We start from the raw sequence: 72,089 nt of genomic DNA on the forward strand, positions 1-72,089 counted from the left end.
CGCTTTTGAAACTCAATCACACTAACATAGCCTGCAACATTTCCAAACAGATTCCTTTTCAACAATGTATGCATCATATCAGCATGTTTTTTATGGAATACTCGAGCAGTCAAATCAGGACGATCATAAGCAGTCTGCCAAGGCAACAAAGCATTAGTTATCTCTAACCACTTTGGATTACATGTCATCGTTATAAACAGATCAGGTTTTCCCTTACTTCGCATTATAGACATGGCATCCTGATACAATTGATACATGTGTCTTGGCCCACCAATAAAAGAAGACGGCAAAACCACGCTTTTTCCAATAGAGACACCAACAATCCCCATGGGCCCATCATCCATCACTCCCACCATATCTGCTTAGCCCTTATAAACTTCCGAGCGTAAAACTAATTGATTTTGAAGACACCAAGCTAACCTACATTGCTCTATACTACAATAAGCATCAACAATAAATTGTTGCAACAATCGGCCACCCCGCAACATGCACACCTCAGTGTCCTCATGCACTTGTAGTCGAAATGCATCAAATTGCATCTAAGTAACACAATCCTTATTAGACAATCCATGTATATTAACACCACTATAAGGTACCTTTACATGCCAACCATCATCACCCATAGGAAAAAGAAGAACGTATAGCATTGGCATATATGCCCTATGCAAGTTTGAAATAGCAATACATCGTCCATCCCGACTATAAACATGTATGTCTCGATGATCAAGAGTATTCTCATTACCTTGTCCTGGCATGATAGCTGCAACCTCAGTTGCCACTGGAGCTGAGTATTGTCTATTAGCATGTTGAACCCCAAAAATAGTCATTCTCAAATCATGCAAGGGATTGTTTTGCAATTGCATACCCACGGATCTAAAAGCTTGTGCATATGCATTATGCATATGCATCATAGACTGAAGCTCCTCAAGCAAGTTTGGCAATAAATTAGGCATAACATCCAACCGATTAGACAACTCATGCTCAGTATCATAAACATAAAGTTGTGCAAATCTTGGCCTTTCCTGTTGTTGCACATTAGGAATCAAAGGGCCTATACGATGATAAATGGAGCCATACACTCTAAAGGTATAAGAATTTCCCACAACAGACAAAAGCTCATCAACATTGGCACCAAGCGACACAAATGCAAGAGCACTATTATATGCTCGTATATTATTTTTAAATGCTCTGCTTTGAGGATGCATACCATGCAATAAATCATGCAATAGTTGTGGTGGATATTGCAACCGTGGCAACATTACTTTTCCATTTCGGCAACAATTTTTACCAAACAAAACTGACCCCTGCACTTGAGCCTCACATCTCCACAATTTAGCTGAACATCGCTCACACATCTCAGAAAGACTCCCCATGGAATGCATAATTGGGTCTTGAAATAGCAATATTGTAGTTGCAGGATGAATATCCATTGCAGGCAAAGCATGTAAAATGAAGCAAAAACCCCCATTTCGAGCACTGAAGGTTGGAGCATTATTGACACGTGACTCATTAATCATAGCATCTCCTAGGTTTTGGTGATTTCCAACATCACAATTATAATCATTAGCAAACTGCTGCTCAACCAAACTATGAAGTCCCTCACGAATCAAGCTATCATGATTTAGAGGCCCTCCTTGCAAAACGTTCCGGCACTCAACTATAGTAGAACACATCTCTTTATACCCCCTCCGGTCATGTCTTGCCATTTGAGCCCTAAGCCTAGCAATCTGTCGTCATCTATATCGTGTAGAGTTGAGTCTATGCCTATGAATATGCAACACATAATCCCTGCTAGTTCTTTGATTATTTAATCCCATATTGTTTGGATTCTCACAAAGCCTGCACATCAAGAGAAAACATGCATTCTTTCAAGCAGAGACGATTAGGATTAGTATTTCCAAAAAGACTTAAAAGTAGAATCAATCTAGAATCACATAATCGAAAAATAGTACGACAATTTAAATCAGCACAATCCTCCTACGTGCAAGGAACAATAGCAGTCAAAATTAGAATCATCATCATCATATATTTTTATATATTCTATACAATTAGATATATCTAACCCAAAGATTTAAAAGAAAACTATATCCAACTTGCGCGCGATCCCCCAACCTATAACTCAAACCCAAACATCACTCTTCAACATGAATGCGCAATAAACTATAAAACGTTAGGATTCTTAAATCAATGAACTTTTCTCTGTACATTGCAAGTCATAATAAGTATAGATCAAACCTCAAGAAAGAGGCTATATATATATATATATATATATATATATATATATATATATATATATATATATATATATATATATATATATATACTTAAATATAAAAATGTATTTAATATTTACAAACTCTTGAAAAGAGAAAGAATACACAATCTTATTCCAATCCATAGCAAGTATCTAGACATTGAAACGCATTTTACAGAGAATATTACTCTTTGATACGTACTACATTGCAAGACATAATAATTATATCTATAAATAAACTATAGATCGATGTTTACAAACTCTTTAAAAGAGAGAAGAATGCATCACCCCGAATAAATTGAACCAAACACTGGAGAGAGAGAGAGAGAGAGAGAGGGACAGAGAGAGAGAGAAAGAGAGAGAGGGACAGAGAATATTACAATTAGACCATAGAATTAGAAAATATTACTCACATGCATTACACCATAAAAATGAATACACCACACAATATCCACATTGTTTGATATGATATCAAGCATCAAGAAAGAGACATCACACCACACTGTAGATACCCAATACAATTTACTCAATTTAGTCTCGTTACAAAAAAAGATAGCACACATAATCACAAAAAAAGCAGTGGCCCAAGCATTTCAATATCTTCATAAGCAAGACAACAATAGATCATAACCTTCATCCAAATGTTGAAGAGAGAGACAGAGAGAGATCAAACCTCAAGAAAGAGGTATCACATCATTACATTAAAACCAATTTAAGCTTCACAAAAAGGAAGCACACATCATCACAAAAAAAAAAGATTGGTCCAAGCACTTTCAAGTAAGATATAAGCGAGACGATAATAGATCATAAGCCTTAGCCAAGCAAATCCTCCTCAATTGGGACCGTTCATTTGACGACTCAATTGTTGTAGCAAGGCATTGAACCTATTAACGTTCATTTAGAACTGCAAAAACGGTAGTTGACAACCCCTTTGGCAAATCACAGGCTCGTGGTCATCTCCAAGCCCCCAAAACGATACCCACATATCATTCAACAACAAATTCATCAACCTACTTGTCTCAAAGACAATTGCTGAAAGTGCCCTCACTTCACCACCCAAACCACTCGAGACTTGTTGAAGAACACTCTGGGTGTGCTTTGTCTCGCACACAACATCATACAAACCCTTAGCTTGTTCATGCAACTCTGTAGAGTAAATAGCAAGTGCATGATCAACATGTGTGGATAAACTCGTCTACAATTCCATCAACTCATTCATCTTGGTCTCGAGGCTTTTAAACTCCAAAGAACTTGAAGTAGCCTTTGTGTTTCTTCGGATCGTTGATGTCCTTGTGGATTTACTAACATGCCCTCCCTGTTGCCTCGCCACTTCTTTCGCACATTAACTTTATTCACTCCATTGAACTCCACATTTTGGCTGCAACAAAATACACAAATGACTATCTCCCAAAAAAAAACACAATACCTTGGTAAAAATACAATTATTAGAATAACTATCATCCATACCCATGTGAATGGCTCCAAGCAGGCAAGCGTCGAAGAGATGATGTTGTGGCTGTTTTCTTTGATTCAACCAAATCAATTGCATTCAATGGAGTCGAATGCACTATGTCTGGAACATCATCCATAGCTTTGCTTTGTTCCATGATGACTACACGAAACTTTCAATAGAGTATAAGAGTCCCAATAGAGAAATCTCAATCTCAAAGCCATTGAAGACAAACACATTTACAATCGAAAACCACAAATCGAAAGTGTATCGGACTCAAAGACAAAAGAATAGTCATGCACAAACACGTGTAAATAATCATGCATGAGCACATGACACTCACCAAATATATAGCCATGCCTTACCTCCTCTCCTCCGACTCTCTCTCTCTCTCTCTCTCTCTCTCTCTCTCTCTCTCTCTCTCTCTCTCTCTCTCTCTCTCTCTCTCTCTCTCTCTCTCTCTTTGTGCAAGCCCTACTAATGGATGTTCATTCGTGTAGATCCATACATAGGTCTTGCCAAAGGCTCGAATGTGTCAAAGATGAATGAATACCAAGGTGAAAATATGAAATATATAAACTATTAAAATGAGATAAAAAAATCTTAATAATTTGAAAGAGATAGACAATGCTTTTTAAAATGGAGATTTTCATCAATCGAATAAAACACAACTCATTTAAAAAGTCTTGCAAAGATTATATATATCAAGCATGTGGCGATTTTCAATTTGAAAGAGATAGACAATGTTTTTCAAAATGGAGATTTTCAAGGACATGCTTATGCAGCGACGACTCATCCAAGTTAACATTGCCAAAAACCTATCTAGATAAACTTTGAAAGAAATAAATCGCACATCAAGGGCAATGCTTTCGAGTGAAAGGGAATGACCCCACACGGTGATTCATCTGGGTTAACATTGTCGAAAACCTATTAAGAGAAACTTTCAAAGAAGTAAGTTGCACATCAAGGGAAACGTTTTCATTCTTGTGAGCAATTAACTCACATACGCCATCCTCTATACGACCAGCACTGTCAATAAGATCTTTCATCTTCTCATCATGATCATCCAAAGATCCAATACGTGGCCAACACTTTCGGACATGTTCATATATCTCCCCTATGTAACCCTCGATTTCTTCCAACTCATCCTTTATCCTCACCCCATCACAAAGGTTTCCTTCGTATTTCTCCTCCAAAATTCTCTCAATCCTTGGTAGACGGCTATCAATGCTCTCACCAAGAGAAACTGAAGCCCTTTGATGTCAAAAGAGTGCCTTTACTTGCTTCTCAAGCCCATCCAACCGATGAATGACTCTCAAAAAACTAACAAAACTTTCATATCCTCCAACATGCTTGAGTGCACGATGAACTGCCTTCTTCCTTATAATCTCTTTCCCTTTACACACATTCGTTTGCACAATGGGAGCGCACTGCACAACATTTGCTATAGACACATTTTTTTCCTCCATGCTGCGCAAAAGACATGCGTCAACATCAAGGTGCATATCAACTATTCTTATCTTATATTAAAAATTAGAAACAGTGAAAAATCCTAGATGACATTAGATTAACTTCTAATGCATTAAATTTAAACATACGTGCATTAAACCATATGATTGACTACAATAGAATTTGCTATAGTAAGTAGCATCCAGAGTGAGGTTTCAATTTGTTTATCCCACACATAAGACTCAAGTGGGTCTTCAAGATGCATTTGGATTATTTGAAGCAAATTCTCATGGCTCCTGTATCCAGTCAAGGATCAAAGCCAACGCCACAATGACCAGTGAGTCGGTATTTTAGGTGGTGCACTTAACATTGCATGGTGCACACCACACAATATCCTTTCTTAGAAAATCATGCCCGAGGACAATGTAGCATTCCCCACCCCTACCAATAAAACTATAATTCACACACTAAACAATCTCCTAAGTTTAAAAACGTCAATAACGGATTTTTAATGCCATGAAGGGTTACTACATCCATATCAACCCCACAAATCACAATGAGTTCTGAACCTATATGTATATCTATATCCATATCTGTACCTATATCTATCTAATCTAATATTCTATATCTTCTACATCTATATTTAATATCAATAACGGATATAGAGGGGAGAGGTGTAAATGGGATGAGAGATAGAGGCATTGTGAGTAGAGGAGAGTAAAGCATGTGATGTTTTTGTGATAGCATTATCCACTGTGCGATAGGGAAGTGAAGCTCGCACGGCAGCTTCACTTCCCTCGCACCCCGCTAAGCGGGATAGCGTTCCTTGCGCGCGAAGCGCACCAGGAATGCTAGTGATGGTATAAATTGGTATAACTTTAGGGGTGGGGAGCATGACCGTTGAGGCTAGGAACGCTAGTTATTATTATTATATATAATTTAGCTCCACATATCTTAAAGTTACCTTCCAGTCCATGTCTTAAAACACATATCCTAAAACGTTTATTAGCAAGATAATAACAATAATAAAATAAGATAACAATAACAATAAACTAATATCTATATCTATCTAATCTAATATTTTATATTATTTTATCTATATCTATATCTATATATCTATTTATCCATATATCTACATCTACATACTAATAATATAAAATATAAAATAATAATAATAATAATTAAAAGAAATAATTAAAATAACAAAATAGTAATAATAATAATAATAATAATAATAACTAAATAATGAAACTAATTAAAATATAATAATAATAATAATAACAAACAACCAACTAAACTAATTAAAACAATAAAATAATAAGACTAAGTAAAGCATGTGATGTTTTTGTGATAGCATTATTATTCACTGTGCGATAGGGAAGTGAAGCTGCCGTGCGATAGCACGATAGATAGCACGCCAACTTCACTTCCCTCGCACCCCGCTGCTGTCGCGAAGCGGTATAGCCTTCCTTGCGTGCGAAGCGTGCCTGGAACGCTAATAATAACAAACAACCAACTAAACTATTAAAATAATAAAACAATAAGACTAAGTAACTATTAACTATTAATTTCCATTTTATACAACTATAACTACAACTAAATCATTACTCACTACAACTATAACTAATTATTTTATATTATTATTTTCTTTTTTATATTATTATTATTATTAGTTTTTTTTATATTTATACTAATGAATGAAATAATAACAACCATTAACAAAGCTATATAGTTATATAAGAATAATAATAATAAAATAACACAAATTATTGGTAATAACAACAATAATAATAACAAACAATAAACAATACAACAACAATAATAATATAAAATAATAATATCTAAATCTAAATAAAATAATACCACAAAATTAGATATAAAATAATAACAAAAACAATAATAATAAACTAATAATATCTAAATAAAATAACATCATCATATCATAATCATAATCATAATCATAATAATAAAATAATAATAACATAACAATAATAATAATAATAGCAAACTCATAATACATATATTTATTTATAATTTATATTTATAATATAATACAATATCATAACTATAATTAACAATAACAAAGTTAAAATAACAATCATTAACAAAACTATACAACTATATAATATAACAATAATATAATATAATATAATAACTAAAACAATATCTAACTCTAAATAAAATAATACCACAACAATAAAATAAACTATAAACTAACAATAAACAATAATAATAACAATAAACAAAAATAATCATAATAATAAAATAATCATAATCATAATTACTATTACTAATAAATAAACCTAAACTATAACTATTAACTATCTAAATCTAAATCTTATCTTAATCACATCACAATAAAATAAAATAATACCACAACAAACTATAAACTAACAATAAAATCATCATCATCATCATCATTATTATAGATATAGATATCTATCTAAACAACAATAAACTAATAAACAATACATTTAACTATTTAACATGCATTCACATTCACATTAACATTAACACATTCGCATCCACATCCACATTAACATTAACTATTTAACATTAACATTAACACATTCACATTCACATTAACATTAACTTTAAATTTAACATTCACATTAATTAATTTCACATTCACATTCACATCCACATTAACATTGACTATTTAACATTCACACTAGCATTCACATTCACCTTCACCTTCACATTCACATTAAAATTAACTATTTAACATTCACATTCACTATTTCACATTCACATCCATTCAAATATTTTAATTTAAATTCAAATAATAATAAACTAAACCAATCAAAATAAAATAAAAATTAAACCAATAATTAAAATAACAATAATAATACCACAATAAACTAACAATAAATGGAATATAATATAATATAATAACTAACAATAACAATGATAAAATAACAATCATTAACAAAAGTATATAGCTATATAAGAATAATAATAATAAAATAACACAATTTGTTGGTAATAAACAATACAACAACAGTAACAATATAATAAACAATACAACAACAATAATAATATAAAACAATAATATCTAAATCTTAATCTAAATCTAATCTAAATAACTATTAGCTATATTACCTATAACATTAAATATTAATTAACTACTAACTATTAACATAACAATAAAATATAATAATAATAATAACTAAAACAATATCTAACTCTAAATAATACAATACCAAAAACAACAATAATAAAATAATAACATCATAATCATCATATCATCATAATCATAACATCATAACATAACATAATTACAAATAAATTATAACGATTAACTAATAACTATTAGCTATAACATTAACTACTAACTATTAACCATTAATTATAACTATTAACATAACAATAAAATATAATAATAATATAATAAAAATAACTAAAACAATATCTAACTCTAAGTAAAATAATACCACGACAATAAAATAATCTATAAACTAACAACAAACTAAAAAACTAATAATATCTAAACAATAATAAATAATAACATCATAATCATATCATCATAATCATAACATAACATAATTACTAATAAATTATAACTATTTTCACATTCACATCAACATTCACAAATTATAGCTATTTTCACATTCACATTCACATTCACAATTTCATTTCACATTCACATTAATCAAATATTTAACATTTAACATTCACATTAACATTCGCGTTCACATTAATCAAATATTTAACATTTAGCATTCACATTCACTATTTCACATTCACATCAACATTCACATTCACATTCACAATTTCATTTCACATTCACATTAATCAAATATTTAACATTTAACATTCACATCAGATTAACATTCACGTTAACATTAATTAACTAATAACTAATAACAATAATATTAACATGAACTATTAATAACAATAACTTAACAATCTTAACAATAATAATAATAAAATAATTTATTTAACATCAACAATCAATAATAATAATAATAACAATAACAATAACTTAATAATTAATAATAACAAATAATAACTATAATAATAATAATAAATAACTTAATAATTTAACATAACATCAACATCAACAATCAACAACAATAATAATAATAACATACAATAACTTAACTAATTAATAATAATAATAACTATATTAACAACAATAATAATAAATAATCTATATCTACTTATCATAACAATAATTATAATAATAATAGCAATAATAACAATAATAACTAACCTAATAATTTAACATAACATCAACAATCAACAATAATAATAATAATAACATACAATAACTTAACTAATTAACAATAATAATAACTATATTAACAATAATAATAATAAATAATCTATATCTACTTATCAAAACAATCAATAATAATAATAACAATAATAAAATAATAATAATAATAACTTAACAATATTAACATAACATCAACATCAACAATAATAATAACATAACTATTAACAATCAACAATAATAACATAACTATTAACAATAATAACATAGATAACAATAATAACTTAACAATTAACAATAATATAGCTATTAACTATTTTAATAACTATTAACTATTAATAAATGTAATAACTTAAAAACTTAACTATTAAATTAACTGACAGGCGGGGGCAGCGGGCGGAACAGCAACAAGTGGAGCAGAATGGCAGCGGGCGAGACGGCAGGCCAACGGGACGGCAGGCCAGCGGGACGGTAGCAAGCGGGACGGCAGCGGGCGGGTAGCGGGAGGGCAGTGAGCGGGATGAAGGCTGAGAGAGAGAGAGAGAGAGAGAGGGCAGCGACTTGGCGGGGGGCGGATTTCGGAGGGATTTCGGAGGGGTGGGGGTAGCGGTGCGGTGGGGTAGCGACTTGGGGGGGCGCTCACAGAGGTGCTGAGAGAGAGAGAGAGAGAGAGAGAGAGAGAGAGAGAGAGAGAGAGAGAGAGAGAGAGAGAGAGAGAGAGAGAGAGAGAGAGAGAGAGAGAGAGAGAGAGCCAGCGATGGAGCACCTTGGTGAACAACTGAGCGAGCGAGGAGGCACCTTGCTGAACTATGCCTAAGTGAACGACTGAGCGAGCGAGGAGGCACCTAGGTGAACGACGCCTGAGCGATTGAACGAAGCCTCACCTGGACTCAATCACTTGGATATATGCAAATCATCCTCCTCATGAAAGAGGTAGGACGTGAGGACGTGGGGGCATTAAAGCCACCTCAACCCCCATGCATGCACATGCAATTCAAATTCAAATGGAAGCTTGGGAGAACCACGGAGGCTTGGGAGAAAAATGGAGGTTTGGAACCTCCAGCCAAAATGATAAGTAGATATAGACTAGACAGTAGACACGTGGCTCGCCTCTTCTCTAACTTATCCATTAAAGAATGGAAAAGATAATTATCTCATCCCCATCAATGATAGGACTCCTTAGTCATGCCATGGCTTACTCCTTCAACCTTAATGAAGTCATGTTCGGAGACCTTCATGTGCTCTAGCTAATAAATATACCTTATCTCCTACTATACTTCCTTTGCTCCAACCTCATGTCTCAATAATGAGAGTCCAGTAGTACACATATTCAAGAGTACACATATTCATCGATAATGTCAAATAACCATTTTGCATTGGTACATGCTAGACTTCTAACCCACATTGCTAGGTTTTGCATGTTTGTGAGTATAAGGCCTAAGATATGCATAGGTCGATTTGCCTTGCATTGGTCATTAAAGTCGAAATTCCAAGTGTGTGATAAGTTTACTTGACTAGACTTCTGGAAAAAAAGGAACTTCTAAAAATCAATTTAGTGCCCTCGAAAATGAGGGTGCTATGTTTAGTACTTGATGGAGTCCTAATTATGTGGCATGACTTCTTGGTCAACCTAGCATGTTCCCTCTCCTCCATTAATGGATTGTTTATTGTTCAATAGCATGCCATGTGAGAGTCCATTCTTTTGGTTGTGCGACCATTGTAGCTTTGTTTGTAGTTAGTATCCCATGTAGTTTAATTGACTCCTATGGTGTTAGGCTCTCACTAACTCAAATGGTGGTAAAGAAGCCTTGAATTATGGAAGCACTTTACCTATGCTTAGAATTTCATACATGTAAAATGTTCCAAACCCAACATGAATGCAAAAGTGCAACACGTGCGTGCGTGCGTGCGTGCGTGCGTGCGTGCGTGCGTGCGTGTGTGTGTGTGTGTGTGTGTGTGTGTGTGATTCTCATGCATGTGTGCACAATTCTACACACTATTTGTAAAGCTCATGTAAAAACCTCAACCTTATGTATGTGGATCAAATTGTTTAGATATATAAACCCAATGCCTTGCTACTTGACAATGCCCCATAGCAAAGTAACCAAAAAAGAAGGCAATGCCAAAGATTAAAAAATAGAGCTTCCATATGCATGTATATATGTCATCTTATAATGGAATATTGCTTAAATGTATGTTATTTCTAGATTTGTACTAATATATGTATAGACATGTGAACATAAATAAAAGATCATATTTACATAGGTACATGAACATGCATGTATGCACACACATTTCATTTGATTTACAAGGTAGAGCTTAAAATTTAATCAACAAAATATATATTTGAATGAGAAATCCATCAAACAATCACAAGTGTGTTATTAATGTAATGGAATAATATTTTTCCAATAAGAAACTCTACCTATAATTGAGAATTCAATGGTAGAGTTATAACCTTATGTAAAAGTATTCACGTTGCAATAAGTCATTAAAGGTTGATACGAGTTTGTTAGTAGGTAATTATACCTCTTCCACCTCTATGATAGTTTAAGGTAGTCTCTTAGAAGAGTTATTGTATGTTGTCATGAGTTTGTTAGTAGGTAATTATACCTCTTCCACCTCTATGATAGTTTAAGGTAGTCTCTTAGAAGAGCTATTGTATGTTGTCAGGAAGGATAATCTTGACTCTTTGAGGGCACATAGGCATGTCTCGTGCTATAGTTAGAATCCAAGTCTTAGAAGGTAGAAGCTATCCAAGACTAGATTGTTATCGAGCTTATTTCTAGTAATTTTGCTTGTCAAGACAAGTATAAAATCGTTTACATTAGATGATATGCCTTACTACAATGTTGTTTGTTATTTTTCATTGATATTATACATTGCATCCAACTTTTTCATATTAGAGCTACTCTCATGACCAAGTGAACTTGCATTTGACCAATTTATACAACCATATCAAATATCTCCCATTTCTAACATGGCCTCTCGTATCTTTGCCTGTAAATCCAATAATATATGGCCATGCTGTAGGTAATGTCAACATAAAAGTCCAATTTGACTGGTTGACTTAAGCCCTTGATCTTTTTGCTTGATTGATTGTTGCGATACCATTAAGGATGTACTAGAGAGGCATTGATTAGTAGTTTGAAAATATCATGAAAACATTCATGGGTGTGGTATGATATGTTGCATATTTTATGTAATACTTAAGGATATAAGAGCTTCCAAACTAGAATATCAATAAGCCTACTAAGATTTAAGTTTCATATTGATTAGAAACCCAATATGTGGTGAGAACAATGTCGATCAAAAGCTTGATGAAGGGTACTACTTATGGACAAAGAATGGAAGTTATCATGATTGGGTCATCACATGTCATTGGAACACAAAAGACTATAATATTGGTTTATGAATTGGTATTTATGCTAGGTTGATTAGCAAATCAAAATACCTAAGGCTAAATGTAATTCATATCAACAACCATTATTTTGCACATGGAGTATATGAAGCACCTTATCTACTATTATATCTAGAAGAGTGACAAAATAAGGTCAAGAGCAATTGGTGGGAAGGTTTCTTACATTTCCAAGTTGTTGGCCACTATTTATTAGTGTTATAGATCATAGTTTATTCATGATAGAGAGAAATAAGGTGCATAGGTTGATAGCACATCCTAGTCTTGAGACAAAAAATTGAAGGTCTTGATTTTAGAAAATTTCAACTATGCGTTGATTGTAATATAAACATCATCCTATTAAGATGTTATGTAATATTCAACAATTCAATAACTATCTTAATGAAAGTTGCCAAAGGTATTACAAGTTTTGTCACACATGAGTAGCTTTCTAGATTGATGATCCATTTTGAAAACCTTGTTTTTACTATTTTCTTCTGATATTCGTAGAAATGTGGAATGGGAAGGTACATGGAGATTTCATTTTGGCTTTGTAAAAATTACTCAAACAATTGATTGTAATATTTCCCCCTCGGTCGCCCGCGTAGGAACCACCACCCGCTCCTTATTAATATGATCAATTCAATTTTTTTAATCCCCCCCCAGGTCGTCACCGACAAGTGGCAAGGGGGGAAAGAAGGGAAAGAGGAAGAAGATGATGAGTGACGACGGTGGGAGAAGAAGCTGATGAGGATGCAAGCAAAGCAAAAGTGGGAGAGGAAGATGATGATGGCATCGTTGATGGAGGGGGAGGCCACATGGCCCAGCCCCCCCCTCCCCTTGGGCGTATCGACCCCACAATGGCCGCCTGGAGTGTCCAAGCAGCCCCGCCGTCATGCAAACGGTACCACCCCTCCACCTTCACTCCACGTCCCTCCCCCCCCCCCCCCCCCCCCCCCAATTATTACTCTCCCCCACCCCTATTATAAACCTCCTAAACCCTTATATAACCCCCCCCCCCCCCCCCCGGAAAGGCAGGGATATACCACCTCTTGCCCCCCTTGCTGCTGACCCATAGGAGAGAAAGAGAGAGGGAGGGAGGGAGGGAGGGAGGGAGAGAGAGAGAGAGAGAGAGAGCGAGAGGGAGAGAGAGAGAGAGAGAGAGAGAGAGAGAGAGAGAGGGGAGGGAGAGAGACTCTTTCCCTTCCCCTCCCGAAGAGGGTGGCCACACAAATCTTTTTCCTCCCATTGCCGCAAACCTATACATGCCTTGCAAGATTATCCACCACTTGCAAACTTAAGTCTCTCCCCAATCAGCCCCACTAATCGAGCATAAGGTGTGAAAGTCTTGTGCGACTCGCAAAGATCGAGGATGGCCCCTAAGCAAAAAATGATGTGCATGGATGGAAATCCCACACGAGCAATGAAGCCTCGGGCGAGGACATCACTGCCCATCTAACTGCACTCACTACAAGGATTTGAGCTGGTAGCGGCGTCGCTATTTGCATCGCTATTGGCATCGCTATATGTGTCGCTTCTCCACAGGGAAAAAAGCGGGCCGAAACCGAGCGCGGCTTTATTTCGCGTTTTCACGTTTTGTGTTTTGAGAGCAAGAGCGAGGGAGAGAGCGACCGTCGTGAGAGAAGGAGAGGAAGAAGACTTGCCGCTTCCGCCGCCGTTGTTCACGAAGGAGAGGAGGAGCCTTCATCGCAAAGAGGAGCCGCTCCACACTCGCCATATCTCATCGATGAGTCTCCCTCCCTCTTTCTTTTGCTTGTTTAAGGTTTAAATCACTTTCTCTTTTGCTTGTTTAGGAGAGGAAATGAGAGAGAAAGAGAGGGAGAGGGAGAGAGAGGGAGAGAACGAGAAAGAGAGGGAGGGAGAGTGCATTCTCTCTCTCCCTCTCCCTTTTGCTTGTGTAATGTTTAAATCACTTTCTTTTTTGCTTGTTTAGGAGAGGAAATGAGAGAGAAAGAGAGAAAGAGGGGGAGAGGGAGAGGGAGAGGGAGAGGGAGAGGGAGAGGGAGAGGGAGAGGGAGGGGGAGGAAATGAGAGAGGGAGAGAAAGAGAAAGAGAGGGAGAGGGAGAGGGAGGGAGAGTGCATTCTCTCTCTCCCTCTCCCTTTTGCTTGTTTAATGTTTAAATCACTTTCTTTTTTGCTTGTTTAGGAGAGGAAATGAGAGAGAAAGAGAGAAAGAGGGAGAGAAAGAGAAAGAGAAAGAGAGGGAGAGGGAGAGGGAGGGGGAGGAAATGAGAGAGGGAGAGAAAGAGAAAGTGAGGGAGAGGGAGAGGGAGGGAGAGTGCATTCTCTCTTTCCCTCTCCCTTTTGCTTTTGGAGAGTGTTAAGATATATTGTGAGAGGGAGAGGAAATGCAAGAGAAAGAGAGGGAGAGGGAGAGAAGGAGAAAGATAACATATATTGGAACGATAGCATATCCATGATTATGGTAATGGTATTCACTTTGCTTTTTTTATGGGTACCATTACATCGACTCCTTAAGAGGGCTAAAAATTAGTCATACACTTTATAAAGTCTAATTAGGAGATTTAAGATGCACGATAATAGACTTATCAATAATGGTATGCAATGTGCTTTGCCATGGGCCACGTACATTGGTGACTCTTTAAGATGGCTTAAAATTGGTCATATCCTTCATAATGTCCAAGTAGGGGATCTAATTGTGATATGCATAATTCATTGTTTTTGTATTAACTTTATAGGCATAACAAATTAGAAATCGTGCCAACTAGTTAACGGAAGGACTAAAAGAAAATGATACCCTAGCTAATGGTCATTACGGTACTTCATCAAAATGAACCCAAAAGTATTGTTATAGAAGAAGAATCCCTTAAATTGAGCATAGGATATTTTCTTCAAATGTTATGACTATGAGTAGAATTGATTAAAACAAATTTTATTACTATAGTTGATAAATTTCATAGATGGCATTAATTTTAATACATGGACCTAGGACAAAAAAACCACATTTCTAAGATGCTTTTTGTTGAGACTTATTTATTATTAGACTAAGAGATCCTCAATGATGCTCATAAATGGATTACTTATACTCAAAGCCCTCTAGTGCAGTTGTATAAGTAATCCTAGTAGAGCCCCTCTAAAATACTCAAAGTACATAACCTAGAGACCGTAGCTAGGTATATAAGGTATAATGGTTGTACAAGAAGACACCTCAATAATTGACTTATCACCATTAAATCCCAAAGAAGAATCGTGTTCCATCCCCTTCAACTCTATATTCGCCTCATGAAGAACTTCATTAATCATAGCATCCTTGTCACCAATCTTTTTGTTGCAATGATGAAGTAACATATTCATCACTTTTCCTTTTAGAATCTAAGCCATTATCCAATCTTTTAGTCAAGTCCAAACATTTAGTCTTCGACTCATGAACCTTATGAACCAATGCTTTTAGTCAAGTCCAAACATTTAGTCTCTTTGAGAAATACCTGCCCACTAGCATGCTCACGATACAAGTCCACCTTCTTGTGTATCTTGTGGACGAAGTGGAGATTATTGGACCTGTCCATACGCGATGGATGTTCTTCCTGGAGTGCTTCATGAAAACCCTGAAAGGCTTTGTGCGAAAAAAACGAGCTCGGCCAGAAGGTAGCATGGCCGAAGGTTGGTTGGTGTCAGAGGAGTTAGTGCATATCTCACAATGGCTACCAACGGTGGAACCAGACAATGAAATGCTATGGACGTTGAAGGACGATGATAGACTGACTGGAAATGTGGTGGTTGGAAATGGGGTAGAAAAAAGAATGGATGCCTCGATGGAAGAGAAGGTGAATCGCTTTTGTATGTTGCACCATGCCTCCATGGAGACGTGGCTCGCCAAGTACTAGATTGCAAGGCAAGATCGAGAGAAAGCGCGAGCTGAATTCCGACGTAGTACGCGTCATCGACCGATTCGATATCCCGAAGGCATGGAGGAGATGCCGCGGTTTATGTCAACACTATGGTTGCATGGAGCCTTGACCGCAGCATCCAGCGAAGGGACACAGGTCTCAATGGAGGAGTGGGAATTCTCGAAGGGATGTGGTCCAAAGGTGATGAGGGGTTTAGAATTTGTCGTATCTAAATTTTATATGCGACATCTAATTTGAGTGTTTCAATGTACAATACAAAATATATAGTGCAGCATGGTCGCGCGGACGACATTTTCGCGTGGAGTGTATTGACAAAATGCGTTCCACAATGGACTGTGGTGTCATGGCAAGGTTCGAGCAAGAGAGCTAATGACGAGCAATGGATCCGAAAATGGTTGTGGATGAGATGGAGTATTTTGGGAACTTGCAAATTATTATTACGGTGGATTACCGTAGCTTCTCCATGATACTATTCGATGTGCAGTGGTTCAAAGTGGTACTTGGAGGAGCTGGAGCAACAGTTCGACGAGGTCCATCGAGATTTCTCGAAATAGATTCTGAAAAAAAATGGACGAATTTGCGCAACACCTTTGTGTTGCCGGCCCATTGTGAATAGGTGCATGGAGTCATTTGCTTGCTAATTGTAATACGACATGGTTTATGTCACAATGGTTTGAACTCGCTTTGTACGTGTTTGTGAACAGGTAATCTTCTATCCAAACCCCCGACAACCTCGATGGTGGTATGTTATACCTTCAACTCCCCGAAGTGTGAGAGTATATGATCAAAGCGATGTTTCGAGCATAGATGAAGATAATATGCAAATAGAGGGGTCGATATTACAAGGGGTGGAGGCCATCGAAAGCTTGGAGCCCGCATCGGCTAACAATGATGGAAATACAGGAGTCCAAGAATTTTTTGAGAACGAGGCGGACTCATTCTTTTGTGGTGACATGTCTATCGACCTTCTAGTGTATGCAGAGTTGTGTCAGGAGATTAACATGGGACCATAGGATACTTCATACTTGGAGCATCCACTTACTCAATTTGTTGTTTAGATCTCTTATAAAGGTACATAAGATATGCATTTTAAGAGGGATTTTTAAAAAATGATTTATATTACTGGTGCTTTGTATAATTTAAATTGATTATTCTAACACAATTTTTTATCTATGCATGTGACATTTTCAAGATGAGTCGAGGGATGAGCGATGAGGAGTTGCAGGACATCTTCGCGCGCATGTCTCCAAACCAGCTCGCAAGATTCAGAGAGATGGCATACCAGGAGCTGTCTCGTTCTTCGTCAGGGCGCTCTGCTAGATCTGCTTCAGCGCGATCGGATGCTTCGGCTTCGAGCAGACGATCTCGACGCTCACGACTTGGGCCAGAGGGAGGGACTGCATCGGGATCAGGGGGATGCTACTGTGGAGACACGGATGTGGTGTCTCCATCACGTCGTTCAGCTGGAGTTGCGTCACCTCCAGGATTTGTCACACCTGTGGGGACGTCTACTCCAGTTACTCCGGCTTTTGCATAGCCATGAGTAGGTGGCACCCCTTTGGGTGCCACTCCAAGAGAGGTTACCCCCGTCGGTACACCAGATGTAGAGGGGTCTCCTGGATATGCCCAGGAGCGTGGATGGAGATGGGAGAGGACCCATCTTAGGCAAACTCCTAAGGGTTATGGATATCTGGTAGATAGTACGTCAGGAGCCATCATCATGAATGATGAGGGGAGGAGGGTGATGGCTCATATGAGAGAGTTGTGCCAACAAGTTTTTCGGCATAACGTCCTAGATCATTAAAAGAACATACCGAAGGAAATCAAGAACTACATAGTAGCATCCTTGCACGAGGAGTTTCCGGTGCCAGCCATAGTAGATAGATTCTCTACGAGCTGGATGATGGATTGCATGCGTGCATACATGTCACATAGACGATCCGACGCATGCAAGGCAATCAAGAGTGGGGCTACAAAGCTCAAGTGGTTAGATGCAGACGACTGGCGCCGACTGAGGGAGGAGGCTACAGATTCTCCAGGATGTTGGAGTCAGCAGCGCGAGGCGGCGAGGGCACGACTCGAGGCCGGAGTGGTCCATCATCTTGGGAGTGGTGGGCCACAGGACATATTTGGAGGACTTTGTAAGTTTCTCTTTTGTTTTGCTTGTTTGTTTTTTTGAAATATTCTTTGTACTGACAATCATGTTTCTAACAGTTAGCATTTTTTTTTCTTTGCAGCACTCCATTACAAATCGCGATCCGCAAGGCCTTGAGACTCGATATGCAGAGAGGCACAGTCTCAATGCATTGATCGACCGATTGTATAGACGCGGTGGCCCTGTAAGTCACTCATCTTTCTTGTCCGTAGTTACCGTGAGATATTTGAATGCATTATTGTATGGTGGATTGATGTGTTGTTTCTTTTTCTGCAGAATCCGTTCAATGCTCCTTTGCAGCGGGATGAGCTTTCGGGGGACGAGGATTTGTAGCTCGCCCTTGGATCCTTGGAGCTCACACACCTTTATTTTTTAGTCGCCTGATCTATGTAGACATTTTCTATGTATTAGTGATATCCTGTCATGATTGTACCAATCGCTTTTTATGAGATCATGTATTTATTTCATATATCAGTTTTATGATTTCAGTATACATTCTTTTTGTTTGCAAGCGCTTTGTATACAATTTTTTTATCCCTGTTACCTTCGCTATTAGCGTCGCAAATTTGCTGCTCGCGTCGCTATTGCCGTTGCTATGCACGTCGCAAATTTACTGGTTGCGTCGCTATTAGCGACGTTTCTATGGCATCGTCAATAACGACGCTTTTTGCGACGACGGGGGCAAATTTTGTTGTTTGTATTTTCGTCGCTTTAAACGTCGGTATAAGATCTATATCTTGTAGTGATTACCGGCCGTAAGTAACGTATTTCCAAATTGATGAATGTTTGCTTTGATTCTTGCATGATGTATGTTAGGCCCCATACTATGCTACACGAGAATAGGTCTTCAAAAATGATAAATTTCATTTCACGTATTCGAAAGGTGGAGTTTGCAAAGTGCATCTAGATGCTATGCGACAAATCCATACGTAGCATGAACGACATACAAGGTTCCAAGGTGTTGTCGACTCTCCTTTTTTGAAAAATAATAGTTAAGTATTTTACCACACTAAAAGTACTTTGAGCTTGCACGCTTGACAGATCACATGGTAAGTAATCTATTCTGCAAGTAATTCAATCTCGAAACTCTAATGTGTAGTTAACACAAAAAACGATCATAAGGATTAGAATTAAAATGCCTTAAGACCCGTCCAATAGGGACTATGTTTATCAATTCTATTTGGGGTTGGGTTAGATGCAACAACAACTCTAGGGCAAGCGAAGAGCTCGAGGATTAGGGAAACCCTAAGTCAAAGGAAATACCGATGCTTTTGTACTTGTTGGGAAGAAGGCTAGATTATCGATCAATGTAAGTAACTAATAGAACTTATGTCTTGTACATTGTTTGAAACCTTAACATAAGCCTTAGTCGAAAGAAGGGTGCGTTAAGTAAATTTTACATAGAGCCGCTCCTAGTCCCAAGGGGGAGAGCAAATACGTGATGGAAAGATTGTCGCGTCTATTCTTGCAATGTTTGAAAAAGGATACCATTGTTTTTGTGATTAATCGAATAACGTCCTAAATGCTTTTGCATTAAACCAATTATGGGATGTGATTTGGATGATTATTCCAAGTGCTTGTGTCTAATGGTAAATGCATGGCAGGGGTCAGTGATGTCAATTTGCTATGGGAAAATAAAGGAATGTTTTTCCTAGAAGATGACATTAGGCTGATTGCCTTGATTGTGCTTGATTCTTAATTGGATTAATTAAGGATATTTTGTGTGGGTGGACCATCTCCAAGGTCACGTCGTGTTTCAAACTGAGAGGGCACTGCTCAATTCACGGGTGGAAGGTCGAGTGGTGAAAAGGCCAACCACGAAAGTTGTGTCTCACTCTTGGGTCACTTGGGGTTAGTGGAGCTCTGGACACCCCTTGCCTAGTCCGAAACGGAGTTGTAGATTGTCATGAACCCAACGTCTAACGCATTGGAATATCATATTCTAGATACTGGATGGAAATTATGGTGCCATGTGAATTGGACTTACTTCTATTGGACAGAAGGGAATATATAATTTCTCTTATATGGGCAGGAGACAAACATTAACACGAAGATAAGTTAAGAAATTTGTTTGATGAACTTATTTGTCAAAGGATTGCTTGCTATGTATTTGTGTTTATGCCATAAATTACGCGAACGAACCGTGTTCCCTAAATGGCCTAATTAAGGAAGCTGAATTTGAATGCCACACATAAATGTAATATGATCTAATTTGAAAACTAAAGTTATCAAGGGAAGTGGGTGGATGGAACTCCCGATGGGTCCGGTGGTCCCAGAGAACTGGGAGGCTTCTCACATGGTTTTACCATCATTCGACCTTAGGCATTGCTAGGTTAGAACCTGATTCATGCCGTTTTAGGGGACCGGAATGGAACTATGCCCTACGGGCAAAGAGTTTGAGCAGTGCATCCCTCTCATTCCCCATTCTCTTTGAACCAAGTGCAGCATGGGTATCTCTGCGTAAAGTAGGGTGTCCAGGACCCGACACTAGAATGTTGACAAGAGATCTTGACCATTAGGAACCTAGATTTTAGGTCGATCCTAGTGGGTTCAGCCGCGAACGTTTTGTTGCGAGGCGAACTCGGGAAACCCTAGGTGACAAACCCTGTAACATTTCCATGGGAGTGCTGGCTGGCATCGCTTAAATTCGTCTCTCGATGGACCACTAAAAATGTGCTTGGACAGCAGATAGGTAGGCACATTACATTGATATGAGGAGATCTCCTTGTTGAGCTTGTCTTCATGATTCCAACATTTAGATCCATTTTGAATTTTAAAGTCTGAATCAAAAGTTATGGCCATTTGAAGTTCTATCTCAAGTATGCAACAAGACCGCATAGTTGAGCACATGTTTTATATTTTGGACCCTTTTTTTTAAAGAACATGTCTTAATTTTCCTTTCCCCCACAAACCCATAAACTTTTATAGGCCTTAAAACTTCTTGGCAAGAACTATACAAAGAAATCTTGGGGTTGATTATAAGACATACATGTGTATTGATGATTGATTGTGTTGTACCTAAAAGGGTCATGCCACAACTCTTTTGTAACATTTTAATTAAGGAAGACAGGTATATATATATAAAAAGTGTAGTAAAGTCCCATTGACCCCATTCATTCTATGGATAGGTGGACCTGATTAGTCAAGTTGCCTTCCAGATTATTGTTTGGAATGAAGACTAACTAACTATAACCACTTGCATAATAAGAACCCAAATTAGCATGATCATAGGGAATGGAGTGTGACTATGCTATAAGGAGGGTTTGGCACAATGCTCTCCCTTGTTTTACACTCTCTTTGAACCAATGTGGTGTTGGTTACTCTTGTTCTTGAGATGATGTCAACTTCCAAAGTGGTCTCTTTAGGAGGAGGTCTTAGATGGCTATTTCAGGATGAATTTAAAAGTTAGGGACCTCTAGGCTCAATCGTTTGGGAGGAGACCTTGACATTTCACAATAAACTAGTTTTGGAGACGCTCGATCTACTAAGTCCGTATGTCATATAGGGTCTAAACAATGGTGCTCATGGAGGGTGCTAGAGCTACTACTAAAGACTATCTCCTCTAGCCTAGCTAAGGGCAAGTTCCTTACAAGCAACTAGAGAGAGAGAGAGAGAGAGAGAGAGAGAGAGAGAGAGAGAGAGAGAGAGAGAGAGAGAGAGAGAGAGAGAGAGAGAGAGAGAGAGAGAGAGAGAGAGAGAGAGAGAGAGAGAGAGAGAGAGAGAGAGAGAGAGAGAGAGAGAGAGAGAGAGAGAGAGAGAGAGAAGGGGGGAGATTGACAATAGGGACTTTTGGCATTCCTAAGGTGTTGGCTACCATGGGTAAGTTTATGGTATAGTTTTATTCATGAGAGAGAAAATGCAAAGTTTAGCAAGCGGCTTACACTAATATAGTATGCTAATCTTACCATTTCACTTCCAAATTAGACAAAAATTTGACATTCTTAACTTTAAAAAGAAAAAACATAGGTCTGGGCCTAATTTTACATTTGACATGTTGGGTCTTACTCTCAGTGATATATTATAATAAACAATGCTAACAATGACATGCTTTGGGCATATAATTATATATTGGTGATTAACTTGACTTATCACAAGACCAATAAAGTTTATGGTTAATGTAGGATCAATATGCCACAAATGGAAAGGCAAGATGGAGGACAAATGACATGATCCTTCATTGCAAGTCCAAATTTTCCCTCTCCATACTTGATGAAACAAGTCCATCCATTGTACTAACGTTCAAGTTTTGTATTATCATGGTATTCATTATGACACATGGCATATTAATAGGTCTTGCACACCTTCATTTGTATGTCAACTCCGATAGCAAATATATAGAATTTCATGTAGGTGCTCATGCACATAAGACGAAATAGGGAGTGTGCAAGCATGGCCAAAACAATGAACAATGAGTAGAGGGCCCAATAACCATGCAATGCCTTGGCAAACCGATAGGCTAGTACATTAAAATGATTTACTTCACACTATTCCTTCAAGTGTGAGTTAGTATGGCATTCACTAGCTGCAATTCACATTTGCCTTTTAAATTACAATTACCTACCATGTAGTGCTCTTTAGAAACGGTAAGTGTGATACCACATATGTTAATACCTCTAGCCCTTAGAATCCTATTAGAGGTCTATTTTACAAAAAGTAAAACAAACAAGGTGAGAGACTTCACCAACTTCATGAGGTGCTCACATGAGACCCTTGTTTAAACACATTTATCAAACCTCCATAACATTAATCATGCCAAAGAATATGACATAGAGTACATGAAGGCTTTCACCCAACTACCTTCAAAAATTCAAAACCTCGAGCCTTTATATAAACTCGAGATGTGATTGTGCTCTTTAAAGTGAAAGCTTCACAATGAATAGATGTTTCAACCATTTTACAATGGAATACTTAAGTAGGAAACACCAAGCATGAGTTTACATTAAAGAAAAATACTTTAGTGACGTATCCCAAAACTTGACAACTCTTTCTTTAAGTTCTTTGTTGTTAACATATCTGATGCATATCTTAGCAACTTGGCAAAAGCAATAGTTATAGAGTTATTGCTTTTTCTTGCTAGTGTAACACCAAAGGAAAGGATACATTTGGTTAATGTTTGTAGCGTATTTACTAACATTTTGTAAAAGGAGGGTGATCCAAGTGATGAAAAATATATTGAAACTCTCTATTCATCATGTATACAAAATTAGAGGCAAGCATTTTTGTTTTATGATTATCACTGGATATGTATATCAATGGCAATTCTTGAAAAGATTACTCAAGTTTAGTAATACATTTCCCAACTATGCTAATCATCCAAGATCTTGGATTGCCCTCATGATGATTGGGTTTCCCTTTGCCTTGTAAGCCACAAACTTGATTAAGAAAGAGAATGCCATGTTTTATGCATCTATGCATTGACTTTTTGCATTCCAAAATCTTAGTCAAGTTACATGTGAATGAAGTTGAGTGTGGACAATGGCCTTATATCTACATTCCATTCTACCGCACTAACTTCTTGACATGTTATTTTATCATGAATGGTCATTCATTCTTTTTAATAGAGTGACCTTATTGACATTGCACCTTTCTTCTAAATTAATCTAGATGAGAATAATTTCCTAAGAAGTTGAGAGGTCTAACTATGATAATGGCATGTTGCACCTTCCTTGCATAACTACCCATTTTGTGACCTTTTAGATCTACACCTCCTGTTGTGATTTCCACAAAATTGGTAACCTTTAATAAAATGAGGGGGGTTTAAGATCTCAATCAAGGGTGATCCGAGCAATCATTATACTCACGAGTCATATCCATTTCATGAACTTGATTTCAAGAATTTTCTTATTAAATTCACTTGAAATTTTTTGAAGAAGCATTGTCCATGTCCCCTTCCCTTTAATAGGTTAAAACCTTGTGCACATGTGGTGCAATAAAGGATTGTGATCTTGTCCAAACTCATGACATACAAATGAGGATTGCGTTTACTCAAGTACCTTTCATAAGCTAAGGGGCTATATTTAAAGCTCATTCAAAAGCTTATAGGTGAGGTATTTTGACATCATAACATACAACATAAATGTAACACCAAAATTTAGTGTCCAAAAAGACCTTGGAACTTTAAAATTCAAAGAAGCAGAACCTCAAGAAAGTAGGTAGATTCTCTCAAGGGACCTACTATGAAGTCGGAGGTTCTATAATTGTGGGTCACTGAGAATGTTTCCCATGGGGACAATTGGTAAGAAGTACTCGAGAGAGTCAATGGGGTTGTAATGGTGTTGTTGATTGTGGGTTGGGTTTCATGGGTATGTGAAAACCAGGCATTGGTAATAAGTATTCTGGAGCCAATAGGGTTGTAGCTATGTTGTGTGAGTGTGGGTTGAGTTTCATGGGTATGTGAGCTTTCAAACCTTGGGATGGGCTTCTTCGAGAGCACAAATATCTAGAAGTGTCAAAGAAGCACTTGAGAGATGGAGGGAGGTTGAGAGCGTAGAGTAAGAGATGCAGGAACGATGGGTTAGGGGAAAGGCATGGTGGGCTCCTTGTCCCAAGGACATCTACATGCTCTCCTCGAGCCCAACCAAGAGTCCATTGCACCTTGCCCCCACTGCCGATTAAATATTCTCTCCCTATCATCAGCCTCCCTTTTAGACTATCTACAGACTACAGTTCAATGTGAATGATGATGCCCCTCCTGTGTCTGGATTCAGGTCCCCCAAATGAACACTTTTCCAAGAGAAGAAGACCCCTTTTGTTAAAATATATTTTTCCACTTATTCTATTAATAATAACCCAAGAAGCATCAGCAATGATAATATATTAAATACTTATAATTGTTCCTCTGCATTCGCGCGCGCTCTCTCTCTCTCTCTCTCTTACTCTCTCTGTGTCTGTCTATTCCATAGCCATGAAAGCTTTCCTCCAGGCTATAATCATCAGATTCACCACAGATCGAGCTTCCACCTCCGTCAATTATTGCCACCCTGTATCCTCTCGGCCTTGAACCCCATCATTGGGTCATACTCCTCTTCGTCTTCTTTACCCCCAATTTTTATTTAGAATAGAATTTCTGGTGTAGCTATGCTCTCTGGACAGGAGGAAGAGGATGAAGCAGGGGCATTGCTTGCAAGGAAGCACAGGAATCCATCTGGATTTTCTCTGGGATGCTTCTTTGTCTGCTGAAGCACAGCAGGTAATCAAAATAGTCCGTCCAAAGTTTTCTACTTCTTCTATTCTCTCAAATTTAAATGAAACAAACAGGGGTGTTTGTTGGAAACCCTTATAAACCTTTGATCTGTGAGATGATTTTGCTTGCCGTCTCTTTCTTTTCTGCCAGCGTGTGATTGCTTAAGAATTCGTTTTCAAATCCTAGAGTTGCAAAAATGGGAAGAGGATAGCATTGGTGTAAACTGAAGGGATAGCATGGAGAGACTAGTTATCCCTCATTTGGATTTGCAATAAGCACAGTACTGAAAGAAAGAACAAGGGCCAAATTGGGGTTTTGACAGGGTGCAATCAAATCATTATCTTCCACCAAGTACCTATCCTCATTGAATGTTTTTGTAAAGCTGATCATCATCTTCCTTGCAACACCACTTGTAACACGAGGTTCACTTGTTTCTGATCTTTATAGCCCTTCGTTAATTTAAGAGAGGTTGCCTTCAAGCATCTGTTAGGTTTAAAGCAGTCGTTTCATTTCGAAATCAACCCGTTCGGTTGAGTCCAAATCAATCCCTTTGGCCGACTCAACCGAGATTTCCTTGCAACACCATTAGTTCCAAAGATTGTGAAAACTTTAAATGTGCTCACTCATCATCGATTTTTGATATCTTAAGTTCATGTTCGACTTTCCATATGCTATGACCAAGATTTTTATGGGCTCTGTCTAGTGGTCTCATTCAAGATGACTATGAGCAAGGTAGTGCTAATGTGATGGCTGTACTTTTGGGCCAAGCTGATGCTTTGTGGGAAATAGAGAAGGTTGTTGAGTTTGGGTGTTCAAAGATGGCCTTTGATATTTTTACTGCTCACATGTTTCAACGGTTTAGAAGCTCACATTGAGTGGATGATATTTCCGACCTTATCATATTCTATCGTCCCATAGATTGCCCAGTTTCAGACTGTTGCACTACTTTGAAAGAGAAACAAATTACTCAGATTCGGCTGACTCACACACTTAGGTATTCGTAGTGTGCAAGCCTGAGCTTTGCACAATTTATTTGCTCTACATGTGCTGTTGGATATGGGTCAATTTAAGATTTAAAGCTTTTCCAGGCATGATGTTTGCACTTCAGCTTTTATCTATGGCCTGACTCTTGGTAAAGACTCAAGAGTTTGGGCCTTTGTGAACCACAACATATTCATGCAACCCATAGTTATTCCTAATATGCAAGCCGGAGCTTCACTTAATTATTTTACTCTACTTCTGGTGTTTGCTGAAGAGCCCTTTCAGATTTTAGCTTTGCCAGGCACGAAGTTTGCACTTTACTTGAATCTTTATTTCAAATCAAATATATTAAGTGCTTATGTCAAGTGAGAGAATACCAGCTGCTCAGAAAGAAGTTAAGGTCAGTTTTCGTATACGTGCAGCCTAGAATCTTACATGTGGCTTACATCTTGGGCTTAATATTTTTTTTAACATTTATGTAGATGTGTGCTTGACATGTGTGCCTGAGAGAGAGGGGAGTGGGATCTTTGAGGAGCTCTGCGTCTTGTGCAACTTTGATCCAAGATCAAACTTATCAGGATGTAATTTTCTTTCAATTAATGCAGATGGACTTGCAGCTCTGATTTGGGGTATTCTGGGTGGTCATTGAGGTCTAATCCGGGAAGCTGGAGTTGCAGGGATTGAGACCAAGATCAAACAAAAAGATGGGCGAAGCCCATGATGAAGAGGCATCGACAATACTGATCAAACATTCAGAAGCAAGATTCTCAGTGGATTGTTTAGCAGCTAGATTTCCTCAGTGCATTGTCTGGACTCCCTTGCCTATAGTATCATGGCTGGCTCCATTTTTTGGACATGTGGGCATATGCCGTGAGGATGGCACAATTTTGGATTTTGCTGGTTCATATTTTGTAAATGTTGACAACTTTGCATTCGGTGCCACAGCAAGATATGTTCATCTCGACGTACATCAGGTATTTATTCAAAAGATGGTTTGCAATGGTCTTTTCATGAAGTTTATACGACTCACCATCATAATTTACAAAAGTTGTTTCATAAATGGGTGCCATTGACCTTTGTGGTTGCTGCATTTTTGCTGCTTGATGTCTAGGAGTGCTCCTGGGCTGCTGGTGACTGCCTGGTCACTTCTTCCTACTCTGCAATTTTTGCTCGTTCTGGTTGCGAAACTTACCTGCTGCATTTTTTGCTTCTTTACTCCTACAGTACTGTAAGGCTGAGCTGATCTTTAATTTGCTCTTGCTCTGCAAGGCAGACTTTCTTCTTCTGGTTAAGACAGCTGCATTTTGTGGCTATTACTTACTTGTGGCTGTTATATGGGTCAGGGTGGTGCTACAGATCATGTTTGAAAAATTGTGGCTTGCTTTCCCTTTTGATGCTGATTTGTGTGATTCAGTTTATGTGCTACTGTTCACAGCTTGAAAGTGTGGAGATCCATTTTTTAGGGAACAATGGTGTTTTTGCAATTAGGGGCACAACAAAACAAGCTAATGTGCGTCATTCTTTAGCTGCAAGATATTTGGGTGTTACATGCTTCATTTAAGAACTTTTGATCTTGCATGAACACTATAGTCCACACTTCTTTCCCTTGTTCATGCTTATGCCTTTCTTGCGCTTGGGATCTTGTCGATGATTCACTAGAAAAAGAAGTTCACACTTTGGTGAGAAGAAAAGACCCGATGTAGACAGTATTGATTTTTAAAATAAGGATTGAGAGTTGCTTTAAATAGTTGGAAACTCTTAAAATGAATTTCAAAATAAAGAAATTTTAAAATAATCACAAAGTTGTCCATTTCATTAATGTTGCTTTATGACCATTAGAACAATTGCCTAGGGTCATTTCAATGTCCATAACTTTGACCGATTTGTTAAGCTAAAAAATGCATTATGTATTGATTAATTGTTTATTATTAGACCCAAAATATGCTTATTACTAGAAGACTCATTCAATGATTGGTTCCCCTGTGAGCCAAACACTAATCTCAGAGGATTTGCTCATCTATAAATAGATGGGCTGCCCCCCATTCAGCCCATTGTTGGCACCATGCTCTTTGTTGTCCACACCCCTTCTTGGCGGATATCTCAATTCAAGCTGTTGTCCATCAGCCAAGCACCTTCATCCAACTCTCCATCTATTGTTGACCATTCTATGTCATTGTTTTGTTGCAGGTGGTAGTTAGGAATCATCTTTCTTTGAAGTTAGAATTGCTTCCTCATAGTTGCAGATGTCTTTGTCCCAATCATCTAGAATAGAGGAGGGCATTTAGGGATGTAAGATAGGTTTGTAAAGAAATAGTGGAGAACCAAAGATAAACAAGTATATGACAAAACACTGTAATAGAAGAACATAGAGATGAAGAGTTTCTTAGAGACAATGAACAACGAAGGTGAATGAATAATAGAGAGATGAGCTAGATAGTGTATTGTACTTTGTACGGATATTGAAATCAAGCAAGTAGCTTGGAATGTGATTAGTAGCTGCAAACACAGGTTTGTGTTTTTGCAACTGAACATGCCAGTGGCAGCTTGGAACAGTGGTTAGCAGGTTGAGAATGATCAAGAGGATGAAGGCGATTGCTGTAGAGCAAACATAGTTGTTAGATAGTTCTTGGAAGGATGTTGTTAGCTAACGCAAACATTGATTGGGAAAGTGCTGGTTGCAGCAAATGCAAGTCTTTGGGGGACTTAAATATTGATGGCAATGGTCGATTGATAGTGTAGACAGGCTGGAAGCTGCAGCTAGCTTCAAGCGCAAGGTCTTGATGCTAGGTGTTGTAGAAGGCTTGGTTACCACTATGAACTAGGGTATCCGCTAGGGAGGGGTGTAGATAGTAGTGGAGGGCCTATGAGTGAATGAGATAGGCTGAGTGGGAGAGCAGCCTCCTATTTATAAATGTGGACAGCCTCCTATTTATAGATGTGGACCCCTCCCAAATTTGGCTTACAAGACACAAACACACTTTTGGAAAGTTTGGTAATTTATAGAAAGTTTGGCAATAAGCATTTTTGGGGCTGTATTAAAAAGCTGATTAGTTTCTAATGCTTTTTTAAGCTCAACAATATTTTGAAATGATGTACCACTTGGGGCTTTATTAAAGAGCTGATTAGTTTTTAATGTCTTTTAAGCTCAACAATATTCTGAAATGATGTACCTCTTGGGGCTTTATTAAAGAGCTGATTAGTTTGTAATGCATTTTTTTAGCCCAACATGTTCTTGAAACGATGCACCACAAGTGTTTCTACACAAACCAAGCTTTCATGACCACCTCAAGTTCCTTAAGCTTGTCATTAGTAGAGCAACATGGGGCAGCCATTTCAAATGAGGTGTAGAGAAGATGAAAGATGGGAAGAGGTGGGAGAGAGAGAGGTACTTGCAGAGACAACTCAATACAACAGTGCGAGCAACATAATTAAAACACAGAGAGAGGAACAGAAGTGAAGAGAGTGTAATGACAAAATCACAACACTTGACATGGGTGATCCCTCTTTTGAGAATGCACAGATCAGGCTGAAAATGTATACGTAGCTGAAAATGTGGATTTCTAGAGAGCAGGTTTGTGGGAAAAAAAGTCGAAAATGATTGCAAAACAGCAAACTTGTTAGAGTTGTATCAGCAAAATGTCAGCTGTCCCGACAAAATTGACAGTAGTTTGTTGAAAACAAAGGTTGCATAACCAAAGCTCATAGGACAGCAGCAAAACGCAGGCAAGACAACAGCCACCTGGTGGCTGCAAGTTGCCATTTGCAGTTTGGAGTATTGATTGGGCTTGCCCAGATGTAGACAATAGCAAACACAAGTTGTGACAACAATCAAAGTGCTATCAAACCTGAAATAGTCAAACACTCAAGCAACACCAAAACCAAGAGGAACAGGCTGTGCTACCAGGTTAGAAAAATGTGGAGCAATGGAAACAAAGAGACACTGCTGATATAGAAGCCATGAACACAAGGAACAAAAAAGATCATCGCAAGAACACAAGAACTTAGAGAGAATAGAATGGGAAAATGGAATCCCTATACCAAGGCTCAAGAACAGTACAATGGTATGGGCAATGAATCCCTCTCTCCATGTTGAAATAGTCATGTTATAGGATGTGTATTTGAGAGATGATTGAATTAGTGAGCAATTGAGGAGGGAGCCTCGACAATACATAGGCAGAAAATAATGCCCATAATTGACCTCTTGGCCATCCTAAAAATAGGCGTTGAAATCAGGTTGATCAGCTTAAAAAGGCTTTGGCATAAGATTTGAATTGCACATAAATGTAGACTTTGTCACCTATGAGACCTTTCATTGCTACATTTTGTTGTCCGTTAGGAGTAAAGTGTTGAAGAAGAGCCAAGCTTGTCTTTGCCCAAATGCTAATTGTATGGGTTTGAAGATATGACTTCCACGAAAGAGTTGAATTGTGAGTCAAACTCTCCTAAATAATAAATTTTTTGAAGCCCTTCACTTGCCATATGGAGGCAAGGGTACTATTTGGTACTATTTGTCTCCTTGACCCTAAGTATAGATAAGCTTGCCATGTCCCTTGCCATTGGAATTTGGAATGATGACTCGCTTAGCCATCACTGCTTGCTCCTTGATGAGAGAGATCTAGAGACTCATTGTACCTATAAGGTGTCCCCTTGTAATAGACACTTTAGTTGTGAGACTCTTGTGCAATTGAGAGGTAGAGGAGAGAGTGAGAGGATAAAATAGAGTGAAACATGTGAAGAAAGTGAAAACTCCCACTCGGTTTCTTGATGCATGCTAGGAAGGGGGGAAGCTCCTAGATCATATTAGCATCCCTCTCAACACTTGGTGGCCTTGAGCCAGCATTGATGATTGTGCCTTCTGTGCGAACATTGTCCATTGTGTTTGGAACTATCTTTAGGTATACTATTCTTTCTTGAAAATTGTTGATATTGAAGTTGCCTAACTTTCAATTTTGAAGAATTCATCTGGCTTTAGAGAAGAGCGAGCTTGTGCCGTAGCTTTGTTTCTTCCATGCACACCACATGTGCCTCCATACGCTACCCTATGAGTAACATGAGCTCTTCATGTAAAGAAAGCTTCCATAGTTAGAGAAAGAAAATTCTTGTAACCTATTGTAGAGAAGCAACAAAATATCAGGAATCCTTAGATCCACTTATGCCTTGTATGTCTTTGAGAGTTGGCTTTGATACCAATTGTAACAAGAGTCGAGACAGTAGGTGTTGTGTAGAAAATACGCTAACACAGAAACACAAATAACACTATATGGCAAAGCATAGACTGATAGAATAACACATCTAAGGTTAGGGTAACTGAGAGACAATGAACACAGAGAATGAATGAAATGATATGACTATTGAATATACAATGCTCATGCAGCAAATACACTATGTAGTGAATGAATATTGTACCTCGAAACCTATATCTCAAGGATCAAGGTAGGGGTAATGAGCTTGAGAGTATGTTATACTCCAAACGGATCCCAAATTGTAGCAAGGCAGCCTACGGATGTTGAACACCAACAAATGCAGCCAAGGAAGGTTGGATCTAATACAGACAATAGTGTAGGAGAGAGAAAGACTAAAACGTAGGTGAGGAGAGAGAAGACAGCAGCAACGGGCTGAGGAGGGAGAAAATCTGCAAGGTAGTAGTTGAGGCTCGTAAACGCAGCAGTATGCTGATGTGGTAGGTTGTACGATAGCTGATGCCTCAAATGAGAGAGTGATGAGGGATGGTTAGACCCAAGACCTTCGTAAAGCAAGCATACTATCCCTACCATTATTGGTTGTCAGTGAAGAAGGAAAATGGCTAAGGTGTGGGTGATACAAATATAGCAAATATGTGAAGTAAGTAAGAGAAGCAAAGCAAGCAAGCAAGCTAGGGAGAAGTGCCTTGGAGATTGCCATGTGCAATGCTACGAATATGGTGGATCCAAAGTCGACCACTGCAAAGGACCGAAAAGGGATAAATGTGCATGGATGCATGTTTGCATGAATAGAATGCCAATGCATGGGATAATGCAAAGGGAGATGCAAGATGTTATACTCACGCAAAATACAATGCAACGGTGTCACTTAGACAGTGTCCTCGGAGGAAAATTGCTCACTTGCTCAATTGCCCTTTTACAATCATGTCATCTTGACACTGCAGATGAAGCTACAAATGTCCATAATAAGTATAGTATAAAAGAATAAATGAATGAATGAAGGTCTAAAAACTGTAAGCATTATCACTGTCACTATCAAGAGATGTAGCCGTCCCCTTCAAACTAGAAGGAAAAGCAGCCTCTCCTTATCAATTTGAAGAAGTAGGAGAGGGTGTACCCAAGTCAATCCTTGGTAAAAGGTACTGAAGAATCGGTCGGATGACCGCTTTGGTTAAAATGCTTGTAAAATTGTTTGATGAAGGCTTAAACTCTAGGTGGATAGTGCCTGGCTCAACCTACTCTCTGGAAAAGTGGAAGTGGACTCCCACATGCCGCATTTGTGGTGTGATGATTGGATTGTCCACAAGGGCAATGGCACTTTGGTTGTCGTAGTAGACAATGACCGGAGAATCACAAGATATGTGAAGCGCCGCCAGTAAGCTCCTTAAGTAGATGGTCTCGGTGGTGTCATCAAAGAGAGTCCTATATACTCAGCCTCGGCCATGGAAGTTACCACCATCTCTTGCTTACAGTTGGACCAATAAATGGGAGCCGTATCCAAGGTGAAGAGTAGCCGCTATGGAAATGTTGGGTGTCAAGATCTCGTGCCCAATCAGAATGTGTACCCTTGCAAACATAAATGAGAATCATAAGTGAGGCCATAAAAATAAGTACACCGTAAATAATGCAAGACACGAAGATATATAATCCAATGTGACATCCTAGGTGCTATAAAATTATTGAGTAAGCTAAGTCTGGCCTAGTATGAATTAACCAAAGAAGTTTTAATGCAACAGACCTATAGTTTTTTATTATATCATCATATGTGTATGTGTATGTAGGACGCCAAAAGACTCTAAAGTGGAATATCATAGGCGAAGAGCCAAAGAATGTCTCATACAAGGTCTTCTGCAGAAGAGCCGTAGTTGAGCACCGGTTGAGGATGTACACTGCAATATTAGCAACCTCAATCCAAAGGTGCTTAGGCAGCTCTGCTTAGAATACTATAGAGCGTATCATTTTCATGATTGTTTGGTTTCTACACTCTACGACACCATTCTGAGAGTGAAAGTTGGTAGAGATGAGCTGGTGAGAGATGCCATGTTGTAGAAACTTAGAAAATCGTGGGAGATGAACTCACTATCGCTATTACTCATGCAACCAACCGGATGACCCGTCTGGTTATGAACTGGTAGCACCCAAGTAGAGAAATATGTGAAAGTATCGGACTTATGCTCGAGGAAGTATATCCATTGTATCTCAAATGATCATTCACTATAAAAAAGAAGTACAATGCACCATTCAAGGCGGCAGTGGATGTTGGTCCACAAAGATTAATGTAAATCAATCTCAAAGGCACCTCAACTCTATGTATAGACTGCTGAGGGAATGGGGTACGGTGCTGCTTCCCGAGCTGATATACTTTATAGATATCTCAAGCTAGCTTCACGCGAGAAAGGCCCTCAAAGTGCTTGCCCCAATCGACAAAGCTGTTGAAGAGATAACAAGTTTACCTCAAGCTGAGTGACAGTATATACCCCAAGATTTAGACCCTTGTCAGTGTCAAAATTGACGCAACCTTGAGCTTGAATCTTAACCGAGAAGTTGTTTCCTACTCAGATCTCTTTTGTTGCAAGGGCTTGGGTACAGAAGATGTGCTCTATAGAAGTCATGTGATGTTTAGCTTTACTGTCCACAATCCAAACAGGTGCTGATATGCTCGACAGTGACGAATGGCCAACTCACAAAAGTGGATGAGGCTTGTATTGGATGTCTTTACGGAGACGATGTGGGTCTTTGCAAACCAATCAAACAAGCCTCTGGAGTTGAGAACATTGTCGATTGAAATGGTTGACCAGTGGCAGTGTGGGTCTGACCTTTCCACTAACCCTTACCATCACCTTGTCTCCCTTGATGGGGGTTGCTAGATTGAGGGGCATGGGTTTGTGACTTGGGTTTTGGTGCTATGCCTCTTGCCTTTCATCGATCCTCATCGTCAAAATGGTCGGTCTTTTGACAATGTTGACAATACCTATTTTTCTTAGGTATATTCTATCACTCGAGTTTGAGTTGAGATTGGGAGTTTCCTTGTGATTCTCCTACTGGATTTTGTTTTTGATTTGAAGTTTGATTTTAATTACCTTTCCCTTATTACCTCTTTTGAGAATGAGCAACAAGAGTTCCCTTTGAGGGATTATTTATATGAAATTGATCGAACAACCGTGCATAACGCAATAGATAACACTCAAATTTATAGAATGTGGGTAAATTGGGCAAAGAAACCACTTGTTGCATAAAATTGAAGTATTTATGCTGTAGCTTGTTAAGAAACAATGTGACTTGATCATCAGAAGACTCAAGAGTCTTTGCAATGGAGAAATCGCCAAGGAGATGTCGATACTCAATCAACTTGACTTTAAGTCATCTTGGTCAGTGATTTTGATATTTTGAAGCTCACGGTGAAGATTTATTTGACGGGTTCTATCCCGAGCCGCATGGCGGTTAGTTAAGTGTGCCCATCGCTCTGATGTTAAGTCAAAATGCTAAAGTTGAAAATGAATTTCAGGCAATAAGCTTTGCATTAGCTCGATAATAGTGGAAGTATTTCTAACCTTCTATGAGAAGACGATGTCGTATGGAACATGTGCGGGATCAGGTTGGGGTTCCAATCCACTCACAAGATCACACAGATTTTGTGAGTCAAGGACATGTCTTATCAAGTTCGACCAAGTTTTAAAGTTTGACTGGTTAAAACAAGTCTTGCCATTGAATGCATGCTTGGTGGAAGATGAGGTGGAAACATGAGGTGTCGGAAATGGGAGGTAAGATGGATGTGGAGGATAAGATAGTGGTGGTGGTAGTGGTGGAGGTGTCTGATAAGGGGGAGAGGGAAGAGGTGGGTAAGCAGAAATAGACTGTGAGCGTCCAATGAGTGCCAATTGATGCGGAGGCATTGAAACATGAGTGTTTTCATAAGGTGCCGGTGGAGATGGAGGCACTGGGACATGTAAGCCCTGTCCAAATGTCGGCTGGGACACAACATTATGACCAGAGTGTCCACTAGGTAATGCCATGGAGTCGAATTCTGGCACCAATTGATCCACACTCAGTAGAGACTAGGGGAAATACCTAGGCTGCAATGGTCTCGAAGGTGTATGAGGAAAAGGCGGAACACAACTAGCTGAGGAAGAGAGGAGATTCTAACGGTTGTGTCTAAGTTTAATGACCCCCATGGTGTGGTAAATGAAAACTCATGTAATCCTACATGGGAGGCAACATGAGGTGCACTTTATGGAGGTTGAAAGGATGTGCTAGGGAAATAAGAGGGTGGGATGTGAGGGAGATTGGCTAAAATAAGCCTAAAATAAGCATGTTTTGGGATTGTTTAAGTGGCTAAGTGCATTTCTTAGCACAACACCCCCTCTTAGGCCCAAAATAGGGCTAGAAAAGTAGGCCAGTCTAAATTTTAATTTACCCCAAGGCGTCCCATCTCAAAGCAGCCAAGGCATTGGACAAAGGGTGCACATCGGCTGCCCAGTTGGCCTACCAAGACTATAGAGGCGATGGTTATCTTACCAAAGGAGCCTAAGTGATCACCCCAGAGAGGCCAGGGCATCGGACCAAGGGTGCTCGGCGGCTGTCCAAGGGCCTATCAAGTCTTACAAAGGCGGATGGAAACAACAATGGACTTGTTTGTTTGTTTGTTTGTATTTTTTTTGGTGGTTGTTTGAAAAATGTGTTGAAAATACATAAGTAATATAGGGGCAGTGATGACTGATTAAGTGACAGATAGGAAAAGATAAAGAGAGTTTTAAAACCAAGTCATTCACAAAACTAGCAAGCCAATCCCTCACATTGACTAGGATAAGTGCCTAAGGATGATAAAAGTGTGTGTGTGCACCAATCATGTGGTGAATATGGGGAGAGGCAAAAAAGATGATAGTGGGCTTAGCAAGACAAGCAAAGTAAGCAAGGGTAGCCATGTGTTATGCCATGAATATGGTGGATCCTAGAGTTGACCACTTCAAAAGACCGAAGAGGGATAAATGCGTATAGATGCATGTTTACATGAACAAAATGCCAATGCATGGGGTAATGCAAAGGGAGATGCAAGATGTCATGCTCATGCAATATGCTATGCAACGGTGTCACTTGGACAGTGTCCTTGCAAGGGAATTGTTCACTTGTCCATGTGCCCTTTTACAATCAGGTCATCCTGACAGTGCGGATGAAGTTACAAATGTCCATAATACAATACAAAAGAATAAATGAATGTAATATCTAAAAACTGTAAGCATCATTACTGTCACGATTAAGAATAGAAGCTGTCCCCTCTCAATCTGGAAGGGAAAGCAAGAGGGAAGCATCCTCTTCCCGTCAAGCTAAAGAAGTAGGGGAGGGTGTACCCAAGCCGATCTTGGGTAGTAGGTACTGAAGAACCGGCCGTTTGACTGCTTTGGTAAAAATGTCTCTAAAATTATTTGATGAAGGTACAAACTCTAGGCGAGTAGTGCCTAGGTCAACTTGCTCTCGGGAAAAGTGAAAGTGGACTCCCACGTGCCGTGTCTGTGATGCGATGATCGGATTGCTTGCAAGGGCAATGGCACTTTGGTTGTCGTAGTAGACAACTGTGGGAGAGAGACAAGGAAAATGAAGTGCCGTTAGTAAACTCCTCATATAGATGGCCTCGGTGGTGCCATCGAAGAGAGCTCGGTACTCAACCTCGGCCGAGGAAGCCACCACTGTCTCCTGCTTACGGCTGGACCAAGAAATGGGAGCAGTGTCCAAGGTAAAGAGGTAGTTGCCATGGGAATGTCGGGTGTAAGGTTCTCGTGTCCAATTAGAATCAGTGTGCCCTTGCAAAAATAGACTAGAACCATATGTCAAGCCATAAGAATAAGTACACCGTAAATAACGCAATACACGAAGATATGCAATCCAATGTGACATCCTAGGTGCTGTGAAATATTGACGCCCTATTGTGCACATTGTGGTGGAATCATCACTCTTGAACTCTTGGCTTGTAGGTTGATGTGTTTGTAGATTGGGATGGTGTGAGTTGGTGGTATGGGACACCATCTCTTTGGACGTGCATGTTACCTGATGCGCCGCTAGCTCCTAGATTGGGTAGCGAGCCTGTTTGGTTCTATAGTTGTGAGTGAGTTTGATGTCCATTACTCGAATGTTCATGCCACATGGATAAAGCTTGTGTCATGTCTCATGTGCAGGTTGGATCCTAGGTGTATGTTTCACTAGGTCCTTATGTGCGCAATTCAATAGAAAGTTAAGAGAATCCAAAGGCGGAAATGATCCTCAACTCACTAGTAGTAGGAAGATGTACAAGATATGGCTTTGAAAGCCTAAGCCGTGTGCTATAGAGCATACTCTTGCACGTTATGTTTGCAAAGCATGTCCTTGCACAATCCAAGATAGCCTGGATTGATCAATCATGGTCGATATTCACTTGATCTTGCGCAGCCATGAACCCTTCGCTCATGCCTTCTCACACTTGCAAGCTTGATGATGACTCACGAAGACCTCGATCACTCCAAATCACGTCTTACTGAGGAGAAGAAAAGGAATTGGTGTTGATGACGCTGATTTCTCAACTAAGTAGCTCAAAAAAAGCTCAAGATTCTTGAAATAAATTATACATTAGGCAAACTTCAAAAATAGTTACAAAGTCTGACAAATCATTAAATCCTAGTTTTTGATCATTAAAATGACCATCTAGGGCCAAATTAAATGTCCATAACGTTGACCAATTATGCATCTATGGGTGTAGGAACATTTCAACAAGGTTCCGACTCTCTATATTGCCAACAAGTGTTTTTTTTACTGAAAAGAAATGCTATCATGTTACAGGTGCAGTTTGCACCACAATAGGGGGGGCAAGGAGTCTCATTTTGTGCCACACTTGGACTCTAGGGCCTCTGGTAGTCTCAACCACACCAAGGTCCGATATGGTGTGGGTGGTTAACCCTTACCAGCAGTCCTTCCTGCATGTTTTTGGACCTAGGCTCTTGGGGGTGAGCCCCTATTGGTTGGGGAGGTGAGCTCGTGCCCATCCATGCATGTTTCTATATCTATTCTTGTATGACTTGTTTCATGTCATGTGTGCAGGTTAGATCTATGTGGGCTTTCCATGGTCTGCATCATCAAAGTGAATTAGTTAAACTTACGGGTTTTGTCATGCTGAAACCTAGAACTCTAATAAAGCGTTAGGATACAAACCCGCCTGGTCAGGGCTCCAAGATTCAAATCCACCTTGGTAAAGCATATTGCATTCAAAGAAAATAGCACGAATCAATCTGATGATTCAGCCTTGGCTGTTGTAGATGATGGAATGCTGAGACCACCACAAATTGAGCCATGTTGAAAACACTTAATGCATGAAAAGATGCAGGAACAATGCATGAGCACTGTTGTACATAAATTGGATGTTCAAGCTCCTGCTTAAGTTAGTGTGATAAGCTTTATCCTCTCTGACTTACACGTCTCATGGCCACAAATTGTCATGCCAATGCACGTACACTCCATTCGGGAACCATGAATCATTCCTAAGAGAGATTTTGGATAGGAAGATTTCATTCATGGGTGAGGTCTCTGGTTCAAGTACAACATAACTGTATTCTTTGTTCAGAGGCCAGCAAAACTTTGCAATTTTGTTTGGGCATAGCAGTGCTCTAAGTCAGAACTAGGATGTTCTACTGAGCTTGTTTGGGCATAGCTGTTTTACTTGTGCGCAGAATTATTTTCCTTTTCTGGATTTTTTAATATCCATGCTTGGTTATTTTATATTTTACATGTATAAATCTTGCACCAAATATTTTAGCGGTCATTCTCTGAAGCTGTATGTTGAAAATCGCTTTCCTATTTGTGTTAGTTTGGATACTAACCACTTTTTGCTGAACACACGTCTGAGGTTAAATTGTGGTGAAATTTGTGTCTTAAACTTCATGCACTTGTTCTGTAAAATGTAGAGTTTGGTTTGAATTTGTAGAGAGATTGCTATGCTTATGGAACATCCAACTTGAACAGTTGTAACATGTAACCTGGTGATATTACAGTGCTGTTTCCCTCCTCATTTGTCTGGTCACACATGCAAATCAGGATATGAACATGCTCAGCTGGGCACAGCATTGTCCTGGGATGATGGAATTCGAAGCACAATGCACCATTTTCAGCACAAAGCATACAACCTGTTCACATGTAATTGCCATTCATTTGTTGCCAATTTCCTGAACAGAGCTGCATATCAAGGTCACCTCAATTGGGACGTTCTTAAGGTTGTCTTTGTTGTGTTCACCAAGGGTCAGTGGATTAGCAAATGGGCTTTGGCAAGGTCTTTTGGTCCATTTGCAGTAGTCATGTGTCTCGGCCTATTCATGGCAGGCTGGCCTTTTTTGGTAGGCTGGACAATATTTAACTTTCTGTTGAATGGATGGTATGTTTTTGCAACATACATGAAAAGGGGACTGATTGATTGCTGATTTGGCTGGATGAACTTTTCCCCAGTTGCCAACTGGTGGTGCATAAATGATGATACAAATAATATATAGGGATAGGTGCTTCATCACCTTAGCAACTAACAGTGAACTACTGGTAACTCAAGTGTGTTCACAGAGCTGAGGAGATAAACTGCAGGACCTGAACTTTGGAACTGTTCACTGGTGGAAGCATTTTACACCTTCAAGCCATGGACAGCTGCCATATTTCTTACCCAATTCAGTACTTTTTTCTTCAAAAATGTAAAACTTTGTAATGATTAGCAACTGTTGGGCTGAAGGAGGAAAATTTTGGATGCATCTACTTTTTTTCAAGTGTATCACAAATGTGTGCGTGTGGCCAGCCTTCTGTTTGAAATCTTCACCTAAATTTTCAAGTATAAAAAAGGCGGGGTGGGGGCCCGGGGGGGGGGTGTGTGTGTTTGTGTGGTGTGGTGCACATAGCACTCACTCTCGGAGAAGATCTAGTGTTGCTCGCTTGTGTCATCTCTACTGTTAGTGGCCAGTGTGTCCAAGTTCTTAAGCATAGAAGTTGGTGTCAATGGAAATGAGCAGGGAGGTTGGCCTTATTTGGCTCTCCTTTGTTTAGGTAGCTCGATGTGTTTTGAAGGTCCAGTTGGAAGAGGCAAGGTAATCGTGGATGAATCACAGTTCCACAAGGGTGCAGAAGCCTGACCAAAACAGTAAGTGAAATCTCTCAATCTTTTTTGTATGTGGAATACTGTGTATGAATCCTAAAATGTAAAATATGGTATTTGATTTGACAAAAGCAAATGTAAGATATTTCTACGTTGTGGTACCAAGTAAAATGATTGTGATTTCTTGGAAAAGTCAAAAGTTTTGTCAAAGTCAATGAGGTTTTACTCTCTTACATGAAGGGGATGGTAAGCTAGATATCAGCACAAAAGAAATTTAGGGATGGCATTCCTTTATCTTGATGTTTACTCTTTTAGAAAGCTTCTGGATGACATCATAGTGTTTGAGGTTATGCCTAGGTAGCGTTACAGAGTTGTGCATGTGTGTGTGAGTGATGGTTTTCATGCTCTGTGTGTGTGTGTGTGTGTGTGTGTGTGAGAGAGAGAGAGAGAGAGAGAGAGAGAGAGAGAGAGAGAGAGAGAGAATGGGGGGCCTTCTCCTATGTGAAATGATCTATTGTAAATAAGAGGTAGGCATTGGAACTCCAATAGGGTGTTTGGGGGGGGGGGAGTATGGGTATATTGTGAGGTTGTGAATGAGGGGTAAGCATGGGGTGTTTTGGGGGGGCGGGGGTTGTATATTGTGAGGTTGTGAATGAGGGGTAAGCATGGGGTGGGGCGATTGTATTGTCCATCATATTGACACCAATGTTTGTGAGGATAGCATGTGAAAGTGCTTGAAAAGGGGTATTTAGCTAGGCCATTGAGTATGGCTAATCCATGTGTGTTGGGGGGGGGGGCGTTATACTTTGAGGTTGTGAATGAGGGGTAAGCGTGGGGTGGGGCGACTGTATAGTCCATCATTTGACACCAATGTATGTGAGGATAGCACGTGAAAGTGCTTGAAAAAGGGGTATTTGGCTAGGCCATTGAGTATGGCTAATCCATGTGTGTATCCATCTCGATGAGATATCTTTGATACTTTGTGCGTTCCCCCACATTGTGTGAGGCACACTCCATTCCCAACTCTACAAAATGTTTTGTATCATCTCCAAAAGGCAACATGTGATTGCTTCTCCTTATTGCTTTTAATCATCTATGTATATTGACGAATGTGCACTGATGTATACGAGCACCATCCCTACACTTTTTTGGTAGTGTATTAGCGTGCGCTTTGAGTTTTTCATCCCCAAGCTTTGCAAACAAGAGAAAACTTATCATGTGGATGTAGCATTACCCAATCAATATGTTTTAGCTTGACATGTCTTCTAACATGTTGGGTGAAGGGGGAGTGAAAGCATATTATTGATTGAGCATGATGAGAATGATCATGGAAACAAAATAGAATAAAAAAGAGAGCTTTGAGTTTTTCATCCTCAAGCTTTGTAAACAAGAGAAAGCTAATCATGCGGATGTAGCATTACCCAAGCAATATGTTTTAGCTTGACATGTAGTCTTCAAACATGATGGGTCAAGGGGGAGTGAAAAGGACAAAGGTTGATGATGAGAGTTGTTGATCTCTATTATTGATTGATTATGATGATAATGATCATGGAAATAAAAAAAAACAAAAAAGATTGGCGATCTTGTTTGTATCCTTAGTTCTGACGATGATGAGCTTGGCTCTTAGGCTTGACACTTGGAGTATCTTCAAGGTGTAGGGGTGAAATCAGATATAATATAAAAGGTTGATCATCTTATTTGTATGCATAATTTTGATGATGATGAGCTTGGCTCTTGGGCTTGAGACTCGGAGTGTCTTTAGGGTGTAGGAGAGTGCTGTATGTTTAATATTAGAATTTATAGGAGTTTCGATGAAGATATGGCTCCTTGAAGTCATCATTGCATGCTTGAAAGTAGAAAAATAGGTGCTTAATCCTTGTGCAATATATTTTCCCAATTGGAAAGGATGTTTGACAGATTATTGGCATGGTTTTGAAGTAGGGGATAGGAATTTAAAATTGCCAACATATTATGAAGTAAGAGTAAACGATCAACATATTCTGTGGTTAAGAGCAAAGGATCATTGGGTTTGGTCATCAACTAGAAGTTGTACATTGTGGGTTGTATCAATGGTCTTGTTAAGGTGTCCTCTCTCTATCAAGTGAGAGATGCAAATGTAGGAACTAAGTGAGGGTACAGACATATAAGAAGAGTGCACGAGAATCAATCAACATTTCCTAGAGCACTATGACAAGAAATAACCATGATGAAGGGATGAATGAGACTCAACTACAGAATTAGAGCATGATCAATGTAGAGAAATACACTCCAACATGTACCAATAGTTCTCTACAACTTGTGGAACCTCTAAGGTTATGTTCTCATCAACAACATGCACTCCATCTATTGCACATGATAAGAAATAAGGAAAGAAGATGTGGAACCCCATCGACCATCTCCAACTATCACACATTGAGAGAAGAGGTAGATGAACAGAAAGGAAATATGGATTTAGAAGTGGTTTATGTCTTTTCTCCAACATCTAGCACAACATAATCATATCACACAAAATGAAGGAAATGAAAAAACTATTATTTCAAGTTTAGGTTGGAATTACTAATGATGATTTTTGATTGCCTATAATAAATATCAACCTTGCACACTAGTTGCTTAATCACACTAGCATGGATAAAATAGATAGACAATGATATAAACATACACAGAAGAAACGTGGGTATAATCGGCACCCCATCATCACATAGAGAATGACAAATGTTGAATAGGTTTTTTGAGTTGATATTCTACTTATATTTTACCTCCAAAATGGATATCCAAGCCCAAAAATGTAGTGTGTGGTTTGCAAAAACTAGGCTCAAAATGTTGTTCTACCCTTCTCAAGAAGAGCAATTGACTTGCATTTTTTGTGATTTAAAAATGTTCTCTTTTTCAGTTTTATTTCTTCTTTCTAAAAATTGTGTCAAGCTGAATAAGCTAAATTGAAGTCAAAGACTTGCAATGTGAACAAAGATGAACACGAAGGGAAAGGGAAAGGGAAAGTTACACTTCATTAGTGGAACACCATGGGATAGAAGAGAATGGAGATGAATGTAGAGAGAGTTGCATTGTCACAACCATGGGTTTGAGAAAAAGGTATAGAACAAGGAGAGTTTTAGCACACGCGCATGCATGCACATGCACACACGCACGTGCACGCGCACGCACACACGCACACAGAGAGAGAGAGAGAGAGAGAGAGAGAGAGAGAGAGAGAGAGAGAGAGAGAGAGAGAGAGAGAGAGAGAGAGAGAGAGAGAGAGAGAGAGAGAGAGAGAGAGAGAGAGAGAGAGAGAGAGAGAGAGAGAGAGAGAGAGCACCCCTGCAAATGGAACTTTTTATTATAGAAACACTAAGAAAGAGCAAAAATATGTAGGACTTGAATCCTTGTTGACTCCTCTCTTCTTAGAAATTTCATCTCTTGCTCAATGGCCATGATGAACATAAAACTCCAAATATCATATCTCTAACCATCCCTAACTACATTTTATAAAATGTTTTTGATGCAAACAAACTTGTTTACAAGGTCTTAGGTTCAATCATAAATATCTTTGAGATTTAAAAGAAATCCACCTATTCTTTGACTGCATTGAATCGTAGTTGCTACTTGTTGATCACATGATAATGTTAAAATGTTTGTGTAATATCCTTAACATCTTTATGCACACAACATGAAAAATCTTTGCATGTGTGGGCCAACATGATAGCCCTTGGTCAAGTAGCACTAACATGTTGGCATTCCTCATGTTTAGGCACTTCAGCAGCCTATTAGGGTATCTACATTAGCAAACCTTATACCAAATGCGCACTCTCCACTAGTTAGTTGTACTAAGAAATTAAACCCTAGAAAAAGAAAAAGCTATTGAGTAATTCTTCATGTAGTGCAAGACTTATTTACTAAACAGGTAAGATCTTGATAGTCAACAAACAATGTAAAAAAATGACTAAAATATTATGTTAACATTTCTTGATAGCATAATTCATCCCCAATCCTTATCTTTCCATTTTTGAATAATTTGTTTGTGCACTATCAAGCCGTTAGCTATAGTGAAGTTCACTAGATAATCAAAATTATGCTTGTAGTGTTGAGAATAACATGATTGTACTAGTCATTCGAATGCATCAACATGTACATTGAAAGTGATAGTCCAATACAGGGCTCATGAAATTGGTATGAAGATAAGTTCATTCTTAAGCTTTTTAGAAGCTTGTTAGCTTTCCTTAGTCCAAAAACACTACAAGCAGCTTATACAATGCTCTAGCAATAATTATTACATAGTTCAAAACAAAGCATTTATATTATCCTGTATGTTCAAGAAAGCATTCAATTCCTTTCGGGTTGGTTGCTAGAAGCAAGTCAACAATCACTTTAAATCTTTATAACATTAGTTGCTTATCATTTTTGAACATAACATTCCCTAAGAAGCGATTACCTTTTCTTGAAAAATGGCATTTCAACTAAGAAAGTGTATTCTCTATATCTCACAACCACTTTTTGTAGCTTGTTAAGATGTTCTTCCCAAATAGAGTTAACATAGATATCATCTACAGACACTCTAGAAACTCCCTTAACATGCCTTCGATTATTGCTTAAGCTGAAAGGCATCACTTGTAAGTGAGGACTTTCCATTTAGTAGCAAATATCATCTCATGCATGTCATTCAAGTGAAATTCCATATGGTTGTAGCTTGAGAATATATCGTATAAGTGAGTACTTTCCATTTTGTAGCAAAGACCTTCTTATGCCTATCATGCGAGTAGAATTCCATATGGTTGTCGCCTAAGAATCTATCATAGAAATTATATATTTCCTTCCTTGCTATGCATTCTAGCATGTGCTCTATTAAAGGTAAAGGGTAGTTGTCACTTTTGATTACTATATTGACCTTCCTATAATTGATTCATACTATAATCTTTTTGTTCTTCTTGAGTACAACCACTATTGGGAATACTCAATTGGTGTGCTTGATTACATGAATGAATCTAGCTTTCAAAAGTTTAACTTTTCTCGCGTTGTTTATGTGTACCTTGTTCATGTGGTATATTTGCTTAATCGGCTTTGCATCAAGTACCACGGGGATGGTGTTGATCGTAGAATTAGATGCCATATCTTTTAGATTGACATAATTTTGGGCAAACATATATGAGAACTCCTTGAGTAAAGCATGCTTTTTCATCCTTGGTGAGATAGTTGGAAACGTAAACAAGTTTAGGTGATTTGTATTCCTTTGTAACATGGCCCTCACTTTGTTCATTGGTTGTTGATTGTCTTTTTGTACCTAATGTTACAATTACCCCATCTCCTTTGTAAAATATGTTGAAGTGTCTAAGGAGATGCTGCAATTTTCTTTATTGCTCAACTTCGTTGGTCTTCTTCTTTCTTTTACTACTCTTTATGCTTAGCTCATCTAAAGTTGATTGATAAGTCTTATTTGACTTCTTTACCTCCTTAGGTCTTCCTATCTTAGTTTTGCTTTTGCTACTACTATCCATTTTTTATTTTGAAGAGCTATTGAATGATTTTCCTTTAGAAGGTAGCCCATATCCTTTGACTTTCACATCAAAGAGAACTATTTCATCTACTTCGTTGTTTATCATGGTCTAAGATTTGTATGAGCTTCACTTGTCAAGATTGGAATTTGGATTTATGAACATTTCATGAATGGTTAAGTTTGGGATTTTTTCGGTTAACACATTTGCTTTAATCTCCCCAATTATTCACTCTTGGATATTGTATTCAATTGTATCTTCGATGCTCAAAGATTCACAATATAGGCTAGGAGTCTCTTTGTGTTCATGATAGTCATGCGTGCACAATCGTATTAGAAGAATCATGGATCCTTGTCCAACTCTAATCGTTTTCCTCCACCAAGAGATCTTTTAATGACCTTAGCAAAGCTACAAGTTGTCCCCAAGTCTTGATTTGGGACTTATTAAGTCTCGATCTAACTCATTATATATTTCACAGCATTTGATAGGCATCTCCTTTATAAGTTTTTGTTATTAGGATAATGAAGCTCTTTTCTTCACTTTCAACATCTACATCCTTTCCCTTGCTAATATTATATATTGCATTTTTTGTTTTTGTTTGGTCATGCTTTTGCTTGTAAATTTGTAGCTAATGAGCTTAACTCCTCTTCATGTGTGAATAGTAAGTTGAGGGTAATATGATATACATGCAGTCTTGATTATCTTTTAGAGAAGGAATGTATCCCTTTATTAGATTAGAGGAAGGGATTTAGTCTTCTTCCCCTACTAGGATTTTGGGTATGGTATCAAGATCAATAAGAGAAGTCTTCATGTTTACATTTCAACTTGCACTGCTTCTTTTCAATTCTTCTTGAAGAAAACTACGCTATTTCCCAAACCCCTATCAAATGGGGATTTCTCATATATGGTCTTTCCAAGAGTAAGTTGTATCAACTCCTTTCATGATAATAAGATAGAGTGAGAATTGTACACCTAATTGGCTAGTCCTTGAGCAACACCTATAGGTTTGACCTAATTGTTAACTATTCTAAAGTGTACATTCTTGATAAGTGGATTGCTCTGTACTTTGAATCACTCCAAGGTTAACTATACTCACTTCCACCCCCTACATCTGTTATGCCATTGTAGATTGAATCTCCTCACATAGTCATTAGGAGCATTTCATGTCACTTTATTTCTTCCAATAATGTACTTACTCCTGAAGCTTATACATATTTACTAGGTTTGATCAAAGGGGTTGGCAAGGTTAATTATTAATCTTTTTGTACTCATTTGTTCGATAGATAATTTAGTTTCCTTTTAGCAACAATCCCAAAGGCATTTGTATATTTGTTGAGGTTATATTCTAAAAAATGAGGCTTGGATCTATGTTCTTGGATCTCTCATTAATGAAAATAGAAGAGATTCAAGGGGGTTCATAAATAATGACAGTCATAAATTTGAGAAAGCAAAGAAAAACACATATTCAATTGCATAGAGGTTGCCTCTTTAAGTAGACTCATGTGTACATTGGACATATTGCATTGGGTCAAGTTTAACTTGCTTCCTCAAATCCTTATCCTTTCAACTCCTCATCCTCATCCCTCCACACTCTAAAGAATAGTTCATATTACATTTGTATACAAAGAAGGCACCACTCTTATATACACTCAAATAAATGTGTTAATATCCCCCTTAGTGCCTTGTTCGGCTACTTCAAGGCGGTCAGGTGGTTACATGATTGATTGTCCACCCCTCACTAGGTGCATTCTATGGCTGCTACTAGTACGTGGTCAAGCCTTTTATCTTTAGTCTTTAGTCTTTAGAAAAGGTGTCATTTTGCCTTTTTGTCTTGGTTTTTTCCTTCCATGAAATTTGATTGTTTCTTAAACTTTCATGCTTCTTCATGATGTCCAATCTTCTTATAATGATTGCATTTGGGTAGGTGCTTCAATCTACATTCGGTGCTAATGTGTCCTTTTCTTTCACAGTGGTAGCATTCTTTAGGTTTCTTCTTTGTAAAGAATACAATGTCCTTACTTGGTGATGATTCACCTTGACCTTTGATTTCCTTATCTTTCAAAAGGATTGAAGATATGTAGCCTCCAAGGTTAATTGTTTCATGTGTAAGAAGATAATCTTTTAAGGATGCATACTCTTTAGATATGCTAAGTAGCATTGGGATTGCATCCTTTTTGGAAATTTTGACTTAAATGCCTTCAAGTTGATTAATTATGCTCGTTAATTTTGATACATGCTTAGAAAGCGAGTCCTTGTATCCATGATGTAAACTATAGAAATCCATATTTAAGTGCATCTCTTGATTGTTTGCTTTAGCATTAAAAAATTTATTTAGCTCTTTCCATGCTTCTTTTGATGTTTCTTTACTATTGATGTAGTGGATAAGGCATGGAGAAAGATGCAAACCAATTAAAGCAAGTGCTTGTGATACTCTTCTACCCATTCTTCAATTGTTTGAGATGGTGCACTATCTTGGATCACCATCCATAATTTTTAATGCATGAGCAATAATTGCATTTGAGTTTCCCAAGTGTGATATTCTTCCTCGCTCTCAAATTTTTTGATACTAAAGGAAATATTAAAATTTGAGGCCATGATTTTTATGGAAAGGTCTTATGGGCTATTTTCCACGGTAGTGCCTAACTCACAAAACAAGATTTTCAAAATGCTAGATGTGCATGAATAAGCGTTAATGAACCAATTTCATATGAATGCAATTTACATAATTTAGGATGATTTAGGATAGCAAGCCACGTGATCAACCTTTGCAAGTGACCACTTTGGATTCCCAATGTGAACAAGGCTTTAAGCTAACTAGTTTGCGAAGAGAATGTGTGAAAGGGGCTAAGAGTATTAAGCCTTTAACCTTTAGAGTTAAAGGATAAGGAGAAAATACTATTATTGTGTAGCAAGGCTGTTGTTTTTCAATGGTGTTGATCACGCCAAGTCGAGAGTATATCCGCATTGGATATGACCTACTCCAATTCCTCCTTTACTCCTTGCGATTGAGAGATTAGAGCTATGAGCTCTCTCCAAAACTAGCATACACCATGTTCTTTCTTTTCTCCTTTGTCTATGTTCAAGAGTGTGCCTATGCTTATGGCATAAGTAGTCCCTTAGCTTGAGCTGGCCCTTGCTTAAGCGGCCGCCTTGCTTGACACGCAACACAAGAAACTTAACAAATGAACCTTGTAAAGATGCTTCAGGGGGGGTTGCCCTTCTTATTCCTTTTGATGAACTAGAAAATAAGCACAATAGAAAGCTATACCTTGCTTGGGACGACCTCTTCCACACCTCAAGCTTTGAGCTTCTTTGGGCAACACCTTCTTCCTTGTCTTGAGCTTCTCCAAGCACGCACAACTATGGATGCTTGTCTACCTCACAAGCCTCAAGGATGAGGCTCTAATACCAAGTGAAAATAGAAGAGATTCAAGGGGTTTCATAGATAAATATAGCCATAAATTTGAGAAAGCAAAGAAAACCACATATTCCATTGCGTCGAGGTTGACTCTTTAAATATGCTCATTCATATGTTGGATACACTACATTAGGTCAAGTTTGACTTGCCACCTCAGATCCTTATCCTTCCAACTTATCATTCTCATCTTTTTCACACTCTAAAGACTAGTTCAAATTACATTTTCATACAAAGAAAGGTACCACTCTTACATACCATCAAACAAATGTTTCAATAATTAAAGTGAGAAAAAGTGAGCCATGAGAGATTTTGATTAATTTCTTAGTCACATTGTAACCAGAAAAAACAACAAAAAAATAAGTCAACTATATTAATTGCTCATTTTAAGGCTGCATTAGCATTAAATAATAGTGGCACCTTTCTCTCACATAGTCGGCTACTTTCCTTTATGTTGTAACTTATTTATAGTTTGTGTACATTGTATTGTGTGAGAAATAAGGAAGAAAAACTAGCAAGAAGACATTTTAGTCTCCATCTCTCTTGTTATATTCATTAGTGAGCTTCTTGCATATATTGCATGTGTTTTGTAGAATAGCTCAAGTAAGTTCCCCCAACTGAAGGATGAAGAGAGATCTTCCTATCCACTTGTAAATGAGGTGGTTGAAGAACACTTGGAGGGATGTAGGTTTTGATAAAAAAGCACAAAAGAAACTTGATAATCTCCCAAAGCACTTCATAAAATTCAAGAAGGAGATTATATGGTAGTGATGCTTGGCATGAAGAGACAAGGTGAATCTAGTGGGCTCCTCAAGGGAGTAAAACTTACAAGAGAAGGAGAGAAATGTGGATTGATATACAACATTGAAGGCCTCATTATGGAGGATGAGACAAACTATAGTAGGTTGCTAATGGAGTCCAAAGGTACATTTTCTTAGAAACACAGTGATCTCAAGGAACTTTGACCCTATATCTTAACACATATAAATCCAATGACTTCGATGCTAAAAGCTCTATCCAATGAATCCAAGACACACACATCATGTTCAAGAAGAGATGGACAAGTTCCTCAAAGAAAGACTCATCTATGAAGTTGAGCATAGGGACCATGTATCACCCATTGTCACAACACCAAAAAATAATTGAAAATTTCTAGTATGTGTAAATTACAAGGTAAAGCTAGGATCACTACCTACTATCGTGCACCAAGCACATGATTGAATGCATGGCTAGCAAAGGAGGCATACAATTTTCTTAATGGCTTCTCAAGTTATAATGAAGTGCAAGTGCATTCATACAATAGGCACAAAACATCCTTTGCTATGGAATGGAGAGTATTCATTGCATAGTAATGCCTTCTACCTTGACAAATGCACCGACCACATTCTAACACCTGATATGCATGATCTTCAAAAACATGTTGCAAAAATGGCTTGAAATGTTTGTGGAAGACCTCTGTGTCAACACCGATTGAGATGAATACTTGGAAAAATCAAGGCAAGTCTTTGAATAGTGTATACAATATCCTTTCTCTCTGCCTCTTTCTCTCTTTGACAACCCCCTAAAATGCTTGTTTTGGGTAAAGCATGGACTCATCCTAGGCCATGTTGTGTCCAATAAAAGCATTGTAATAGATAAAGTGAAGATTTAGCTAACTATGAACCTACCACCACTAACTAATCTAAAGGGGTTCGAATGTTTCCAAGAAAAATACCACTTATTGTAGATGCTTCATGCTAAACTATACTTTGATAGTAATACAACTCTGCAAGCTCCTTATTATCTGGGATTGGACCAAGAAATACCAAGTTTTTTACAAAGTAGCTTTGATAGCAAGACCCTCTATAAGCTCCTTATTACCTACAATTGGAACAAGAAATACCAAGCTTCTTATAAAGCACTAAAAAGGCCTCTCGTAGTTGCACCACTATTATGAGCCATAGATTGGATAGTCATGTTTTATGTACATTGATGCATCTAAAGTTGTGATTAGAGTAGAAATGTGCCAATTTGACAAACACACATGAATTTTTTTGGAAATATTTGCTAATAAACTGCTCATTGATGCAAAAACTTACTTCACCAAAACTAATTACTTCACAAAAATAAAGAGATTGAAAATAGTTTATGTAATCGAGAAATTCTATCTCTACTTGCTTGCTACCCCATTTACTTTATTTCTAGACAATTGAGCATTGTTGTATCTAGTATATAAGTCATGCACCATAGGTTGCATCATTAAAACTCCTACTTCTAGTGGAATTCGACTTCACCATGACTATGCATAAAGAAAATCAACATTACATGGCCATCTAGAGTAATGAGAGGAAAAATGTGATAAGATTCAATGATAATATTCTCAATGCCCATTTGTTAAATATCCAACAAGAGTCTCAGGCTTTTAGAGCTAATCCAATACCTTATTGGATAGACAATATTATGCAAATATAAAAAAAAGGCTTACTTGGTTCCAATGGAAAAGGTGAGACTCACCTACATTTTGATCGAGACTTGATCCTACCAAATGATCCCATAAAAATTGTATGGGTTAGGACTAGAAAATTTATTGAGAAGATGCATGTGTGAGCATGAGATAAGGATATGCTATAAGAAGCACATAAAGGAATAGGAGGAGGCTATTTCAATGTCATCAAGGCACTAAAAAGTGTTCTGATCTCACAGCTTTGGTAGCCCACCTCTTTGAGGATGTGGTACATCTTGTGAAGCATTGTGATGAGTGCCAATTCACTAAGGTTCCCATTTGAAAGGACAAGATAGAACTCACTTCACGGATTGCTCTCACCTCTTTAGGCAATGGGGTATTCATTTCATGGGACCCATAAGCCTTATTTCTCAATACTCATAAGTATGATACATCATCATTGCTATATAACAAAGTGGACATAGGCTAGAGCCACTCATAAGAATGACATGAAGACCACACCTAAGTTATTATGGGAGCAAGTTATCTCATGATTTGGCTGCCCCGTGTATATTATGATGGCTAGGAACTCATTTGGTCAATGAAATCATAAAGCATTTACTCTCTATTTTCTTATCATTCACATGAAGTCAGCCCCATAGTACCCCTAAGCCAATAACCTGATAAATATCATTACCAAAATTGTTGCTGCCTCTAGAAAAAACTAGGATAATAATCTTGTGGTTGCTTTATGGGCCTATCGAATAGTGTACAAAAAAAACACATGCTAGACTTCATTTTGAGTAATATGTGACACCCATGCCATTGTGCCCTTGGAGTTCCTTATCCCCAAGTTGAGAACAATGGTATGTGTCACTTGTGCCAATTGATTTACTGAACTTGAGCTCATGCCAAAGATGTGTCACTTGGCTAGATATGACTTAATCACAGAGAAGGCCAGACCAAAGCCTAGCTAGACAAACATATGCATTAGGCAAACTTTGAGGAAAGCGATCCGGTGCTCATATATTCATTCAAGGGCCATACCTAGGAGATGAAATTCAAGGGCCTCAAAACTTACTATGTCCATGTCATTAATAGATTAGGCAATATAGAGCTAAAGACCCTGGAGGGCGAAAGCATAGGTCATATGAATAGAAGAGATACTACCCTCCATGACATTAAAAACTTTTGTCCCCTCTAAATGAACATGATGTCCCAATGAAAGCCATCAGAGTGACAAAACAAAATCGGTATGAGCAACTCAAGTAGAAGCTTAGATGAAAATCTCATCCAAATCACATAAGTCAGGAACCCCAAAATAGAAACTCAAACATTCATATTAGGGCTAGCACAATCACCAATTTAGTCTTCAAGATTGAGTTGATAATTCTACCTATGTACTTTCAAGTTAGGCTAACTACCTCAAGAAAGGTCAATGTTAATCTAGTGAAGGGTCTAAGTCTAACACACTATCACACTAGTTTCAGCATAAGATTGGCCAATCACAACTAGTGCCCATCGACACCAAGCTCAATCCTTGCGGGAATACTCCATACACCCTACTAGGGAAATGTAAATTAGTGGTAACCATAGAAAATAATAGTGTTCTCTTACTCTTCTATGTCCATTCAAACAAAGAAGGTGTAGTGAAGAGATCTTATTGGGTTATCCATTTAAGTATTCAAAAAGGTGAAACGTTGAATATCCTAAAAAGCACATTCCACTTGAATTTCCAAGCAACAAAGCGACCTCTATCTTTAGTTCTAGGAAACTAGTGGAAGGGAAATAGAAAGTCAACATTCTAATACCACATCTATGGCTTCTACTAGCAAGGGGAGTAGAATTTGAAGCAAAATTACATGGTTTGCAAGCCAGTCAACATATTAGTGCCAAAAAAATGAAATAAAAATATTGCGAGCCACCATTGTAGAGACCAAAAGTTGAATCCAAGGTGGCTTCACCCAAAACTTAGCCCTCCAAGATGATCACACCTAGTGCAAGAAGCATATAAATGAGAAAGAAATTATGAGTGGTTGTGTACCTCACTAAGATGGGTGCTCAAATCCCCCCTCAATGTGCTAGGGTACTACCAAGGCAATCGTTGTTTATGGGTTTCCAAATGTGCCCAACCTCTTAGCCCTCAATCGAACTCACAACCAAAGACTAAATTTGACTTCACAAAATAGTTGAATGAGTTGAGTGGTCAAAACTATACTTCCTAAACTCACTACGACCTCTCTAAAAGCCATACCTACAAAAGCTGGTGGTGCCTCACGAATGAAAAGTTTTACCACTCATACAATCAAACAAACAAGACATGTGTCAATTATGCAACAAGCATATCATAAACCAAAGGACCAATCCAACACTACTATAAATCTACAACCCTAGATCTATAGTAGTGGCAATCTCCAATTGTTGCTCATACTACTCCAACAAAAGACAAGGAACCAACCATACCCAAAAGAAGCAATGTGAACAAAACCATGGACTCAGAACCCAAGCAGTAAGAAATTACTATCGTATGTATGACTCAAGCCATGCAATTGTCAACAAAAGATACAACAACCAAATTTGAACAAAAGTTGATAATATCTAGAGGGCAAGGATAAGGACCACCATAAATATGAGCACAATCAATCCAAAACTACCAATATTGGTGTTAAATCAAGCAACCCAATCTATAGAATGGTAGAACAAGTAGACAACATGAATCTTACAACAACAAAATGCATTGTGTAACTTGGTATGACCTTCAAAACCCTAGCAAGGGCATATAAAATGATTGATATGGACATTGCTAATGATGATATGATCAAGGTTATGCCCCACTTGCACATTAGTGGGAGGACTACAAATATATTTATCTTAAAGACATCTTGATCTAGGAGGAATTTTTAAAGACATCTTGATCTAGGAGGAATTTTCAAAGATCCTAATGGATAAGGATACAAGAGCAATTTGACTCATTCCAACCCAGGCAATTGTTATAAAACTCAATGATGAGTCTATAATTGATGAGCTTCAGTAGAAAGGAAATTTGTGAAGTTCCTTCTCAAGAGAATGGTTATTGGGAAACATATGCTCAACAAGGGGACTTTGGACATTGTTTTGGGAGCTTTGATCACAAAGCATGCTGACTATCTCTTAGCTACCCTCTCGCACATAAAAAATGCTACAATCCATTTATAGTGAGAGTGCATGGCCTTTCCTAAAGCACAAAAAGGATGCATATTGCAAGCTCCATAATCCATGATGCACTTCCTTAGTTCTCAAACTTTCTATAGCCTTCACATGCAAGAGAGATGCATGGGCATAGGCAAGAGAGAGTGCTAGAGAGAAGAAATGAGGCTTCACCACTTGGTCCCTCACACTCACACTCTCACTCCCTCTCTCAATCTTAACCTCTTCCACACACACACACACACACACACACACACACACACACACACACACACACACACACACACACACACACACACACACACACACACACACACACACACACACACACACACACACGCACACACGCACGCACGCACGCACGCACGCACGCACGCACGCACGCACGCACGCACGCACGCACACACACACGCATGCACATTGGAAAAAGCAAGAAAGTAACAAGTTGTTTCCACACACATGAATAGCCTTTTCCATTTTCTTTCATCCTGTTTACACAAAAACTTAGGGTTAGGGTTTCCTCATCCCCCTTGGGCATCCAGTCCCCCTTTTTGGGTCTTGGGTTTGGTATTTTCTAGTGTATGCAACTTAGACTAGTTGATTACAAATGATTTGTGCATGCCTATCCTTTGGTGTCTCTCAATCATAAATACAGTTTGCATGGGAGGGAATGGCTCTGGTTATAGCAGTCCATACAATGATTTCTCAAGAAATAAAGCAAAAATTTTTGTCAAAAAATTGTGGGCCTTCAATGTCTTCTTTTCCTCATGTCTTTCACCTTCATGCAATTAACATTTGTCCCTCTCCTAAACAAGTACTAGTCCCATGGCACTCATGGTAGAGGTAGTTGAGTGGCTAGCACAAAGCTCTAGGATGGTTGATAAGGAGGTCTTGGTGGAAGATGGATATAAGTAGGTGATGTGGAACTATACAGGTTGTGGTGAAGGGGAGGATGGTGGCTGATGTTGATGGGTGAAGCTAGGGTGCTTGTAGGCCATTGTTAATGATGGGTCTTTAGGGATCCAATGTACCTATCATATTGTCATGCTCTCCTTAAATGATGTGTCTACCTATCTAGTGTAATGATGTTTGTATGGTGTGCAACTGGGAGATGGGTTGAGTTCCAAGTATACTTGGAATGTTGTCCTATACTTGAGAACCCAGTTGGTGGAAGAGTGTGGTGCAGTGCATTTCTCAGGGAGTTAGTGGTCCAAATTACATTTGTAAGTGTAGGGAAGGACGTGAGAATGACAATACTTTGAACTTAGCCAACTTGATCAATTATCATTATGAAAAATGAAAGAGAGAGAGAGAGAGAGAGAGAGAGAGAGAGAGAGAGAGAGAGAGAGAGAGAGAGAGAGAGAGAGAGAGAGAGAGAGAGAGAGAGAGAGAGAGAGAGTTGATATGACGTTGAGAGGGGAACTGGCTCCTTCTCCTTTTCAGGAATTTATTGAAACAAAACCATGGGCACCAAGTGCTTGAACCATATACAAAATGTTTGTTACATCCCTCCCTCTTGAAATCTGTCTTGTCCTCAAGACATTGCTTGAAGTATTTCTGATCCTACAGTTTTTTCATAAGCTGCAAGTATTTTTGGATAATCTTTAAAATACTCTTCTGGCATCCATTTAGAAACTAAATGAGAGAAATTCTTAAATTTCGAAAGGAAATTTCTAGAAATATTTCTTCCTTGTTTTCTGATCATATGAAAGACTATTTTCTCTCGTTGAAGTATCCCCTTTTGTTCATCTACTTCGGATGAATCCTCTATTACAAAAGTGAAAATTGTTTTTATTAACAAAACCTATAGTGATCTATTACATAAATAGCTTGTCTTATACATCCACAGCTTGTTCATCTTCAAGGTATTCATGCTCTTTGGCCTTTTTCCCATCATCACTATTATTATCAGCATCTTCTTCTTCTTCATTCTCCTCAATTACTTCAACAAATTTAAAGGTGGAGGCCCTTCATAAGGCTTTGGAAGTTATAACCTATAACAAACATCATTAATCTTTTTAGTGACTTGGGATGAAGGCTTATTAGAGCTTTGTCAAATGCCATACCCAATCTCCTTTTTGTAAAATCAATTGTCTTTGATGCTTATTTACTTTTTTTTTGGAGATATTTGGATACTTAATCTAATTTGGTGGGCAAATGTTGTATCCATATCACGCATGAACTCATCGACATGAAATATCTGCTCCTTGGTTTTGAGAATAGGTAATAAGAGTGGTTTTCCATATATAATCTCAAATAGTGATTTACTTGTAGAAGTATGAACTGTGTTGTTATATGCATATTCTACCAAAGGCAAATACTTCTCCCATTGTTGGTTGGCTTCATAGCAATATCACTTCTCTCAACATATCCAATATTGTGAGATTGGCTATTTCACTTTGACTATTTGTTTGAGGATGATAAGAAGAAAAAAAGTGAGCTCTACACCCAAATTTTCAAAAAGAGCTCGCTAAAAGAGACTAGTGGTTTGTGGATCTCTATTATCCACAATGAATTGTGGCAACCCATGATACTTAAAGATTTGTTGAATAAATATTTTAGCCATATGTAGAGACTTGATAGTGGCAAGTCATCCAAGCAAGCTTGAAATGTCCCATCCTTGATGTGGTCGTGATATGGGAAAAGGGACATGGAGTTGTTTAAGGTACAGTAAGTGTGTGCATGCTTTTGTTTTCTTTTCTTTTTCTCTTTTTTTTTTGAATAATTGAATACACCAAAAAATGACAAGATAAGAAAGAGGAATAAATCACTCAGATATGGGTTTGAGTGTGTAATCAAGACATCTCTTACTGAGAAGATACTCCTTGACATGATCTTGTAGTTGTAGTGAAGTCTTTGGAAAGAATGGGATGTGAATACATGGTGAATCTACTGTTCACCATGTCTTCCAATTAATTAAACACAATATACTAGCAGTAATAGGGCATGAAGGTGAAGAGGAACCATTGCTAGTCGATCAATTCCCATGTTGACATTGAAGAAGAGTGGGGATAGCCCATCTTCACAAGGGGTTACATGTAGGAGCTTGATGAGGAGGCGAAGGTAGTCCCAAGTGGTTATGAGGGAGGGGTCTAGATAGTTAGCAAATCTCTCTTGCAAAATGCCCAAAGGAGGGGATCAAGTTAATAGGCTGGAAGAGGTGTGTTGTATTAACTTGGGTTGCCCCCATATTGGGCATCTTTGGAAAATTATACCCCCATATTTCTTTTTTTGATAATCTTGGCCATGCCTTCTTAGATAGGGACAGAAGAGTGGATTTGCCCACTCCTTTAGGAATAGATGAAGACTTTCCAAGCCATCTTATTAAATCTTGAAAGCATGCTTAATCATTGTAATAGTTTCCCTTTATGTAATATTATGGAAAATGATTTTCTTATTTATTAACTTATAAATCAATACTTGTTCTAATGTAAGAAATATTCACACATTAATATTGTTTCAAATCCCAACTGTTAATCATATCTAACTTGCATGTGTTTCGGAGTTGGCACTCATGCAAATCTCCCATTCAATCATATAAGACTTGCAAGCAGCTTTTTGGTCAAAATATCCTTACTACCACAACTGAACCAAAATGTTGGGTAACACACATTGAACAATGGGACTTCGGGCACACTCCTATTGTTTTAGGAGTTCGACCACAAAGCATGACAACTAACTCTCACCTAGCCTCTTGCATGTCACAAACATTATGATCCATTTGTAGTGAGCATATATGGCCTTCCCTCGAGCATGAAGGATGCACCTTGCAAGCTCCATGATCCATGATGCAATCCCTTAGTTTTGAAACCCTCTACAGCCTTCACATGCAAGGGAGACACATGGGCATATGCAAAGAGAGAGTGCTAGATAGAAGAAAGGAGGATTCACCACTTGGTCCCTCATAGTCACACTCTCACTCCCTTGGCTCTCAATCTCAACCTTTTCCTCACACACACACTCACTCAATGGAAAAAGAAAGAAATCAAGAGCAACAAGTTTGCACACATATGAAAGGACTTTTCCAATTCTCTTTCAGTCTTTCTAAATCTCTAGTTGAACTTAAAGATAACTGCAACTTCTAAGATTGTCGGATGCCAAAGCCCTAGGCATAAAAACACACTATAAACAATATACCACACTCACGTCATCATACATAAACAATATTTGATTATTAACAAAACCCTGCAAACATAAAGAGGGCCAAACTCATCAACCATGCCAACCCTTGCAATGCTAAGAAATATTACAACCCTTCTCAATTTGAAGGAGGTAAATAGTACCGGTTAAAGGTACACAATGGTATTGATGCTCAAATTTTTTTGTGTAAAACTTTCCAATTTGGACCCTTAACTAGAATACTTTTTAAAAAGAATAATTTTTTTCTCATTGCAAATGGGAAGGAAAGGCTCACTCATAGAACTTGTAAAAGAGACCAAGTTTGAGGATAAATTTGTCTCCACCATAGAGCAAAGAGAATAGGATAGCCTTGTCAAAGTGATTAAGAGTGGTGTCTTAACAAAAGTGCTAGTGGAGCAATTAGTCCTAAGACTATAAGCATGAGTGGTGTGCATAAAATTTATTGGTATTCCTTACCATTCATTCATAAAAACTTATCAATATAGTTTGAGACTAGCCTATCATGATCCAAGTGACAATATAAAAACTTATCGGTATTCCTTACCATTCATGCAAAAAAATTATTGGTATTCCTTACCATTCATTCATAAAAACTTATCAATATAATTTGAGACTAGCCTACCATGATCTAAGTGACAATGGAGTTACATCTAATGACATTACACTCTTGTTAGAAGTAGTAGAAGAAGGTCTACGAATGAGGCCAAAGAAGAAAAAGTTTGACAAAATCATGAAAATTAAGCCAATAGCCATTGAGGACAATTGCTATCCCACCTCGGGGGTATGATGCCAAGAGACATATTTCACGGTGGATTCTGTAAAACTATTTATTGCCGGGGCTCGTACACAAGGTGGATTTCTTGTGCGAGAAGCTGATGGGGACGCCTATCATTTTCGGGTGTCAGATTAATTTAATGTTCACGTGGCTGATTCCACATCGGGTGATTTCATAAAATACAAATTAAATTAATGGACGTTTACAAGTTTAGAGTGCGCACTTGAATTAGATTAAGGTTAGGACAGAGTTCCAACCTATTTAATTATTTTGTAGCTGAAGACGGCTAGGTATTCACTTTTGTTGGGTTTTATTTAATTATTTTCTAACAATTGTGAATGCTTCAGTTGATGTGTAGAGTAGGCGGCAGTGGCATTGGGTAGCACTGGGTAATGGCGTGGATTCAAATGCCTAGAAAAATTACTATTATTTATGGATGCACGTCTTATCTCACTAAAGGCATGGTGTCAATATTTATTTAGGCATGCTTATTTATTAAAGTGCTTAACAAAATATTTATTATCTTGTATGCGCATAGGTGCTCAATTAAATACCTAACTATTTGATATTTGTAATTGGGCAGAGCCACTTTTGGACGCCTAAACACCTAACTTTATATTTGGGCAAACACAAATACAAAAGCAAAAGCATGCTATTTGTAAAGTGGGCTATTTTTGAGTTTGAAGATAAATAAATCTATAAATACATGCCTTGTGAAGTGCTCACACAAGGCATGGTGGGAGATTGCACCCAATTTGTCTCTTTTGTCTCATGTCATGTAGATTTGCTTTTGCTTTGTTCTTGAAATTATGAAGGTTTGCAGAGCTTTGTTCTTAGGGATCTTTCGGCATTCACTACATACGCATCTAGCATCCGATCTGTGCACCATGCCAAGGGATAGTTGGATGGGAACATTCCCTCTTATTTGACTCATCAAGTTGTAGGACTTGTAGATTTCTCACTCTAGTTCACTATTAAAAACATCAACAAAGTGTTAGACCACTATAAGGCACATCAATAGATTTTTAGACCTTAATAGCTAGATGAAAACTCTTGACTCTTCTTGTAAGGTTAATTTCTTGTGTGGTCTTGTCTCATGTGTGCTCCTTCTCTTTCAAGCCTCAAGGCTTATCAATTCTTTCTTGGTCTCTCAACCTTATCTCTTCAAGTTCTTATTGTTTAGCTTTGTCTCCTCAAACTCTTAATTTAATGTCCCTATTGTGGGTCAATTTTCCTCTCGATTGTGCACTAAGTGCGATTGTCCTCACCTTCCTTTGATGTATCTTTGTGCTTGGATTGAGGTGAAATGTTTTAAGATTGACTAAGTTGATCAGTTGGTTAATGAGACCCTTGAGAGGTGTGGTCTTGAGGATTGAGCTTATGACTAGAGTAGATTCAAAGTTTGTGTTGTAATGGTTGATTTAAAGCTAGGGCTCCACTCCTTTGGGGGGAGGGAGGGGTAGGGATCACTTTACCATTTTGCAAGTACATATACAACAAGAGCCACCCTAAGCTTTAGCCTAGACCTTGAAGTTTTCTTAGGTCTCTTGGTCTTGGCTTGTACAATTGCCTTGTTAAGTTCTCAAGGTACTTTAATGTTCTTTTCAACACATTAATTCCAATACATGCAATAATTATATGGAAAAACTCATGATTTTTTCCTTTCCAAAATCAATTTGTATGTGGAAAAGAAAACCCATAGAGTACCACTATCATTGAGATGCTAATGTGTCAAGCTTGAACTAATGCAATGCAACAAGTAGGCTCCTAGAATGAGAGTATAGATGTGTCCTAGATGTAGGCCTTCTAATGCAAAAGGAGTACTTTGATGCACTCTCTTAAGTGTGAAGATCCAAACTAAAAATGTGTGATGCATGTTGATGAGATTGCCTCATGGTGTGGCTAGTGTGTGGAGATTTAAGTATGCATACTTGAAGTTAGTGTGTGAGAAAGGTATGTGTATGCACAAGATAAAGATGGTGTTGGTGTGTGAGTGAGTGAACGAATGAATGAGGGAATAAGTGGATGAGTGATCTAGTGGATGAGATGAGCGGAATACATGAGTGCATGAGAACTAGTAGACGAGTAGTGGAGACCAGAGCTAGTGGACAAATAGTTGAGATGAGAGATAGTGGATGAGAGGGTGAGACAAAATGCTAAGATGAGAGCTAGTGGGCAAGAAGTTGAGACAAGATGTTGAGACGAGAGGTGGAATAGATGAGAGGTGGACTAGATGAGTGGAGGAGTAGATGAGTGGATGAGATGAGTCGATGACTGGATGGTATTAGTGTGAGTGAAAGGTGAGTGCGAGTGAGAGAATGAGTGTGAGTGAACGCTATATGTGAGAATGAAGTGCTGTGGGCAAGAGTGCAATAAGATAGAATATTATTGTTAAATTGAGAGCTGGATTTTAAAACTCGTTTTTGAAGCGTTTGAGGCCATTTTTGGAGCAGAAAAGTGGCTGAGCGGCATCAAGGACCAAATTTTCATTCAAAATTGAACTGTGGTGGATGGTCAAACTAGAGTTTTTCTAACAGGATTTCGACGCCAGGAATCCAACCCAAGCCTCTATTCGTCGACCGGAGGTCATTTGACCCCCCATTTAATCCTTGTAAGGTTTAGCACTCTAAATTAGCTATGTGATTCGGGAGTTAGAAAGCGCACGATGGGTTCAAGGTTTATAGATTCCAACATCATGGAGCCAACCGTCCAGTCAGATCACAATTCAGAGTCTGTTTACCCCTCCAAACATGCCGAAATTCCTCAGGAGCAGTGTGAAAGTGGTTTTTTCAAAGTGGCATTTAATAAATGACATGAAATGAAATGTAAATGAAAAAAAAATGCAAATTCTTGCTCGACAGGAGGAGGAGGTGTTGTTTGTTTTGCACCCCATTTTTGGATGGATTTGTGCCTCTTCAATACACCCCGATTAAGAGAGAGAGATGGAAGCCTTATCTACATGCCAAGATGTGAAATATGATCGTAGATTGGGTTGTGGAAGAGTGTCAATGGCCAAGAAAGAGCGTCGACGGCCTCCCAACCTTGAAATACGAGTCTCAAAAAGCGTGTTTTAATGCGTAAGCGATCATTCTACTTGTTTTATGATAGATTTTGGTTGAAATTGTTTGGAAATGACTGTCTTTAGTTGTTAATATTGTAATCTATTGGAGATACCGAATAAAATAAGAAAATTCAGTCACATAATAATTTATACATAAACCCGCAAAACCCGCGACTATGCGATTTTAAGAAAAGTGATAAATTTTGGGAGTTTTGTGGTGTTTATGGGGTTTGTGTGGAATAAAAAATGATATGAAATCAATCCTCAGTACATATGATCAATCCAAACCAAAAAATTAGAAAATATCATATTTTAAGGATAAATAAATAAGAAAAATAGAAAAATAAGTTTTTTCTTTCAAAAAATAAGATTTATATGTGTGAATGTGTGACATGGCTGGAGCATGAGGGATGAGCCTCAATTCAGCCTTGTCTTTGTTTTGAAGTGGAGTTATTATCGCTTTTATAAAGAAAAACACATAAAAAATGCTTCCTACGCCTATCAACACATGCATAACTTAAGCGATAGGGAGAAGGAGGGGTCTTGAGGGTGACTAATTGCTGATAAGATTCTAAATTATGATGTTTTGCTGATTCATGGAATATGAAGTTTATGGTTTAAGTTTAAGAGGGTCTAGCAACATGAGAATGCTCTGTGCTGACCCTCAGCAAGGTAGCATTACATGTAGATTAAAATCATTGAAAGAAATGTCTTTGCACCTCACAATGTTGATTTCTAAATGATAAAATGATTGAGCACTATGTTTCATACACAATTGCATTGCACGCAACTCATAGTATCATTACTATTGGATGCATTGCAATTATATTTATGCATATGATCTATGTTGAGTCATTCAATTATATTTATGCATATGATCTATGTTGAGTATGTGAGATATTCTAAGCTGTAGGTTTAGTCGATCAGTTTCCTTTGGGACTATTTAGTGAGGAAAATATCTATATCTCCTAGAACATTTGAAAATAAGAGTGAACTTTGTGATGTACGTGCTATTTGTGTTAGTGGCGCATTGAGGGGCCAATCTTCGAGGTGTAGGAGAGCCACAGTGGGACCACAACATTCAGTCGAGGGTGCCTCCTCTATCTATGCGCTTATGTGGTGTTTTACATCAATATATGTAGGGAATCCCTTTGAGGAGTGTGGGGAAGGCTTAACCATTGGATTAAAATTCAAAATAAACGCAAAATTTATGATAGAAGTTAGGGTAGTGTGTCCTTCTAAATGCTCCTAGCTACGAGGCTGAGAGGGTATGTTCTTTGAGTGTAGAGAGGCCTAGCTAGTACCTAGAGAGTCAGTGCCAGGCCCATTTTTGATCCCGACAGGTGGTGTGTTTGCCGAGAGCCGCTTATAAGTGGTGGTCCTCGAATCTCAATTGTCTAGGGACCATTTAGCTAGTTTATGCCAAAGAACACTGAAATTGATCCATTGTTTATTGATAAACAGTGTCTAGCTAAAATCCAAAAGCAAGAAAAAGCCGAAAGAGCTAGGCAACATGCCAAGATCTTGAGGAGGTATTCCCCTCAATGTAGTAGTCCAATATTCTTATGAGGGAGTTGATCTAGTGGTCCTAGAGCCACAAGCAATCCACTAGTCATTATGGCGCAGATTGTCTCAATTCCTATTGGAATGGCGAATTTGCCAACCTTAGGTTTCCCCCTACCCATCTTTAATGGGTTAGGGGAGGAAGATGCAGAGCTCCACATTAGGGAGTTTCAAAAGTTGATGTTCAACTATTGTCTAAGATAAATGATATTTAATGATGTTCTTTAACATGACTCTCAAGGGAAGAGCTGCAATATGGTATCACGGCCTAGAGGCTGGAACCATAACCACTATTAATTTATTTTACATAGCCTTTCAAAGGGAATTTTCCCCTGAAAGGGATGGTCAATATTGGCTACATGTACTAAATGTGACATGCCAAGAGCCATATGAGGATATCTGAGCATATGCCAAGAAGTTAAAAGAGGTATTTTGCAAATTGCAGGCCTCTATCTCTATCCTGCTCAACTGCAATATTTTTTGCATGGTTTCGACTTCAATATTCAGGTGTAGTTGAGTAGTGTCACCTTGTCGAATATAGATACTGCTAATTAGACGAGAAAAGGAAGTAGAATCTCAACTATAAGCGGCTTATGCCTTTAGAGTCAATCTTAATGTAGGTCTAGTTCTTGGAAATAATTTGGCATTGACCAATGGAAGTCAAGGGATAGCTATGACTAACCCGAATGGGAGAGAGACATAATACAAAATGTGCCCTTACTACCAACTCCTCCTAGTGTGACCATGCTAATGACTAGTCAAATGGTTCCACTAAATAATGGAAGTCAAATGATAAATCCTAATGTGGTTCCAAATAATTAGCAGTAGCCAACCCCTAATCAGGTGATTAGGCAGATGGAACATCAAGTAGATGATCATGGCTATGAGTCTAGTGCATCGAATGTCCTTAGCAAAGTTAAGAATATGATGAAGCACTATACCAACATGATCACCAAACAATATAGACAAATAACTTTTGATGTCAATTTTCTTGAAAAATAATAGAATTTGATAGGGAGTCGATACCCTGAAGAGGATGCCCACTCAAGATTCAGCTGTAAGTGGTGTGGTGGCCAACATTTCCCTAGGAAGTTTCCTAATGTTAAATGTGACATATGTGGAAGTTCGAGCTATCTAGGTAGTACTTATTGGAGTAAGATTAGTTCTCTTTAGCAAGGGAGTAGGCAACCGGATCTAGTCAATCATGGAGCGCAAGGGAATAATCTCTAGCAAGATGATGGACCAAAGCAAATATTGCAAAGAGGGAAAGCTATTGTAGAAGAGCTACCTAGTGGTAGGGGTGTCAGCCTCATTGAAGCTGTGAGTGTCAACAACATTGAAGCTTCTAATTTGTGAGTCATTACAAGAGGGAAAAAGGCTAAAGAAGGCAATAGGGATAATGTAAAACTTGCTAAGGTAAACCCTAAACAGGATGATAAAGGGACACAAGTTCTTAACCCTAATGTCGAATCTAGTCCTCTAAAAGCTGCTAATGATTGAACCTCAAAACGAGTTGCCAAAGAAGAAGGTAAAAGCCAAGAAGGAGGTGCCAAAGCCAGTTCAAAGGCCAAAGTAGAGAATGGTTTTGTGGGAGAAGAGAACCATTGCTAATTATCATGAGTTTGATTTAGCGAGTTCTCTTTGTGATGTAAAGCCTGAGTGTGAACCTCATGTAATTGATCAAGTTATCTCCAAGAGTGCATAATGAATTTAAAAAGATTCTTCGCATTGGGTACATCATTGAGCCCTTGGCAATAGCTCATGTGGGAGAGGATTGGTTTGAGCATGCTGAAAAGCATTGTCCAAGGGTAGCAGGGTATGTTGATGGAATATTAGTGGATCATGATATTGTAGACATGGGATCCTTTGTCCACATCATGAGTTTAGAATTGATGGAAAGGTTGGGATTAGAAATACAAAAGGATGCCTCCACAATTCTTTGAATGGCCGATGACAGTTTAAGACAACCTGAAGGTTGCATTACCAAAGTCCATGTGACTGTTGTGGGTGTGAAATGCACTATAGACTTTAGGGTTATTCAGTTTGTAGGATGGCCAAGCTATCAAGTATTGTTAGGAAGGCCATGGATCTTGTGATCTGACTATAAGTAGATATACTTGCTAGTCATTTGATTTTTGGAAAAGGTGCCAGTTGTGTGGTTGTAGATGTATATCCCGAGTCTCCTCAAAGTGAGAGAGCTCCTTATCCTCTCGTCAGAATTAGATGCATTAGAGGAACCATTTGGCAGTGATACTTCATCAAGTGATGAATCAAAAGAGAGGTCTACTATAGAGGATATATATACCATGTGACTCTAAATGAGCCGATTGAAGCTCAAGATAGAATCAGACACAGATGTGATTGACATAGATCTTGGAACGTTAAATGATCCACGACCTATTAAATTAGGGGCTATGCTCAGTCTAGAAGACAGGAGGGATTATGTCCGTGATCCAAGAATTCTATGACATTGTTGCTTGGAGTTATGATGAGCTCAAGGGAATTCCTCCCAATTTGGTTGTGCATACTATTCCTTTGAAGGAAGGTAGCCATCATGTGCAATAGAAAGTGAGGCATATGCCTTTTGAGCTAAGGGACAGACTATTTGAGGAGTTACAAAAATTGTGTAAGGCTGGCCTGATATTTCCTGTACAATATATGGAGTGGTGTTTGCCAGTGGTTATTAGAAAAAAGAAGAATAATCAAATTTGAATTTGCGTAGATTTTAGGGAGCTCAATAAACATATGGTTAAAGTTTTTTATCCATTGCCATTCATTGATAAGCAGATTCTAGATTAGTTAGTGGGTGGGAATGTCTATTCATTTATGGTTTGCTTTGCTAGATATAACCAAATGGCTATTACTGAGGAAGATAAGTTGAAAATGAAAATTACTATTTTATTTGGTACCTTTGTATATCATGTGATGGCATTTGGATTATGCAATGCGTCGGGTTCTTGGCAACACATAGTGAATGAAAATTGGACCATCTCCTTGCACATCCAAATCACCAAACAACTTTTGTAGCCATATCACCTCACATGCTCCCATAGTAGCACCTCTATACTTAGCTTCTGTACTCAATAAAGCAACTATAGGTTACTTTTTGCTACTCCATGTAACTGCTGCACTACTAAGGAAAAACATGGTAGATCTTCTATCTGACATGCTACCAACCCAATCTACATTTGTGTATCCAAACACATGTACATCCTTACCTATCTCATAGAAAAGTCCGTAATGTAAAGTGGACTTCACATATCTCAATATGCATCTAATTACATCCAAATGAGGCTTTCTAGGCATCTGCATAATTATACTGACAAGGCCAATAACATAGATCAAGTTTGGCCTTGTGATAGTCATGTAAATCAAACTACCTACTATCCTCTTGAACATAGTAGGGTCTTCTATCTCATCCCCAATATTAGCACTCTGTTAAGAATCATATGGTGGGGAGACTTGCTTGAGCTGCTGCACCAAACACACACTGTATACACAAGAGGAAGCTCACTCAAGAGCACAAGAAGAGAGATGGAGGCCAAAATTTTTTCTTGCTGATTACTTCTTCTTCTTCCACACACTATACAATATACACAAAGTATAGATAAGATATAATATAAAGGAAAGTGGCCTACTAAGTCAAACAGTGCATAACAGACTACACTAATCGACTGGCGCTATATCTTTGCCAGATATAGGTAGGTGTAACAAACTAAATATAATAAGTGATAAGTCATGGCTATGTAAGTATCATAATGACCACCAATATGCTAAGTGTAGACATGCAGACCTGTCTAGATAGGCGGTCCATCATCAATGTTCGCACGTGTTGAGCTTGCCATCTCAACACTCCCCCTTAAGCTCGACTCTATCTCTGCAAATCCAAGTAAGCTTTGGGACTTTCGAAGCTTCTCTACACCCAATGCTTTTGTGAAAATGTCAACTGTTTGATCCTGTGTGCTAACATATACCAAGTCAATCTCTTCTACAAGTACCTTCTCTCTCACAAAGTGATAGTGCACCTCAATGTGTTTTGCCCTAGCATGGAACAATGGATTCCTAGGTAGCTAGCTATATGCTTCTCATGTTGTCACAATGAATGACAACTGGACCATCTCCCTGCACATCAAAATCACCTAATAACTTTTGTAGCCATACCATCTCATATGCTGCCATAGTAGCACCTCTATACTCAGCCTCTGTAATAATCGATAAAGCAAATGTAGGTTGCTTTTTGTTGCTCCATGTAACTGCTGCACTACCAAGAGAAAACATGAATCCACTAGTAGATCTTCTGTTTGACATGCTACCATCCCAATCTGCATCTGTATATCCAAAGACGTGTATATCCTTACTTGCCTTATAAAAAAGTCTATAATGTAAAGCGGACTTCACATACCTCAATATACGTCTAACTACATCCAAATGAGGCTTTCTAGGCATCTGCATAAATTGACTGACAAGGTCAACATCATAGCCCAAGTCTTGACCTTGTGATAGTCATGTAAATCAAACTCCCTACTATCCTCTTGAACATAGTAGGGTCTTCTATCTCATCCCCAATATCAGCACTCAACTTCACATTTTGCTCCAATGGTACTAAAAGAGGCTTACATGTTGTCATACCATACTTGGATAACATATCCAAGCCATACTGCCTTTGGGATAGCCATATACCATCATCACATATGATCACCTCAATACCAAGAAAGTATATTGGCTCACCCAAATTCTTCATCTCAAACTTCTTCTTCAAGAAGTCCTTAACTTCAGCAATCCCATTGTCATTGTTACCTATAATAATCAAGTTATCCACATAAATGACTATGATGAATAATCCTACATCTCCCTTTCTCACATAAGGTGAGTGATCAACATAAAAAATACAAAATCCAATATTGACAAGATACTCTCCAATCTTGTCAAACCATGCTCTAGGTGCTTGCTTTAGTCCATAGAGTGCCTTCTTTAATCTGCACATATGTGGGATGCTCTAAATCCTCATAACCTACTTGCTACTCCACATACAATTCTTCTTGCAATTCACCATGCAAAAAGGAATTCTTAACATCCATTTGTTTCCAACCTTTGGCTGGTGCCAAGGCAATCGCGCATCTAATAGTTGCCATTCTAGCAACTAGACTGAATGTCTCTTCATAATCTATGCCATATATTTGAGCATAGACTTTTGCAACCAGCCTAGTGTTATACTTATTAACAAAACCATCTGGATTATGCTTGACTTTGTAAACCCACTTAGAGCCAATGGCTTTCTTACCCTTAGGTAAGGGTACCAAATCCCAAGTCTTATTTGCTTCTAATGCAGCCATCTCCTCATCCATTGTTGCATCCCAATGAGCATGAATAAGTGGGCTCAAAATCCTCAACTAGCTTCACCATATAAGCATAATGGTGAGCTACATAACCTTCAAAACCAAATCTTTTAATAGGGTATCTGACCCTGTTAGACTTGCATACCACTAGATCACTCAATGGAGCCTTTAGATTACTATGAGCTCTCTGTACACCTAGTGTCATGACTAAAGGAATACCAAGCTCATCATCCAAACTCTCTGAACCACTAGAATCTTCCTCAAATCCCAAATGACTAGTAGATGCATCATTACCATCCAACATTTTCTTCTTTCCTTTGTCTTTGCCTGCAACACTTATAGAACCACCTGAAGATGTGGGGCTACTCCTTAGTCTCCCAGACGAAGGGCTTAGTGTAGGTGTAGTACCAAATGATGTTTTTGGTCCACTAAGACTCCGTGATTCTTATATTTCTTTTTGCACTTAGCTATTATGATCATTATCATCATCTAATACATTAGCAGAGCAGGTACATACCGAACTGCTCATCTCATAAAAAACAACATCCCTGTGCACTTTGAACTCACTTATGATAGGGTCATAACAACGATATCCTTTTTGCTCTAAAGAGTATCCGATAAAAATACATTTTTTAGCCTTTGGATCAAGCTTCTTTAGTAGCTCATCTAGCACATGCAGATATGCAACGCAGCCAAATACCTTCAAGTGTAGCATTCTTCGAGAGCCATCCCATGAAGTGCAGCTATGGGAGTTTTGTTCAAAATATAGACATTAGTATGGACAACTTCAGACCAAAAATGTTTTGGCATATTCTTTTTAGCCATTAATGCCAGTGCAACTTCTCCAATATGCCTATTTTTTCATTCTGCAACCCCATTTTGTCAAAAGTGCAGATCTAGAGCATGGCAGGAGGTATGGAGAATGAAAGATGAATATACAACTCATGATGACATAGACTTAGGTAGACCAACTATTACACAAGTGAATTAGGTTCCAAGATAGATTAGCTTGGACTCATAAACACATTCTTGGATAAGATGGAAAATGACATTGACAGTGACTCAAATTGATAGTTCCATTGCCTTGTTATGAGTGTCAACCAAGTACATGCCTTTATAGATTTTTGGATAGTACCACTCTCCTCATTGTGCATATGGGATTCTGAACATTTTCTCCTAGAGCATACATCATATGCCTATCTTCTGTCCTCTTCAAAGCATACACCATTTGATTTCTCAACACCCCCCTCAAATGATGAGTCTCTACCCTTGCTGGCTTTTGCCCCCCTTGCATGTAAACATGGACAAGGAGACTAGCTCTTTGGCAGCCTAGTCAAGTTAAGGCTTGAAACTTTACACTTTGGTAAGGGTTTTTACATCCACTATGGGAAACAAGATCCACTATGGGAAATAAAGATCCGCTATGGGAAAAATTCTTCGCTG

General features: G+C 38.3%; 1 protein-coding gene across 3 annotated transcripts; it reads left to right on the forward strand.

Annotated features, from left to right (window-relative positions):
- The first annotated feature begins 25,644 nt into the window (after positions 1–25,644).
- On the forward strand, positions 25,645–40,947 carry LOC148022091 (protein REVERSION-TO-ETHYLENE SENSITIVITY1-like). 3 transcript variants are annotated; one of them, XM_087697709.1, is made up of 4 exons: positions 25,645–26,004; positions 27,462–27,560; positions 27,657–27,953; positions 40,190–40,947. In XM_087697709.1, the coding sequence occupies exons 3-4, from the start codon at positions 27,684–27,686 to the stop codon at positions 40,610–40,612; spliced, it is 693 nt and encodes a 230-aa protein (XP_087553835.1). In that variant the 5' UTR covers positions 25,645–26,004; positions 27,462–27,560; positions 27,657–27,683; the 3' UTR covers positions 40,613–40,947. The 3 variants fall into 3 exon arrangements, with proteins under 3 accessions (XP_087553835.1, XP_087553833.1, XP_087553834.1); XM_087697707.1 differs by lacking the exon at positions 27,462–27,560; XM_087697708.1 differs by lacking the exon at positions 27,462–27,560 and having other exon boundaries at positions 25,647–26,004; positions 27,585–27,953; positions 40,190–40,946.
- Positions 40,948–72,089: the final 31,142 nt, after the last annotated feature.

Source organism: Lygodium microphyllum, chromosome 17 (genome assembly GCF_053477565.2).
Source record: "Lygodium microphyllum isolate KBCC chromosome 17, Lygodium_microphyllum_v1.1.10, whole genome shotgun sequence".
NCBI lineage: Eukaryota > Viridiplantae > Streptophyta > Polypodiopsida > Schizaeales > Lygodiaceae > Lygodium > Lygodium microphyllum.

Coding starts and splice junctions, on each gene's coding strand:
- LOC148022091 (XM_087697707.1), top strand. CDS start 25,918: ATGAAGCAGGGGCATTGCTTGCAAGGAAGCACAGGAATCCATCTGGAT. Junction 26,005..27,656: donor TGTCTGCTGAAGCACAGCAG/GTAATCAAAATA, acceptor CTGGAGTTGCAG/GGATTGAGACCAAGATCAAA. Junction 27,954..40,189: donor TTCATCTCGACGTACATCAG/GTATTTATTCAA, acceptor GTGATATTACAG/TGCTGTTTCCCTCCTCATTT.